This window comes from Sprattus sprattus (assembly GCF_963457725.1).
Source record: "Sprattus sprattus genome assembly, chromosome: 4".
Classification (NCBI taxonomy): Eukaryota; Metazoa; Chordata; class Actinopteri; order Clupeiformes; family Clupeidae; genus Sprattus; species Sprattus sprattus.
Genome location: NC_137923.1, coordinates 36,952,177 through 37,024,265, shown reverse-complemented (window position 1 = coordinate 37,024,265; position 72,089 = coordinate 36,952,177). Strand labels below are relative to the sequence as shown.

At 41.2% G+C, this 72,089-nt stretch overlaps 4 protein-coding genes across 7 annotated transcripts; 1 reads left to right on the top strand and 3 right to left on the bottom strand.

Moving 5' to 3' along the window:
• Positions 1-6,052: 6,052 nt before the first annotated feature.
• Positions 6,053-15,438, bottom strand: tmem54b (transmembrane protein 54b; the record flags this gene model as incomplete). Its single annotated transcript, XM_080836294.1, has 6 exons — positions 6,053-6,217; positions 6,382-6,528; positions 9,300-9,494; positions 11,561-11,620; positions 12,740-12,936; positions 15,432-15,438. 6 exons carry the CDS (start codon positions 15,436-15,438, stop codon positions 6,053-6,055), a joined length of 771 nt encoding a protein of 256 aa, XP_080692420.1.
• A 4,152-nt stretch (positions 15,439-19,590) lies between these two features.
• LOC308363486 (gap junction beta-3 protein-like) lies at positions 19,591-20,349 on the bottom strand (the record flags this gene model as incomplete). Its single annotated transcript, XM_080836293.1, has 1 exon — positions 19,591-20,349. The coding sequence occupies one exon, from the start codon at positions 20,347-20,349 to the stop codon at positions 19,591-19,593; it is 759 nt and encodes a 252-aa protein (XP_080692419.1).
• A 2,940-nt stretch (positions 20,350-23,289) lies between these two features.
• On the bottom strand, positions 23,290-24,072 carry LOC308364781 (gap junction beta-4 protein-like; the record flags this gene model as incomplete). The annotated part of the gene is made up of 1 exon (XM_080838018.1): positions 23,290-24,072. The coding sequence occupies one exon, from the start codon at positions 24,070-24,072 to the stop codon at positions 23,290-23,292; it is 783 nt and encodes a 260-aa protein (XP_080694144.1).
• Positions 24,073-35,993: 11,921 nt separating this feature from the next.
• On the top strand, positions 35,994-65,866 carry LOC308364803 (homeobox-containing protein 1). Of its 4 annotated transcripts, none has more exons than XM_080838048.1 (11): positions 35,994-36,141; positions 36,762-36,858; positions 37,573-37,987; positions 45,965-46,050; positions 46,394-46,504; positions 53,288-53,422; positions 53,620-53,773; positions 59,213-59,295; positions 62,068-62,163; positions 62,282-62,400; positions 64,454-65,866. In XM_080838048.1, exons 2-11 carry the CDS (start codon positions 36,780-36,782, stop codon positions 64,601-64,603), a joined length of 1,428 nt encoding a protein of 475 aa, XP_080694174.1. In that variant the 5' UTR covers positions 35,994-36,141; positions 36,762-36,779; the 3' UTR covers positions 64,604-65,866. The 4 variants fall into 4 exon arrangements, with proteins under 4 accessions (XP_080694174.1, XP_080694172.1, XP_080694175.1 ...); XM_080838046.1 differs by having other exon boundaries at positions 53,605-53,773; XM_080838047.1 differs by lacking the exon at positions 35,994-36,141 and adding an exon at positions 36,180-36,279 and having other exon boundaries at positions 53,605-53,773.
• The last annotated feature ends 6,223 nt before the right edge of the window (positions 65,867-72,089 follow it).

Below are 72,089 nucleotides of genomic sequence, written 5' to 3'. Positions count from 1 at the left end.
TTTTATAGTTTGTTGTTGATGATGTAATGGCCTTGTAACATCATAATAAACCGTTGGTAATCTCCACAGCCCCTCGTAGAACCATGCAGGTAGAGGTGAGTCGTACAATCATCAGATTAGAAAGGGCGTGTCTCTAGTGAAGTCGTACGAGGTGAATTGGATAACCATGCAAATGCCTTAAGTTTGACTTTGTAGCCTACCCTTATACTCATTACGTGTTTGTTATAGTTTAGCTTGCTCATAATTGTTACGAGCACTGTCACTTAATTAGCAGGATGGTACTGTTCGTGAAGTCGCTAAGCATAAACTGCTAATGTACAAATCTGATAAAGTTTCCAACAGTAAAAATAGCACCTTTCTGTGCAAACTATGTCCTCCTGGAACTATGAACGAGTTCAGAATTGAAATGGTGAACTATGAACGTGAACGATTCATATTTACTTGTATGAACTAAACTTTGAACTAGTTCATGTGAGGTGTGAACGTGCACAACACTGTTCTTATGCCACTATGGTGATGTGAAGGAGAAGGAAGTCTTCCTCCGGAATTGCTGATGCTGAATTGCTGAACACAAATATAACTGTTATTGAGTCACGTTGTGGCTGATTGATTTTTTTTATTATTATTATTAGGTAGAATTAGGTCATTGATTTAAAACTTTCACTTCCTAAGATATTGACCATAGGCAATACCTTCAATATTTGGCTGATACCTTTGACATATCCCTTCTACACTAGTCGTTTTGTCTGAAGGGCTCATTCACGTCAAGTGTCAATCAGCATTTGTAAAAATGGTGGTTAAATTTGACAGGTATGAATTAATGTCATTATGTCTTTATATTTGGGGGAAAAAAAGAAATTCCCAAGTTATGAGCCAAAATACAACTTAAACGACGTAAAATGTTGTCACCTAGTGGCGGAAAGATGTCATGTGTCAAGTGAAACAAATCAGAACATTTAAAGCAGCACAACGGAACAATAGCTATTCGCTAAAGGTATGCTAGCAGCTAAAACTAACGAAATCTCTTGAAATGTGCAGACTTTGACATTATGACAAACTAGTTACTCAACGACTGTCCTTACACTGTCAAACATCAAGCAAGTGCAACTTAAGACAAAGCATGAGGGCAAATAAGCTACTACTAGATCAGCAGAAAGTAAACAAGTCAGGTAGGCGGGCTGCAGCAGGCAAAACTACAGAACGCAGTTAAATGCCTATGGACCCTGCTATCGCAATGGCACGGACGCGATTCTCCATATTAAAAGTCATTGTAGCGCCCCAATTTTTTTTAAGCTGTTATTTTAAGGTTAAACTGCTTATCCTAACCCTAATCCTGAAGTATAATTGTTGCATATTGGGGCTTCAATTTAGATAACTGAGTTTAGGAGTGCATCGTTGGTTCAAACACATGAACTTACCCAGAGTTTGTTAGATAAAAAAGAAGGCGTTGGAGGTAGTAGTTGATTCTCCTAATGTGCCTGAGGATCATTCTGGAAGGCAGAGTTGCCTGACTGAAATTCCCGTCAGAGATTTCAGTATTATAGCACGTATACACTGATACACACACACACACACACTGATACACACACACACACACACACACACACACACACACACACACACACACTGCTCACTAATAACACATGCACAAATGCACAAGGATAACACATATATACTAGAAGGACGTATTTCCACGCCAATAAGCATCCATACTAATTTGAAATATAACAGAACACTCTACGGACATATGCACACCTTAAAAAAAAAAAACATAATGTATGCTATAACGATACCTATAGCACAAATGTGATACCTGTTACAAGGACACACATTCACACACTGATCAAGCATCAAGCCACAGACCTGGACAGTATGTACAGGGATAAATGATACTGTTTGTTGTTGCATAGTGTGCACCAGGGTCATTATGTCACCATTGTGTATATCTTGTCCTTTTCCTTATTTCTTGTGTCTTATATCTGCTCCTCTCCCTCAGGTAAACTCTCTGGAGGAGTTCATCAAGGGTGCCAAGATTGACCCCTCCATCGTCAGGCTACTGCAGTGTTACCCGAGCAGCGCCTCGCAGTTCTGAGCCACTGTAAGCAAACACACACAACATGCATGAAGGTTTTCATCTCATCCTTCTCTTTTGTGTCCCTGTTGAGTTTGAAGACAAGAGCATCAGCGGAAGCGCAGTGATTTTTATGAAAGGACATGCTTGTATAAAGTCTGTCCTCCGCATGTCACTGATATGTTTCTCTTTACTGAGGTTCAAGCTTAAAGATCAGCCCTGTGCTCAGCACCTCCCCCGCGGCCTGCCGTCAATGCCATGACACCCCGATATCTATCTAGATTTGGATTCTTGGAGGAGCAAAAAGACAACTCTCCCTTGGGAATCGTGCATGTACTCCCCTGCCTAGTGTTTCAGGTAAGACCTGATTTTGTTCCCTCCAAATGCATGTATCCCTCTTGAAAGTTATTTCCAGTGTTGCTGAATATGCACAACCAGTAATGAGAAGCAAGAAGGCAATGAGAAGAAATTGCAGATGTCCAGAATCCTGTACAGACCTTCAGAAGCAGCTCTCCACTGCAGTATTATGTAGCTCCAGTCTGGACACCTTTACCAAACCTGCCGGTCAAATGGCATGGATTAGAGTGGACTTCGTTGGACACAATGCCAGAATTCCTTCATTTTCAGATGCTGATGATCTATCCTTAGAAAATGAAAATGCTTAAGATTCCTTTTGTTTGTTTTTTGTACATATCATTTGTATCCTCTTTACACCGCGTTCCACATTATTATGCAAATTGGATTGAAGGGTCATAAACATTAATTTTTTAGTTTTTCAATTAAAGTCATGGGTAATATTGTGTCTCAGGGCTAATTGAATGATTGAAATCAATCTCAGACACCTGAGATAATTAGTTTGATAGGTGAGCCAAATCAAAAGAAAACTACTTAAGAAGGATGTTCCACATTATTAAGCAAGCTACATGTTTCAGGCAAAATGTGGAAGAAAAAGGATCTCTCTGCTGCTGAAAAGCGGCAAATAGTGCAATACCTTGGTCAAGGTATCACAACATTGGATATTTCCAAAAGAATTGCGCATGATCATTGGACGGGGAAAATATTTGTCACTGATTCACAGCACAGGTGGGTTCGTTCAGACAAAGGCAAGATAAGGAATATTTCTGCCAAACAAATGCGTAGGGTCAAGAGAGCAGCCACTAAAATGCCATTGAATAGCAGCAAACAGGTGTTTGAAGCCGCTGGTGCCTCTGGAGTCCCACGAACTTCAGGACGTAGGATGCTCAAGAGGTTTGCAAGTGTCCTTAAACCTTATTCGGCCAACCCTCAACTCAGCTCACAAGCAAAAAAGGTTGCAGTGGGCTCAGGTCTACATAAAGACTAACTTTCAAACTGTTTTGTTTGCGGATGAGTGCCGTGCAACCCTTGATGGTCCTGATGGATGGAGTAGTGGATGGTTGGTGAATGGCCACCATGTCCCAACAAGGCTAAGACGTCAACAAGGAGGTGGCGGAGTCATGTTTTGGGCCGGAATCATGGGGAGAGAGCTGGTAGGCCCCTTCAGGGTCCCCAACGGTGTGAAAATAACCTCGGCAAAGTATGTAGAGTTTCTGACTGACCACTTTCTTCCGTGGTACAAAAAGAAGAGCCGCGCCTTCCATAGCAAAGTCATATTTATGCATGACAATGCACCCCCTCATGCTGCAAAGAATACCTCTGGGGCATTGGCTATAGCAGCCAATGCCCCAGAGGTATTCTTTGCATAAAAGAAGAGAAACTCATGGTGTGGCCCCCATCTTACCCTGACCTTAACCCTATTGAGAACCTTTGGAGCATCATCAAGCAAAAGATCTATGTGGTTGGAAGGCAGTTCACACCCAATCTGGTGCTCTGGGAGGCTATTTGGCATCCTGATAAGACATTGAAGCAGAAAACAATCAAAGAACTCATGAGTTCAATGGATGCCAGAATTGTGAAGTTGATATCAAAGATGGGGTCCTATGTTAACATGTAACTTGACCTGTTAAGATGTTTTTGATTAAAACTTTTTTTGATTTCAGTAAATATGGCCTCCTAATGCTGCAAATTTAACAAATGACAATTTTGAGTTTTTTACAACCTATAAAATATCTTGAAACTCTGCATAATAATTTGGAACACTGCATTTTGAGTTTTTTTTTTTTTTTTTAAAAACTGTTATCATTGGGAGGTTTGTTCAATAAAATTTGAATTATACTCTAAAAGTTGATGACTTGAAAATTATACTGACTGTATGTGCATTACTATTAAGGAAAATCTGAGCAAAGTGTAATTTGCGTAATAATGTGGAACGCGGTGTATTTATTTATTTTGGCATATTCTGTATTTGTATTGTCATGGATGGTGAGATTCAGACAGCAGTTTAGCTGAGATCAGTGTGTATCAGTCGATCTGGGTTCTGTTCCGGTTTAATCATTCAGTTAATCTTGGAATGTTAACATCACAAATGTTTGCAAGGAATTGGTAATGGATATTAGCACCAGGGAATGCATTGCATTGCTTATTTCTGTTGCTTTTGCATATCAATCTCTGCTATGAGTAACCATATTCCAATGAGTATGTGAGTACATGAGTATGTGAGTACGCGTGTGCATTGGTGTGGATGTGTCTGAATGGAGGTTGATTGTTTTTGGGTGGGGTGGGTAATTTGAAGTATTATCAATTGTGTGGTTTAAGGTACTGCATATATGCATACTTAACTCTAGGCATACTTTAACACCATTTCTGTTGGTTTACACAATTCAATGGTAAGGAAATGATTATAGCTAGACCCTGGCATTTAACAACACATATGGGAATGTACTTCACATCTCACGTAAAATAGTAGTTTCACATTTTCCCACCTCAGTTATTTTCTTCAAAAACACCTCACTCTGACAGTTGCCACCAAGGGCTTACTCCACTCCACGAAAGGGATAGAAAATAGCACTGCTTTCATCTTTAGTTCTCTTTAAACAGCTACTTGCAGCCGCAGAGAGTCCTCTTCCCTGGCAGAATTGTGTTTAGGCCCTGCAGTCCTGTAGTTGGTCCTGCCTCTTGTTTTCTGCAATGGTTCTTTTGATTGCAACCACAGTTCAAATTTTCTGTCATCTCTTTTGTGTAGTTTCAAGTCATCATCACATTGCTTCCATATTTGAACCAAGATTTCTGATACCCATGTTGAATATCTTGTTTCTGATACCTATGTTGAATATCTTGTTTCTGATACCTATGTTAAGTATCTTATTTTTCTGTTGCATGAAAGTCCCCTTTTCCCTCAATTAATGACAAATATACTTGTGTTTGACACTCCAGGTGTGCCTATGCTTTATTAAAAGGTGGTCTCCAGAATCTGCTTTTGTGTTGGTGTTTAGTTTTTAATAAAATGATACCTAAAACATTCATGCAGATGAATCAGGCGACAATTTTGTTTTATTGAACAAAAAAAGATCATAGTATCAAACAAAGTGCGAATGCCCTTCAATGAATTATAAGACATCTTATTTTATCAAACCTATATCTAAACCACTCTTACACACTCTCTCTCATTCCTTCTCCCTCACATACACACCTAAATCTCCAGAACCCACCTACTTTCATAAATTCACACCCATTCATTTCTACTGTTTAGTATTCTTTCACTAGTTCAAACAAAGAGCATACAGATGGAACACCTCTTAATGAAACTCATTAAGATAACCAGGCCTGTCTTGGTACAGATCACCAGACAAATACCAGTTTGATAGATGCAGTTGGAGTGACAAGAGGATGAAGGCAGCAACACATGAGATTGAAAACACTTTTGATATTGACCCTGTGTTGCCACTTCATACATCAACAGTAAGAGTACGAGTAGTTACTGATGGGTGTTGGACCAGAGTCCTTAGATCCAGAAGCTGTCTCGGCTGAGCTGGGATGCACTGATGGGTGTTGAAGAACAATCTTTAGATCCAGAAGCTGTCTCGGCTGAGCTGGGATGCACTGATGGGTGTTGAAGAACAATCTTTAGATCCAGAAGCTGTCTCGGCTGAGCTGAGAGGCACGGTTGGGTTGTGAGTGTGTTGGTGCAGAGGAATAGCGGGGTGGTGTCTGGTGGTGTTGAGCAAGGAGCTCATGCTGTTCAGGAGGAAATGCCTGATTCCCATTGGGAGACTGGTGACCTCTGGGGGGCTGCAACAAGGTGGAGAAAACAGCAGATGACACCTCCGCTAGTCTTGGCACCCTCTCTCTCTCACACACACACACACACACACACACACACACACACACTACAGTAAGTCTGATTTATAATGCTTAGAGTAAGAAACATGGTCTGACAAACAGAGGGGACATACTGGCCTGTTGACCTCTCGGGGTGGCTTGTGTCTGCAGCAGCAGGGTAGGCCCAGGAAAGAAGAGCAGGCAGAGAAGGACCAGCTAGAGAATATGACCTGGACCACACTCATCACGATCAGAGGAACCCACAGGATCAGCGTGGTACTCTGGAACCACACACACACACACACACACACACACACACACACACACACACACACACACACACACACACACACACAGTAAACAACTGTGTAGCCACATGTAGAGGTCCACATAAGGACAGGGAGGCCAAAGTTAAAGCCCTGGACTGCACCCAGTGGTAAAACAATATTTTATCTTGTGAAGAGGGCTCAGCTGCTCAGAACTTTAGAAGGGTTAGTATTCCAGACATCTCTTACAATCCCCAGTAACTCATGCAAGGGGAAATTAAATGAGTCATTCATAAATGCACATCACAGGCTAGAAATTAAACTACATGAAAAGATGATGCAACCAATTGCATTCCTGGTCAACATTAGCAGGTACTGGTATCTCAGAGGGCCTTGTGCAGGAAGATCATTTCCAAATCTCTAGCCAGCATTTATAGGGTTAAGAGTATAGCTGTGCTACCAGTCACAGCAGATCCACACACATCTAAATGAGGCTAAATCGCTACGCAGTGCAGTAGGGCTCAACTCTGAGAAGCCCACTCCAGACTGATCAGAACTACTGAAATCTTTTGTGTAGACATCATCTCCACATGCTAATAGATCTGCTCAGGCATCACAGGTCCGGCTGAGAGGATGTTTTACCATGAGACTGCAAATACACAATTATGCCCTGCTGTCAGCATTCAGTCTCAAATAGAGCAGGGTCATTGGAGCCATCTGCTGACGGTGTGCACAGGACTATGAAACAGACTTCAAAGAATGTGTGAAGGGTTGAACTCAGACGTTAAGGTTGGAGGTTAAATCACTCTACATCAAGCTCCACTCACACTACAAGGTTACATGCACAATTAGGATTTATTGCACAGATTTGATTTTTTTTTTTACGATAAGAGAGATCAATGACTAGACGAATTAAACCAATTGCATTATACATTGATAGAGATTATTTCCAACCACTGTTAATGACTTAAGAATACAATAATCAAGTGCTTTGAATTAATATATTCCTTATATGAATCATGTGCTTATGAAAACAGGGACATGGCTTTTCTCTGTGTGTGTGTGTAACTAGAATATTAGGTGCCACTAAGTCTGCATATGAACAAGAGCATGTTTAGACCAGAGGAGATAAGAAAGGAACTGTGCTTCTTCCAACTTTGTGCAAAACTGCCATCCTTGCAAGACAGAGAGCCTCGGACGTGAGAAATCCACCACGTTGTTATCCCTGCTGAAAGCTAAACTTCTGACTATATAAACCTTGTGCGATGGGTTTATCATTGCCTTCACTATTAGCCTTGTGCTGGGAGGGGAGCCCGATTGCAATTGTTTGTGTTTGTTTGTCTCATAAATATACTTACATGCAGCTCCGGAGTCCTGAACTAACTAGGGTGAATGTTCACCTGTCACACATCTAAAAACCTTATTGCTCCTTCACCATTAACTGCAGTCACAACTTTTCAATGTGTGTGTTTGATTCAAGAGCAACATGTAAAACCATGTGTGCCAAGTCTGAGAGATGTATAAGTCACTAGATTCTAGCATCACACATAAAACTTCAACTGAAAACATTATGTTCAATGTGAGATTGGCAATTAAGATCATCATCAAATCTGTGCCACATTTGAGGACAAAGTTAGATATGCAGTCTGATCATAGCATAAAAAGCATTGAGGGATCACACAGACAGACTCACATACAGCCGCGGAAAAAATTAAGAGACCACTTCAAAATTATCAGTTTCTCTGGTTTTACTATTTATTGGTATGTGTTAAAGTAAAATGTACATTTTTGTTTTATTCTATAACCTACTGGCAACATTCCTACCAAATTTCAAATAAAAATATTGTCATTTAGATCATTTATTTGCAGAAAAATGACAATTGGTCAAATTAGCAAAAAAGATGCAGTGTCTTCAGATCTCGAATAATGCAAAGAAAACAAGCTCATATTCATTTTTAAACTACACAATACTAATGCTTTAACTTAGGAAGAGTTCAGAAATCAATATTTGGTGGAATAACCTTGAATTAAAATCACAACTTTCATGTGTCTTGGCATGCTCTCCACCAGTCTTTCACATTGCCGTTGGGTGACTTTATGCTACTCCTGGCGCAAGAATTCAAGCAGCTCGGCTTCTTTTCATGGCTTGTGACCATCCATCTTCCTCTTGATCACATTTCAGAGGTCTCTTCCTAAGTTAAAGCATTAGTATTGTGTAGTTTAAAAATGAATATGAGCTTGTTTTCTTTGCATTATTCGAGATCTGAAGACACTGCATCTTTTTTGCTATTTTGACCAATTGTCATTTTTCTGCAAATAAATGATCTAAATGACAATATTTTTATTTGAAATTTGGTAGGAATGTTGCCAGTAGGTTATAGAATAAAACAAAAATGCACATTTTACTTTAACACATACCAATAAATAGTAAAACCAGAGAAACTGATAATTTTGAAGTGGTCTCTTAATTTTTTCCGCGGCTGTATATTAGATCTGCAGTCTGAACATAGCATTAAAATCACTGAGGGTCACACAGACAGACTCACATATATTAGAAACACTGAGGGATCACATAGACAGACTCACATATATTAGAAACACTGAGGGATCACATAGACAGACTCACATATATTAGAAACACTGAGGGGTCACATAGACAGACTCACATATATTAGAAACACTGAGGGATCACATAGACAGGCTCACATATATTAGAAACACTGAGGGATCACATAGACAGACTCACATATATTAGAAACACTGAGGGATCACATAGACAGACTCACATATATTCGGGTGGGGTCGAAAGGGCACTCATTGGTGACATAGGAGTAGGAGCCAATCGCATCTGGGAAACGGCAATGAGTCAGCAAGCTCCGGCCACGGTTGATAATCGCCCTCACCGTGGAAACGAGCAGCCCAACTGCCGAGGCGGCAGCCAGCAGAGCTGAGACCAAGCTCAAGGCCCACAACCCCCACGTCTGGAGGCACACAGAACGAGTGAGAGAGAGAAAAAGAGAGAGAAATCTGGGGTGAATTTATTTTCCTTGTCATTCCTCATTCCCTTCTTTTCCTTGTGTCTTAGCTCCTCCCTCTGACCAAACAAGGAAGAGATGGAAAATGAAACCACAAATAAATACAAATAATCTCAAACATTATTTTGAAGAACCAGAGCATTTGTTCTCTCAGAGTTACAGTGAAGAGAGGCTATAAAGAATTACTGAAAGAACGATCATTCTGTGTGAAGCCCCTTTTAGACATGAACTGAACTTGGGGCATTCCACAGGCTGTGCGTGAGCTGGAGGTATGTGTGGAGCCCTGAGGAAGTCCATTTGGACAGAACCCCACCATAACACAATGAACAGGCATTACAGGCATAAACAGGACCAGCAAACTGTCCAGACCATTTTGTAGTTTTAACACATTTATTTATTATTGAAATAATAAATAAATATTAATTGAAATATCCACTGTGGACTACAAGGTGGCAACAAACCCAAAGCTTTGAGTCATTTATGCAGGTACAACCCAGATTCCACAAACAAAATAAGTATTGATAACATAGAGATAGCAAGAGTAAGAGGTGTGTGAGTGACACCAAAGGGAACTGTCAAATCTGTTCACTAGAAGTTGTGGGCATGTTTAGGTAGGTCACCTCACACCCGTTTTTCCTTTGTTACCAGATGACACACATGACAAGGTGCCTAGCTGACCAATCAAAGCAACCTGGGCTCATTGGGTGGAGGGTGAGGGTGAATAGGAATGTTCAGTACGGACATTAGACATTGATGCATGTAACTCTATTCTAGTAGACACCAAAAGGAAAACAATGATCACTGTAAATGAGCATAATAGGTCCTCTTTAGTGGGGGCGTCCCAGATCCACCAACCACCACAGTCACGATGGGTTAGGATGTAAGCATTACACAAGCTCCTTTGACAGACCTTCCTCAAAAACCATAATCCAACATTTAGCTACAAACACCTATCTCCACTGGTTTCCATAATCACATCTTCAAAGCAAATTGTTACCTCGATGTCTCATGGCAGTCACAACACAACACTATGGGACTTGGGACACCTGCCATATAGACTATGGCGGCCATGTGATCTACTGCATTTGAAGTCTTCAACCAAGCTGGTCATTGGTAACTCAGCATTATAGTAACAAGGCAAACTTGTTTATCATCTATTTGAAATGGTTCTAGCAGGCAAGAGTTCTAGAGTTGCAAGGACAATCCTACTTTGGGCTGAGGTCACAGTCAAAGGTTGCAGCTGTCAACAGACCTAAATGATTTAGTCACAAATCTATGAGTTACAAGTCTATGCTCAATGTCACTGCATTAGATTATATGTTCTGAGAAACACCACAGCAATTCCTATTAATGCTTAACTACCAAAGTAATCAACAAGTCTGTCATGAACCTACTAATTTAAACTCAGTTAATTTACACTATGATCTATTGAGTAGTATCCGTGTCACCTAATGAGGTGATGTTAACTAATCCTGTTAAAGAGGACTACCTTGTGTAACTGGCTCTTCAAGGTTAAGCCTGTACAAGAAAAAGACAGATTTAAACTAGATGACTTCAAGAGCTGGCAAGTGTTTTGCAATCATTAAACTGGACTAACAAGAAAGCGGAGTCAGAATGGTAAGTGACTCAATACTAAACTACTGAGCAAGAGCAACAGAAAGGCAGACCTACAGATTACATAGTGCCAATAACTATTTAAATTGTCTCTAGGTACTACTCTAGGGAAGGGAAAAAGTTCATTTTAACAAGAAACCTTGACCAGAACCTCAGTTCAAAGGGTGGATCCCTGAATAAAAGAAGAATCAGGAGCACTCAGAACGATTCATACACCAATCAGTAGATCAAATATATTAGCACACATGTGGCTTGTTTACATGATACATACATGATTCCATGAAACATAAATATCATGGCAAGAACAAATTGTGTTCTCTAGAGCAATGTTAGAACTTAAAATGAAGATGATTGAAAAACATGTCAGTGTGCCAGTGTGTTTGTTTATGCTGACTTACAAGTGCTCGTCGAGAGTTGTTTTTGGACAATACGATCGCCATGATACCAATTATGACACCCTGGAAGGATAAAAACAGGAGAAATAAGTAAATCCTGATAAAATAGTTCATTTCAACAGTAGGAATCCGCCTAAGCTTAAAGAGAAATTTAGCAGTCTGGGAAATGCCTCTTTGTCCTATCCATGAGTAGACGGGTTGAAATTAAAAACGTTGCTTCTCCCATGGAACTCTCTCTAGCATGGACTGAACTGAATTAAGAGATGGGCAGGATTCTAGCAGCATGGCAAACACACATGAGTTCAATTGTCTATGTTGTTTATACACTGCAAAAAATGCTTTTCTAACCTAGTGTTATTACTCTTATATTGAGATGAAAAATCTAGTTGGTCTTGTTTCTAGCTAAATTGTACTTACCTAGTGCTTTCTTGGTAAGGTTATTTTTACCTATTTCAAGCAAATATTACTTATTTTAAGAAATCTTAACAAGCCAAATTTGCTTAACGCACTGGCAGCCAAATTTGCTTGTTTTAAGCAGAATCCTGCTTAAATATGTAATTATTTGTCTTAAATCTAGAGGGGCATTTTTTGCAGTGTAGGGAATATAGGGAATAGGGCTATGCATGTTGTTTAAAGGGAAACTTGAGGGTTTTTCAACCTGGGCCTTTTTGGGTCCAAACTCTATATCCCTGGCCTCTGTTGACAGCTAGAACATCTTTGTATGTACTACGGTTCACAATTATAAGTAAACACCCTGCTGATCTTCAACTTTGGGATTCTGGCTGTGAGACAGAGAGCCCCATTTTGTTTTAAGATCTCTCCCACTGTAATTAATTTCCCTCCTTGTCATTGTACTCCTCTGATAACAACACTGAATCGCTAGATTTGTCGTCAGTGAGGCATAGAGACATAATTAGTGTCCCATGCCACTGATTCCCATGCCAGAAAGGTAAAAGTCAAGCTAAGGGCAAGCTTTAGAAGATAAGGTCCTAGCTTCATTGCTTCAATAATGACCCCTAACTTCATTGCTAGTGTACCCTCTTGATGCCCGAGATTTACTAAGCCACTGCCTTATTGGGTTACCTCTACTCGGTTACTCTTAAGCCAACACTGAATGACCATAAAGCTAATTAAGAGTGGCATTAACTTGTTAGCATGTTGTGGTTTACTTGAAGGCCTCACCGTGAGTCCTGCGACCATGGAGATGACATTAGAGATGGCGTACTCCATGCCTCGCGCCTGAGGGTGGAGGTTGATGTGACGCAGCACTGCACCATGGACCAGCGCCCCCAACAGGAAGTTCACATGCCCTATGAGCACCACACTCAGGCCAAACTTCATCAGGGCTTTGGGCTCCTCCAGTCCTCCACAACATACACCTGGAAGTTACAGATGGCAGGAGGTAGGCAGAAATCCAGAAATAAACAAATAGAGGGAGTAATAAAGAAGGAATCGGTAATGGAACTGAAACTATAGTCAGTGCAGTAGACCTACGGAATAAGAATCTGTACCAATGTTATCAGTCTCGCATGGTTTTTACATACCAATAGTATTTCTACTGCTGCCACAGAGACATTGTTAGTCATTGGAGAGGGTCAGTTCAGTTGCCTCCCCTGCTGTGATGAACGACCTAGTGCAGCGTCTGTGGCCTAATGGCCCCCTATCGCCATCCCTCCATGACGCAGCCTAGTCAGCATGGGCCACATGTTTAGTCAGCAATGTTGTGACATCATAAGTTGACTAAATCAAGGATTGTAAAGAAGGAACACTTCTGGCACTTGGACACTGAGGCAAGCATTTGTCACTGACTTGGACTACAACCACTAACTGACCATAAGCAATCAATCAATTAATTAAATACAAATTTGCCAATAATTTATCTCTGGTCAACCCACGCAGGAATAAGTTGTAAACAATGTAAAGATAGACAAGATATTAATTCATCAGGTAATTGAAACAGATCTAGTTAGCTAATAACCTTTGTAATTTGCTAATATACAGTATAACTTTAAGTGAGTGTATGCAATTGTTTTCTAAGCCTACATAAAATGAGAAGATATTATGCTTAATGTACCAGTAGTATTTACTCCTGCATATTTAGCTAAACCACTTAGTATTTAACTCTTCCTTAATATGTTCACTTTTAATCACATATTGCACCAATCAATGTAGAAGATAATCTGAGTTATGACAAACTGTGGAATTGGTTAATAAAAGACATGGGTAGTTGTGATCAAAAAGGAGACAATATGTTTTAGCAATGAAAAGCTAACTCAGTCTGAAATGACAACATGTTTAAGTGTACCGATGGTACTGAAGAAATCAAACTATTACAGTTAAATTACAACTTCACTGTAATTGATACACTCTCGTTTTATTCTGTACATTTCTGCACTGCAGTGACGGTGAAGCTGCCCTCCCCAGACAAGATAAAACAGGACATCTGAGACCAGGATGAAAGCTGGTACTTGGGTCTCTGTGAGAGCCTGGGAGAGCAAAGCCAGCAGCCAGCAGCCAGCTTCCACACTCTCAAATCAACACAGGTCTCTGCTAAATATGCACAGCAGCTGACCTTAGAGCTTAGAACTAATGAACCACCAGAAGAGGCCAGGTGAGAACACCCTGCCCAGGTGAGACGCTCTGCCCAGGTGAGACGCTCTGCCCAGGTGAGACACTCTGCCCAGGTGAGACACTCTGCCCAGGTAAGACACTCTGCCCAGGTAAGATCAACCTGTCCAGGTAAGATCACCCTGTCCAGATGAGACGCTCTGCCCAGGTAAGATCACCCTGTCCAGATGAGACGCTCTGCCCAGGTAAGATCACCCTGTCCAGGTAAGATCACCCTGCCCAGGTAAGATCACTCTGCCCAGGTAAGAACACCCAGGCCAGGTAAGAACACCCAGGCCAGGTAAGAACACCCAGGCCAGGTAAGATCACTCTGCCCAGGTAAGATCACTCTGCCCAGGTCAGAACACCCAGGCCAGGTCAGAACACCCAGGCCAGGTCAGAACACCCAGGCCAGGTAAGAACACCCAGCCCAGGTCAGAACACCCTGCCCAGGTAAGCTTGACTGTAGTAGCCTTCTAACAAACGTCCTCACTTATCCAAAGAAAAGGTGCAGCTGTGTAGTCACTGCTTTCTTCTCCAGTATGTTTTTTGTGAGGCTTCTCTGACTCAAACATCATGATCCAATCCTCACAGCTAAAAGTCTTCTTGTATAAAGATAATTTAATTTATATCAAACAACCTGCAATGCATGGTTGCTACATATCCCCGATTGGGTTAAACTGTTTAAATACACAAGTAAATTCTCCCAAACTACCGAAAAAACAATCAGACTAATGTATGTAACCATAAAAACATACAGACAGGCTGTGTAAGAAGAAGCACAATGAAGCAAGCATAAAAACATCTGACGTGATGCTAACAGTAATTACTTCCACTGGCGTAGGCTTATTTATTCCTTATCTCTGACTTTTTACCTTTTTAAAAGGTGCCTGCTTGAAAACCCCAGCCTATGGTTAGGCAGTAGTGTTGCTGTGTGTAGCACTTACAGTATGGGCTACAGACAGCGCATGTTGTACTGTGAAGGAGGGCCCTTACGAATCCTGGGGACAACATGTGGTAAGTGTTGTGGCCGTCTCCAGACAGTTGTGCGTTGTTGTTTTATCTATGGTTGGGCAGTTGTTATATTGGCTGCTGGTTATGAGCACTGTGACAATGAGAAGATTGGCCGTTGTGGGAGGCCTTAACCTGCCACTTTGTCAGCTGACAGACCATCCATGTATATTCATATAGTTCTCTTGTCATTATGCTAATTATATTTTTTAATTTTATTTCGTATCTTTTTGATTAGGTGCCTTTCATTGTTTACCTGTCATCTCCGTTTACTGCTAGTCCATCTTGCCAGGTTAGGTTAAATTTGTATTATGTGCCATATTAGGTACATTATTTGTATTTTATTTTGAAGAAACTTAAAGGCAACCGGGCAATATTTTTGTCAGAGCAATTAACTATGAATGAACATTGAATCGAATTCTTCTGAACGTTTTTCCTGGTCTGGTGGCAGAACGGGAGTCTATCTTGGTATTTTGACAAAATAAATGCACGATAAAAGGTAAAAAAGGTAAAAATCTGCATCAGTAGCCACAAAACGAAAACAGAAAAGGGGGTTAGATTGTAGCCAGCCAGAGATGAAGTTGAACGAGACGATATTCACTCCAGTGACACACTCCTCGACACAAACAATTGGACCTATGGCCTACATCACTATGATAGACTATTGACTGGTTTCAGGTTCACCCTGTCTGCCAGGTATTGATTGCCTTTGCAAAGGCCATGACTGTGCCAACATGAAAGATGTCACCACATTTAATGATTACACAGTAATATACACAAATTCAGAATTGCTACCAGATTATTATGCGATAATTCTACTAGCAGAGAGGTGTTAGAGCTGATGCTAAAACAATTCAAACACTTTTAATGTTTAGGAAAAGCCTACCTTTGTCTACTCTACGCGTTGTTTAAATTAGCCTGCCGCCACACCCGAGTTCGCAATTTGTGCTTGCATTAAAATCAACAAATTAGCTTCTGTTAAGTCGATTGGGAGTAGCCTGGTTACGAGTCGTGAAATGCAAGTGTACAAACTGACTTCACAGCCTGTATGGCGCTGTGAACGCTTCACAATAGTCTTGAGGTATAAACGTCCCACAGCTAATCCAAAGCCATTTCAGAGTTCGTGGTCTAACACGTAAAATGCTACATTTAATGCTGAAGTAAACTAAAGTAGGCCTATACTTGTAAATAAAAGCAAAATATTCGTGTAAAATAAAATTACTTCTTTGTAAAACACCCCAAGACACCATCACTGAAAAGGGGACTATAAAGCCTATTCGTTTTAGCCTGGGTGCCATCCATTTGTACGCGTTCCACTGATTGCTGCCTTCTCGCTGAACAAACGAGACCAACAACGCTTGATCAGTGGAACGCGGACAAAGGGATGGCACCCAGGCTATATTCGTTTCATTAATATAACCATTTATTAGGCTCCAATAATTAGGGAATCCTGTGACCATCTTCTGTTCTCCAGTTCCATTAATTTAGCGCTCACAATTAAAAAGAAACTACATCAAATGACAGTTTTAGGCTACGTGAATACTATTTTTCAAAAGAAAAGCAACAGGCGGCGGGGTGGTAACACCATGGACGTTTTACCTTACCCGGTGAACAACTCATGCAGTAGCCTAGCTTATTTAAACGTCTCTGTTGTGTTCAGCCTGAAGACGTATTGGTTGTTGATTTCTCGGGATGGTCATAAACCCACACCACAGAGAAGGCTACTCACCTGATTTTGCCATAATCTTTCCTTAAATAACGCGGGGATTCACGCTGCTGAGATTCATGGATCCAGAGCTGTCACCCTCTTCCCTCCCCCTCCCCCTTCCATCAACAAGACAGGTGGCTCTCCATTCCGGAGAACAAGGATACGCCCACGCCTTTCATTTAAAACCACACGTTCAGTTGTGAGCAACTTCGAGGTAAACAGGACCAGAGCAACATCAAAAAAAGTTGCAGCTCACCAAGTAGTTATACCAACGAGTTTCATCATTGACATGGTTCCCTGCTTTATATCTCTACTTATTCTTGTAATAGCCCAGTAACCTTTTGAGCACACTGTGAAGGCTACCGACTATTTTGATGTACAACAAATGCTGGCTATACTCACTCAGTTTTTACATATATATTTTTTTTACATGTATGTATCTTTGAGTGTATATATGCTTTATGTATGCTTGTATGTTTTTTTTCTCGACTGACGTCTTGCTTGCTTCTGATTTTCTCTAACTCTCCTCCTGAGGGGCACATTTTTGGAAGTTGTTTGGAAGATGTTTGTACAGATGCCTGCGTTTTGAGAACATGTGTGTAGTTCTGACAAAATGGTGAGTTGTTTGAGTAGATGTAGAGTCAATTCAATCAGGAAAAAAATGTAACATTATCATGGCACTTTTCTCTATCTCTCACTGCAGGTAAGCGGAACCTTTTGTCTGGTCATAAATGTAACCATAAAGTGAGCTTGACATCAATTTGACATTGCAACATAAATCCTCACTAGAATCCTTGAAGAGGCTAGACAATGAAGCAGAGTCCCCTCGATCACAATCAAACCCTTTTTATGTAGCAACCAGCAGCCACCTTCTGACTATTTCGCCCTGCATGCTCAGTATTTACCCGGTCAGATTCAGACCCCACTGCTGCCAGGTCACCCTAGTGTCAGTTCAGCTCTTAAAACTTTGACCATAATTACAATAGTGGGAAGTGAGAACTGTGTTTCTTGAAAAAGCTTATTGGAGACTACGGAGAAAAGGAATAATATTTAAATTAAGGCAATGTGTGGTTTGTATGAGTGTGAGTTTGCATAATGCTGCTGTGCAAGGAAATGTAGTCACATTCTTTATAATGTAATGATTAATTATACCTTCAAATATCTGGGCCCTGGATTTAGCAAGCCTTTGTATGTTGGAAGAGAATCTAGACTGTTTGCTGTCAGGTTCAACAAATCTCATAACACCCACTAGAGGTCACTTGGTGTGCATATTGAAGGTACAGTCTGTGACTGTAATGAAATTCACATTGCTCCTAACGGCTCTCTGCACGGTCAATTCAGTGTGCCTTCAAAACTATGGTAGTTATAAGGTTGCTGGAGAGAGGTTCTGCAGAGAGAGAGAATGAGTAAAAGAAAGAGAGAAAGGACATGGGGACAAAGGAGATGGTTTGTGTGATAAAAAGATAGAGTCAAGTCAAATGTATTTATAAAGCACATTTAAAAACAACTCACGCTGACCAAAGTGCTGTACAATTAAATCACAATAAAATATCAAAACAAATGGAAAAACAGAAACAAAAAAAATAAAATAGAAAAACAGAAGCAACACACTCAACTAAGCATCTATATACACATCAAAGAACAGAGACACCTCTAACAGAAAGCAAATATAAATTACCAACTAATATTAGGGGGATCCAAATGCTAGAGAATAAAAGTGGGTTTTGAGCCTGGACTTGAAGGAGTCAATAGAGGGGGCTGATCTGAAAGAGAGGGGGATGCTGTTCCACCGTCTAAGGGCTGGGGCTGCAAAAGCGCGTCACCCCTGGATTTAAGCTTTGGTTGGGGGACTGACGACCTGAGGGGCCTGGTGGTGGAATAAGGGGTTAAGAGGTCTACCCTATCAACACTATGTCTCTCTTTCAATTTATTTCTCCTGTAAATATCTTACTTAACATCTCTTTAATGTCTTTGTAGCTCACCTGTATATCCTCGTTCTTCTGTCTCTGCCTGTCTCTCTCTCTATCTTACTGTCTGTCTGTTTTTTCTTTCGTTCTTTAACTATATCTATCTTTACGTCTTGTGTCTATTTCTTGTGCTGATTTCTTTGTAATTGTGTTGTCCTTTGAAGGTCCTTTATGAAGGTGACCATCTGAGTTAGAATATCATTTAAATAAATTATAATTTGACATTTAGATCTGTCCAGATCGAAAGTAGGGGATAGCATTTACCATGATGGAATGTTCACAATTTGAACATCAGTAAGCTTTCTTTGATGCTGCTGTACCGCTATACTACTGCAAGGCTAACTACAGCTCAGAAAGTAGGCTGCAGTATTCAACTTTGTACAAAGACCATCTTAGAACACACAACTGAATGCAGCCTACTTTAATAATTTAATCCGGTGAATTGACAGCAGCCACTTGCACAGTAATTCAACTTTGTCATTTCAAGAATCTGATCAAACAGCATTTGTAATATAATATCAGGTAATATAATAACATGAGGGCTTGAATCAATCTTAATTAATATAGGATTTATTATCAACTTTATTATCAACAATTATTTATTATACTGTGACTATGAAAAAACTGATAGTTGAATAAGAAATATTAATGATACAATCACATAATAGACTTGCCAGGTTAATTAAGCTCTCTTTTCATTGCAGTGTTGAAAATGGAAGTCTGTTGTTGGTGAGATACTGTCATTCTGGTTTAATTTCCTTGGCTGATGTGTAGGTGGACAAAGGTAGGCTACAGTCAGTGCAGTAGGGCTCTCCACAGGTCTTCTTTCTGGTGGCCATATTGCCCCTGTGACTGTGGCGCAGCGCACGCATGGCGATGAGGTAGAGGATCTCACAGATGTTGAGCACAATACAAACAGCTGAGGCACCGACCATAAAGTAAGTGAAGATGCGCTTTTCAGTAGGACGGGAAATGTAGCAGTCCACGTTGTGTTGGCATGGCCACATGTCACAGGTCACCTTGCGGGGCATGTCGAAGTTTGCGTAAATGTAATGCAGCAGATAAAGAAAAAGCACCTCAATGCCCGTCTTGAAGAACAAGCTGAGAAAGTAAGTCCACCACAGACCGCCGTGCTTCTGACCTGGATTATTATAAAGACGCACACCATCCCCATGCTTGGCACGGTATTTACGCTCACGGTCCTCACGGTACCACACATGCATCACCACCATGAAAGAAGGACAGGTGACAAAAATGAGTTGTAGAGCCCATAGGCGGATGTGCGAGATGGGAAAGGTGTAGTTGTAGCATGCGTTGGCGCACCCAGGCATGAGTGTGTTGCAGTCAAAATCCTTTTGGTCATCGCTCCACACACGCTCGGCTGCCACCACGAACACCATGACACGGAAAACAAACACTAGCGCCAGCCAGATTCGGCCAAAGCCGGTAGAGTACTTATTCACTCCACTAAGGAGGCCTTCCAGACCCTTCCAATCCATAGTGACAGTGTATGTGAGTGAATGTTAGTCAATTCAAGTATCAATACAAGTATCAATTCAAATGAGGATCTGAAATGCAGCTGTTCCGATTTAGTTATATCTGGAAAAATGGTGAGAAAGAGTAACATTAATATTCAAGTTCAGTATCATGATAAAACTGTATTCGACATGTAATCTTTATTCCCACCCTTCACATCCACAGGGTGTTTAAGTAATGTTCGATTCCTGTGAGATTTGTCAGTAATGTCTGCTAAAAAATGTGAATCCTTCAGTGTTATTCTCAGATATTTGTGCAGTTAGTACAGACAGTAAGAGCATCATCAGTAATACTTACATAATATCTAGAACTCTGTAATGATATTCAGTTCATTGCAGGAGTCTGCGTGTCAGTAGGGATCATTCAGTGTTGTCTTCCTGCAGGATGCCCTTTCTGATCAGAGTTATTCCACAGCTCCTTGATTAACCGAGGGCATACACTCACTGGTCAGGGTGTGGTTTGAATACACTTTATACTTTGATAACAGCTCTTACGCATTCTTGTGAGGTGTAAAGAGACGCTCATAGGCTAGTGAGAGGTTGAGAGACCTCATTTAACCTCACAATGAGGCAAATATATCTTTATATATTCAAATATATCATTGCAATAACTCTTTTAACGTATGTTGCCATTCTGTCTTCAAAATAACCAAGTTGTTCTTGCATTCTCATGCCATGCTTCTACATTTCTACATGACTGACTACACTCAAGTATTGAGAGGTTTCGTATTATTGCCTTTTTAGGGACTCTAGAAGGAACCATCCTTTATGAGTGTTCATCACAGACCCTCATCAGATAATGGACAAACACTGTTTCCTAAAATCACTGCTGTATTCTGTAGTATTTGCACTAATGCCATATATGATATTGTCATCGTGACTTTGTCAGATCATATCTCACTTGTACAATCACCCAACCCTTCCTACGGTGCCTGAAAGCCTACTTAGCTCCCAATCCCTCTGTACACCAGGTACGTACGGTCCCCTGTTGATTCATGGTGACTAACTGGCCAACACTTGATAACAAGTGCTGTGTGATACCTCAGTCTACTGGACCTGTCTACATTGTCTAAAACAAGTCATTAGGGTCAAGTGCTCTCAACAATTGTCACGACTTGACACCCTGTGTCACCAGTTGGGACCTCCGGGCCTTTAGAGGCCGCCAACTCGAGTTCTACTTGTGTGCCCATGTGCTTTTGTGTTTGTTTGCCTGTACATGTGCTTTTGGTTTACTTCCTGTGTCTTGTCATTGTGTTTCCTGACATGCTCCCTTGTTGTCTCTCCTTCCCTCACCTGTTCCCAATATCACCCTGTTTGTTAGTTTGATTTGTTTCACCTGTCCCCTGTGCTATTTAAGTTCAGTGTTTCCTGTGTCCTTTGTCGGGTCGTTACCCAATGTCAGTCCAAGTCTTGTGTTCCCAGTTTCGAGTAGCATGGTGAGAGATTTTGTTAAATGTATTCCTTCTCTGCCTAGCTTCCTTGTTGTGTCTCTTTGCCGTTTTTTCGAGTCTTGCCATTTTTGATCCTCTGAGTTTTTGCTTTGGATCTTCTGTGCGTTAACCTTTTTGGAAATAAAAGCCTGAGTTCAACTGTATCTGGTCTGCCATTGGATCCTTTCCTGCCTAAACCCTGACAACAATACTGCATTTTAATCTGGTGAAGAGCTAAGGAGGTAATCAAGACCTTTCAGTCTTCGCAACAAATACTTATACAGCTTTGTTCTTGCGAGACTGCTGCAGTGGCAGGGCTGATTTGACCCTATCACCTCTACTCTATGGTTGTGTAGGCACACTTATAGCCAGAAAAAGCCAAACCCTTGTTTGTCAAGCAGTGACAGCATTCAGCCATATCAGGCTTTCCACAGGTGTCAGATACTTCATGGGACCAGGGGAGATTTCCTGGACATTATTAATAATTAGTTTATAATGGAACCAGGATATGGTGAATGGTTTCAACTGATATCTTAAGACAAAAGATGCTTGAAAAGCCTTTATACGCCAGGGGAGTTTCAGGAACTCCTTCTGCACACTCAGGGCACTACACTTGAGGTTTGTGGCCACAATCTTCAATATTGTGTACACACTGTGCAGACAGACTTCTCCTATTACCACTTTATCAGATTTTTCCACGCCAAAGTCAAGAGTTTATAGTGTTGTGTTTATTGTAGTTCAGCATGACAAGTGTTAGATGATAGTTCACATTGGCTCTGCAGTGTGTCTTGCTTTGCAGATCTTTTTTATAACATAAATAATTAAGTGTGTTCAGCTAAATTCAATACAATAAAAATTATAAATAGATGACAACCATGTGAAATAAATATTTGAAAATAAATACTCAAATGTTTTAATCAGTTCAGAAGAAAATATACAAAACACTGAGATACAATTAAAACAATGCTCTGGCATAACTGCTTGGGTAAATACAATTTAATAAACAGTGTAAACAGTTAACATCACATTTCCACACAATGATACATTTAATTACAGAATTATTAATCTGAATGTACTACATTCTGAACATTAACAAATATATTGGTTTATACTGTAATGAAACAAAAGTTTAAAGGTTTTCATGCAATATTTAATTCTACCTATTTAAACCCATCTATTTATATCTGCCTTCACCTTAAGTCCTGGTTTCTGCTTTTATTTTTTTCTGTATTGTTTTTAGAATGCACTGTTTTAATTGCTATTTCTGCACTCCTATTACCTTGCATTATTGTTGTTGTGACCTTGAGACCTCTTTGTATGTTAAAGTGGGCTATACAAATAAAATCCATTATTATTATTACCTTAATTCAAACATCTATTTACTCAAGTGAACATGCTGTAGTTTATCCTAATATTCTTGACTGCAGTGTCTTTACAAACAGAGACTCTCAGAGTATGGCTAACACAAATCAGATCAGGCCTTATAGACAGGGGCACTATCATCAACCCGATGGTCATTCAGCATGGACTCATTATGAGCGTTCTGTTCCTGGGGATTCACTACAGATGGTATGCCTGGTGGATATATGGGCCGAGGGCGAGTGGTCGCCAACTCCTTACAGCGCTTTCCCACCAGGTAGGCCATCTCAAGCAATGTGAGTAGGATACAAACACCACTTGTGATCACCATGAACACGGTGAAGATGCGCTTCTCTGTGGGCCGGCTGATGAAGCAGTTCACAGCCTGGGGGCACGGTGCTTCCCTGCACTTCACCGCCAGTGGAAAGAAGTTGGCTTCATAGATGTAGAAGACCAGGAAGATGAAAACAGCATCCACTGCCAACTTGAAGAGCAGGCTGAATAAATAGGTCCACCAGAGTCCACCACGCTTTTTTCCCGTGTCTGCATAGAGCTTTGTGCAGCCATCACCATGCTTACGCTCGTGCTTTCGCTCCCGGTCGTTACGGTAGGCCACATGCAGCAAGACCAGCAGTGAAGGGCAGGTGACAAAGATCAGCTGCAGAGACCAGAGCCGTGCATAGGAAATGGGGTAGAAGTGATCATAACAGACGTTCTTACAACCCGGCTGCCTCGTGTCACAGTCAAAGTTCCCCTGCTCATCCCCCCACACCTTCTCAGCGGCCACCAGGAACACCATCAATCTGAAGATGAACACGACCGAGAGCCAGATGCGGCCGAACGCTGTGGAGTATTTGTTGACCCCACTAAGGAGGCCCTGCAAAAAGGCCCAGTTCATGCTGAAGTGATCCAAAGACTGCTGCTGACGAATGCCTTGGTGTGTTCCATGTGAAAGACTGTGCTTCACTCCAGTTACTTATACACATGAAGAAAGAAGTCACGTAATCAAAGGGCTCCGCAGTAGGCAAATATAGGGCTGCCTCACCATTCGCTTAACTGTTTGTGTTTGTGAGTGTGTGTGGGGGGGTGGGTGTGGGTTTAAACTTTAATTTAAACTTCAAGCAAATTCTAAAATTGAAAATTCAAATATGAAAACATTTTTGCGAGAATATTTCTGGTGTTCTGTCCTGGGCTTGGGCCAGTCTGTGATTCTGGTGACAGTTGATACTTGAGCCCAACAGCCAATGAAATTCCTCTCCCCCCTTCCGTGCTCCTGAAGCAACGTGTTCATGGACTGGAATAGGTGTGGCTCAGTTTGAGACATATCAGTGTAGATCCACATGGTTAGAGTGGCACCCACCTGGGCTCACAGACTGCATCCTCCAAGCTCATCTGCTGTTACGGCTACCAATGGCATCATTTCAAATCTAACATCAATCCAATAGCACATTAAGATTCACAAATATGGTTGGCTTGGGTGAATATGATGATTTAACAAGGGGTATTAGAGGGATGACTACCAATGTGGTCTTAACTCAAAACAAAAGGCACAACAACACAGTTTCTCAAATCTCAGATGTTTTTTTTTTTTTTTTTTACAATAAATAATCTGGTTATCACACAGCAATACACAACAACCAGGTTAAGGGTCGTATATGATGTAACAGCTCTCTTTTGTTTGTATGTGTCAATCTGGTAACACTCGAGTGGCGTGTACACACAATATTACATACATAGGATGCACCCCCTCAAACACAGACACTTAAGGATACAAACCATGCACACACTGTTGGAGTATGGCAGTAGTAGGGGAGCTGTTTGATACGAGTAAGCTAAGTTAGCTTGTTATGGTGACAGCTGCTTGGTTTTTGGTGTGTGTGCATATGTTGTGGTGTGTATGGCAGAAACTAGTAAAAGCAGTAAAGCCTAAACCATGTACTAAACTATTTCTTACCTGTTTAAACACATTAATGAGACTTACAAGATTTAAAAACCTTAAGCTTGATAAATGTACAGATTTGGTACCTGAACACATTTTGAATACTGCCTACTCTATGTTAGGGCTGTTTAATATGTAATTTGTTGGGCAAGAATTAGCCCTCCTCTACTACTGCTGTGCAATCACTCTTCACACTTCCTTATGCAGCTAAAAAATAGTCTAAACTAGGATTCTAGCTATCTAGGATAAAAAGAAACTGACTAGACTGATTTCACTTTTTCTCTCATAGTTATTAACAATCTGTGTAGATGAATTGTCAAGGAATAGGCTAACAACGTGTTTTCTTTGGAGATTTAGATTTATTTGATGTTTTCCATACATTTAACCTTAATCTTGTCTGTGTTTCAGGTTTGAAAATAGTCTACTAACTAGAAAATGCATTTCCTGAAGGAAATACCAGTGCATGAAATGCAAAGGTTAAGAAAGGAAGAAGAAAAGAAAGAAGAGTGAAAGAAGGAAAGAAGAAAGGAAAGAAGAGTGTAAGAAGGAAAGAAGAGTGAAGAAAGGAAAGAAAAGTGGAAGAAGGAAAGAAGAGTGGATGAAGGAAAAAAGAAAGGCAAGAAGAGTGGAAGAAGGAAAGACAAAAGGAAAGAAGAGTGAAGAAAGGAGAGAAGAGTGGAAGAGGGAAAGAAGAAAGGAAAGAAGAGTGAAAGAAGGAAAGAAGAAAAGAAAGAAGAGTGAAGAAAGGAAAGAAGAGTGGAAGAAGGAAAGAAGAAAAGAAAGAAGAGTGAAATAATGAAAGAAGAAAGGAAAGAAGAGTGAAGGAAGGAAAGAAGAGTGGAAGAAGGAAATAAGGAAAGAAAGAAGAGTGAAAGAAGGAAAGAAGAAAGGAAAGAAGAGTGGAAGAAGGAAAGAAGAGTGAAGAAAGGAAAGAAAAGTGGAAGAAGGAAAGAAGAGTGGATGAAGGAAAAAAGAAAGGCAAGAAGAGTGGAAGAAGAAAATAAGAAAGGAAAGAAGAGTGGAAGAAGGAAAGAAGAGTGAACAAGAGTGGCTCTGGATGAAGAGATAAAGAGAGAGTGAAAATATTGAAAAAAGGAGATAAAAATGGAGTGAAGAAGAGAGATTGAGTGTGAGAGAAAGTTGACAGAGAGAAAGATGGAGAGATGGAGAGAAAAAAAAATAGAGAATGGATGGTGTCTTAATGTTCCTAGTTACAGTTAAATTGAGAGGGACAGAGAGAGAAGAGGTTCTTTGGATTTGGCACAGGTGTCAGTGAAGCATACTAAGGCAGAAGGCAGTAACTTCTATGTTAAAGCTCAGTGGTATGATAACAATGGAATAATTACCCTATTAATGAATCAGTAGTAATACTATTTCATTTATCACAATTACCAATACAATGATTATCACACACACACACACACACACACACACACACACACACACACCATTGAATTATCACATTAAGCACATAAAACAATGAACTTGAATTGTCACATGAAACACATAAAACATCTATGTCAGTACATTGGGGTGTGTGTGTGTGTGTGTGTGTGTGTGTGTGTGTGTGTGTGTGAGAGAGAGAGAGAGAGAGAGAGAGAGAGAGAACGATAGAGAATGAGGCCCATTTTCCCCCTCCACATGCCCCCGCTCGCCAAGCGAAGTTACCCGATTTAGATGCACCTTTTTCGGACTAGCCACAGGCACTGGGTGGGGGAATAGCCCGATAGCTTAGCATATCTGCCATGCAATTCTAATGGTAATGCTACCTAGCTTGGTATGCTAACTGTCGGTAGCCTATACATCGTGAAATCAACCAAAATACTGATGTCACTGGCTTTAATTTGATAATGGCATGTTAGTAGTACATTTAATATCAGTACATTTGTTTAATTACAGTGCATGAAATGCCCTGTATTGTTATTCCTAGGCTTCTTCTTCTTCTTATTCTTGTTACCTTTTTCTGCGATTAATTCAGCCCGAACCGCTTAATGTAGAAACTTCATTCAAACTTTGTCGCGTAGGTCTTGTAAACGACACTTATGCTATGTATTTTTCACTCTTCTAAACTTTATACTTTTTAAGATATTAAAGAAAAACGAATATCAATTTCTCCCATTGACTTACATTGGGCCATTATGACATCATAATAGGGTCTTTAAACTGGCTTGCACCTGTGCTTTACTCTGCCGTGCTAAGGCAAAAGACCATAACTTCAAGTTTGGTCAAAAATGAGTTTTTGACGTATTTGTAAAATATCAGCAGTAATTAAACAAATGTACTGATATTAAATGTACTACTAACATGCCATTATCAAATTAAAGCCAGTGACATCAGTATTTTGGTTGATTTCACGATGTATAGGCTACCGACAGTTAGCATACCAAGCTAGGTAGCATTACCATTAGAATTGCATGGCAGATATGCTAAGCTATCGGGCTATTCCCCCACCCAGTGCCTGTGGCTAGTCCGAAAAAGGTGCATCTAAATCGGGTAACTTCGCTTGGCGAGCGGGGGCATGTGGAGGGGGAAAATGGGCCTCATTCTCTATCGTTCTCTCTCTCTCTCTCTCTCTCTCTCTCACACACACACACACACACACACACACACACACACACACACACACACACACACACACACACACACACACACACACACACACACCCCAATGGACTGACATAGATGTTTTATGTGTTTCATGTGACAATTCAAGTTCATTGTTTTATGTGCTTAATGTGATAATTCAATGGTGTGTGTGTGTGTGTGTGTGTGATAATCATTGTATTGGTAATTGTGATAAATGAAATAGTATTACTACTGATTAATTAATAGGGTCATTATTCCATTGTTATCATACCACTGAGCTTTAACATAGAAGTTACCGCCTTCTGCCTTAGTATGCTTCACTGACACCTGTGCCAAATCCAAAGAACCTCTTCTCTCTCTGTCCCTCTCAATTTAACTGTAACTAGGAACATTAAGACACCATCCATTCTCTATTTTTTTTTCTCTCCATCTCTCCATCTTTCTCTCTGTCAACTTTCTCTCACACTCAATCTCTCTTCTTCACTCCATTTTCATCTCCTTTTTTCAATATTTTCACTCTCTCTTTATCTCTTCATCCAGAGCCACTCTTGTTCACTCTTCTTTCCTTCTTCCACTCTTCTTTCCTTTCTTATTTTCTTCTTCCATTTTTCTTTCATTCTTCCACTCTTCTTGCCTTTCTTTTTTCCTTCATCCACTCTTCTTTCCTTCTTCCACTTTTCTTTCCTTTCTTCACTCTTCTTTCCTTCTTACACTCTTCTTTCCTTTCTTCTTTCCTTCTTTCACTCTTCTTTCTTTCCTTATTTCCTTCTTCCACTCTTCTTTCCTTCCTTCACTCTTCTTTCCTTTCTTCTTTCATTATTTCACTCTTCTTTCTTTTCTTCTTTCCTTCTTCCACTCTTTCCTTTCTTCACTCTTCTTTCTTTTCTTCTTTCCTTCTTTCACTCTTCTTTCCTTTCTTCTTTCCCTCTTCCACTCTTCTCTCCTTTCTTCACTCTTCTTTCCTTTTGTCTTTCCTTCTTCCACTCTTCTTGCCTTTCTTTTTTCCTTCATCCACTCTTCTTTCCTTCTTCCACTTTTCTTTCCTTTCTTCACTCTTCTTTCCTTCTTACACTCTTCTTTCCTTTCTTCTTTCCTTCTTTCACTCTTCTTTCTTTTCTTCTTCCTTTCTTAACCTTTGCATTTCATGCACTGGTATTTCCTTCAGGAAATGCATTTTCTAGTTACTGCTGATATTTTACAAATACGTCAAAAACTCATTTTTGACCAAACTCGAAGTTACGGTCTTTTGCCTTAGCACGGCAGAGTAAAGCACAGGTGCAAGCCAGTTTAAAGACCCTATTATGATGTCATAATGGCCCAATGTAAGTCAATGGGAGAAATTTATATTCGTTTTTCTTTAATATCTTAAAAAGTATAAAGTTTAGAAAAGTGAAAAATACATAGCATAAGTGTCGTTTACAAGACCTACGCGACAAAGTTTGAATGAAGTTTCTACGTTAAGTGGTTCGGGCTGAATTAATCGCAGAAAAAGGTAACAAGAATAAGAAGAAGAAGAAGAAGAAGCCTAGGAATAACAATACAGGGCATTTCATGCACTGTAATTACAGTGCATGAAATGCCCTGTATTGTTATTCCTAGGCTTCTTCTTCTTCTTATTCTTGTTACCTTTTTCTGCGATTAATTCAGCCCGAACCACTTAACGTAGAAACTTCATTCAAACTTTGTCGCGTAGGTCTTGTAAACGACACTTATGCTATGTATTTTTCACTTTTCTAAACTTTATACTTTTTAAGATATTAAAGAAAAACGAATATAAATTTCTCCCATTGACTTACATTGGGCCATTATGACATCATAATAGGGTCTTTAAACTGGCTTGCACCTGTGCTTTACTCTGCCGTGCTAAGGCAAAAGACCGTAACGTAAGCTGGATTTAACCACACAAAGAAGCGTGAGAGAATGCAACGCGATCATCCTAACCGAGACGTGGCTTCACAACAACGTTCCGGACAGCGCAATTAAACTGGATGGGTTTACAACATTCCGCGCTGACAGAAACCACGCCAGCACGGGTAAATCTCGAGGAGGTGGTGTGTGCATTTATATAAATAACAACTGGTGTACAAACGCTGCAGTCATTACAAGTCACTGCTCAGAGAACATTGAGTTTTTAACCCTCAACTGCCGTCCATTCTACCTGCCGCGTGAATTCAATACCGTCAACATCACAGCTGTTTACCTTCCCCCCAGCGCCAACACAAAGGAGGCACTCTCCACTCTGTACAATTCTGTGAGTACACTACAAAACACACACCCGGACTCGGTCTGCATAATCGCTGGCGATTTTAATCAGGCCAAATTGAAAACAGTAATGCCACACTATCACAAGTGTGTGAACTTTGCAACAAGGGGTGAGAACACACTTGACCAGGTCTACACCAACATCAGACAGGCCTTCAGAGCTGTTCCCCACCCCCACCTGGGTTCATCAGACCATCTCTCTGTTATGCTAATCCCAGCCTACAGACCTCTGTTGACGAGAAGCAAGCCAACTGTGAAACAGATCAGGACCTGGCCAGAGGGCTCCACATCAGCTCTACAGGACTGCTTTGAATGCACAGACTGGTCGGTTTTCAGGGAGGCGGCCACCACCAACCAGGACGTCAACCTCACCGAATACACAGACTCTGTAACTGGATACATAACAAAATGCATGGAAGATGTAACCGTCATCAAGGACATTACAGTGAGAGAGAACGAAAAACCCTGGTTCACCAGGGAGGTACGTGAGCTCCTGAGGGCACGCAACGTTGCTTTCAAGTCTGGGGACAAGGAGGCCCTCAAGTTTGCCAGGGCCAACTTGCACCGGGGCGTGAGAGCAGCCAAGCGTGCATATGGACAAAAAATAAACTCACACTTCACTGACACAAAGGACCCAAGACGCCTGTGGCAAGGCATCCAGTCAGTCACAGACTACAAACCATCCCCCCCACCGTGTGAGGACAACACAGACTTCCTCAACTCACTCAACACCTTCTTCAGCCGGTTTGAAGAAAATAACACCACAACACCCACAAAAAAACCCGTAAACCCTGACAGCACAACATTTCAACTGGACCCAGCGGACGTGAGGACGACCCTACTCAAGGTGAACCCCAGGAAAGCTGCAGGTCCAGACAACATACCCGGGCGTGTGCTCAGAGACTGTGCAGACTCACTCACCGACGTCCTCACAGACATCTACAACACCTCTCTGAACCAAGCCATCATACCAGCAAGTTTCAAAGCTACCACCATCGTACCACTACCCAAGAAGTCACCGGCATCATCACTGAACGACTACAGACCCATAGCACTCACTCCCATCATGATGAAGTGCTTTGAGAGACTGGTAAAGGCCCACCTAACATCCACCCTCCCCACTACTCTGGATCCATACCAATTTGCCTACCGCCCCAAGCGCTCCACTGATGACGCCATAGCAACAGCACTCCACCTCTGCCTGGCTCATCTGGAGAACAAAAACAGTCACGCGCGGATGCTGTTCATTGACTTCAGCTCTGCGTTCAACACCGTCATCCCCCAACATCTGGTGGACAAGCTGAGTAAAATAGGCATCAGCACTTCACTGTGCAACTGGCTGCTGGACTTTCTTACTAACAGACCGCAGACAGTCAGAGTCGGAAACAACTCCTCAGCGACCACCATCATAAACACGGGGGTGCCGCAAGGATGTGTGCTATCCCCTCTGCTGTTCACGCTGATGACCCACGACTGCTGTGCCAAATTTGAAACGAATCACTTCATCAAATTTGCAGATGACACAACAGTGGTGGGCCTCATCAAAGACAACGATGACTCAGCATACAGAGAGGAGGTACAGCTACTCATCAACTGGTGTGAGAGGAACAATCTGCTTCTCAACGTCAACAAAACTAAAGAAATTACTGTGGACTTCAGAAAGAAACAACCAACACACATCCCACTCATCATCAACGGCAGTGCAGTAGAGTCTGTGAAAAGCACAAAGTTCCTGGGAGTGCACATCACAAATGACCTTTCATGGACCACCAACACCACCGCACTGGTCAAGAAGGCGCAGACACGACTCCACTTCCTGAGAAGGATGAGAAGAGCTGATCTCCCCACTTCTGCCCTCACCATCTTCTTCAGAGGTGCTATTGAGAGCATCCTGACCAGCAACGTCTCTGTCTGGCATGGCAGCTGTCTAGCTGCAGACAAGAAGGCACTGCAGAGGGTGGTGAGGACAGCAGAAAAGATCATCAGGTCATCCCTACCAGCCATTCAGGAACTGTACACTTCACACTGTTCAAAGCGGGCAATGAACATCATCAAAGACACAACTCATCCAGCACACAGTCTGTTCTCCCTTCTACCATCAGGGAAGCGGTACCGCACCCTGCGGGCCCGCACAAGCAGACTGAGCAACAGCTTCTTTCCACAAGCCATCAGACTCATCAACACACTGAAGAAAACCACATGAACATTCCATAGTCACTTCACCATGCCACTGGCACTTTACTTTACTGTTGCACCTTATGACCACTGATTGTACTTCTGCTGCTATGTGTGTGTGTGTGTGTGTGTGTGTGTGTGTGTATGTGTGTGTGTGAGTGAGAGTGTGTGTGAGAGAGAGATTATTGTCAATGTCTTATTTAAATGTTTGTGTGTGTGTGTGTGTGTGAGAGAGATTTTGTCAATGTCTTATTTAAATGTTTGTGTGTGTGTGTGTGGGTGTGTGTGTGTGTGAGAGAGATTTTGTCAATGTCTTATTTAATGTTTTAAACTGCACATTGGAGACTGGTCAAACGCAATTTCAAACTTCTGTGCTAACCCTGTTACATAGATTTTTGACAATAAAGTACACTTGACTTGACTTGACTTGACTTAATGTAGAAACTTCATTCAAACTTTGTCGCGTAGGTCTTGTAAACGACACTTATGCTATGTATTTTTCACTTTTCTAAACTTTATACTTTTTAAGATATTAAAGAAAAACGAATATAAATTTCTCCCATTGACTTACATTGGGCCATTATGACATCATAATAGGGTCTTTAAACTGGCTTGCACCTGTGCTTTACTCTGCCGTGCTAAGGCAAAAGACCGTAACTTCAAGTTTGGTCAAAAATGAGTTTTTGACGTATTTGTAAAATATCAGCAGTAATTAAACAAATGTACTGATATTAAATGTACTACTAACATGCCATTATCAAATTAAAGCCAGTGACATCAGAATTTTGGTTGATTTCACGATGTATAGGCTACCGACAGTTAGCATACCAAGCTAGGTAGCATTACCATTAGAATTGCATGGCAGATATGCTAAGCTATCGGGCTATTCCCCCACCCAGTGCCTGTGGCTAGTCCGAAAAAGGTGCATCTAAATCGGGTAACTTCGCTTGGCGAGCGGGGGCATGTGGAGGGGGAAAATGGGCCTCATTATCTATCGTTCTCTCTCTCTCTCTCTCTCTCTCTCTCTCTCTCTCTCTCTCTCTCACACACACACACACACACACACACACACACACACACCCCAATGGACTGACATAGATGTTTTATGTGTTTCATGTGACAATTCAAGTTCATTGTTTTATGTGCTTAATGTGATAATTCAATGGTGTGTGTGTGTGTGTGTGTGTGTGTGTGATAATCATTGTATTGGTAATTGTGATAAATGAAATAGTATTACTACTGATTAATTAATAGGGTCATTATTCCATTGTTATCATACCACTGAGCTTTAACATAGAAGTTACTGCCTTCTGCCTTAGTATGCTTCACTGACACCTGTGCCAAATCCAAAGAACCTCTTCTCTCTCTGTCCCTCTCAATTTAACTGTAACTAGGAACATTAAGACACCATCCATTCTCTATTTTTTTTTCTCTCCATCTTTCTCTCTGTCAACTTTCTCTCACACTCAATCTCTCTTCTTCACTCCATTTTTATCTCCTTTTTTCAATATTTTCACTCTCTCTTTATCTCTTCATCCAGAGCCACTCTTGTTCACTCTTCTTTCCTTCTTCCACTCTTCTTTCCTTCTTCCACTCTTCTTGCCTTTCTTTTTTCCTTCATCCACTCTTCTTTCCTTCTTCCACTTTTCTTTCCTTTCTTCCCTCTTCTTTCCTTCTTTCCCTCTTCTTTCTTTCCTTATTTCCTTCTTCCACTCTTCTTTCCTTCCTTCACTCTTCTTTCCTTTCTTCTTTCATTATTTCACTCTTCTTTCCTTCTTCCACTCTTCTTTCCTTTCTTCACTCTTCTTTCTTTTCTTCTTTCACTCTTCTCTCCTTTCTTCACTCTTCTTTCCTTTTGTCTTTCCTTCTTCCACTCTTCTTGCCTTTCTTTTTTCCTTCATCCACTCTTCTTTCCTTCTTCCACTTTTCTTTCCTTTCTTCACTCTTCTTTCCTTCTTACACTCTTCTTTCCTTTCTTCTTTCACTCTTCTTTCTTTTCTTCTTCCTTTCTTAACCTTTGCATTTCATGCACTGGTATTTCCTTCAGGAAATGCATTTTCTAGTTAATCATACCTTCACAGCTTTATTAATATTACTGTGTACTCAACTCTTATTAATAGGGTTATTACAGTGCATGAAAAGCCCTGTATATTCCTAGGCTTCTTCTTCTTCTTCTTCTTATTCTTGTTACCTTTTTCTGCGATTAATTCAGCCCGAACCGCTTAACGTAGAAACTTCATTCAAACTTTGTCGCGTAGGTCTTGTAAACGACACTTATGCTATGTATTTTTCACTTTTCTAAACTTTATACTTTTTAAGATAATAAAGAAAAACGAATATAAATTTCTCCCATTGACTTACATTGGGCCATTATGACATCATAATAGGGTCTTTAAACTGGCTTGCACCTGTGCTTTACTGACACCTGTGCCAAATCCAAAGAACCTCTTCTCTCTCTGTCCCTCTCAATTTAACTGTAACTAGGAACATTAAGACACCATCCATTCTCTATTTTTTTCTCTCTCCATCTCTCCATCTTTCTCTCTCAGTCAACTTTCTCTCACACTCAATCTCTCTTCTTCACTCCATTTTGATCTCCTTTTTTCAATATTTTCACTCTCTCTTTATCTCTTCATCCAGAGCCACTCTGGTTCACTCTTCTTTCCTTCTTCCACTCTTCTTTCCTTTCTTATTTTCTTCTTCCATTTTTCTTTCCTTCTTCCACTCTTCTTGCCTTTCTTTTTTCCTTCATCCACTCTTCTTTCCTTCTTCCACTTTTCTTTCCTTTCTTCACTCTTCTTTCCTTCTTACACTCTTCTTTCCTTTCTTCTTTCCTTCTTTCACTCTTCTTTCTTTTCTTATTTCCTTCTTACACTCTTCTTTCCTTCCTTCACTCTTCTTTCCTTTCTTCTTTCATTATTTCACTCTTCTTTCTTTTCTTCTTTCCTTCTTCCACTCTTCTTTCCTTTCTTCACTCTTCTTTCTTTTCTTCTTTCCTTCTTTCACTCTTCTTTCCTTCTTCCACTCTTATCTCCTTTCTTCACTCTTCTTTCCTTTTGTCTTTCCTTCTTCCACTCTTCTTTCCTTTCTTCTTTCCTTCTTTCACTCTTCTTTCTTTTCTTCTTCCTTTCTTAACCTTAGCATTTCATGCACTGGTATTTCCTTCAGGAAATGCATTTTCTAGTTGAGTGTTACATTTTCAACATTGTAATAAGCATCACCTCACCTAGTGGTTCACAATGGGTGTGGCTAAATTGTCATTGCAATGTTGAAATACCAAAGTGTGTATTTGTTATGTTGTGTTAAAGGTGGGATAGTCAACATTTTATTGTGGTTTCAAATGGGTATTCCTAGATGGCCTGAAGAAGGCTATTGTGATGATTTGGAGATGGTGCTTTGAATAGGAGAAGCCCCAGGACCCTTAGTAAATCCAGCACTACTATGTCTGCTTTACAGGGACCTAAAACGTTTGAAAGTAAAAAGTTGATATATTAGTTACACAAGCGTCAATTGTGTCACTTTACCGATATTTTGTCCTTGTAGATTACAAGCACACACCACAGTAATATTGCTGTTTAACATTTATTTTTAGACATATAAAACGTTGCGAGTTCATACGATTGCAGCATTATTCTTCCAGAGGTGTACTTTTGGTACTACGCTACTGTGAGCTTTATCAGTGCAGTTAAAGGCAAAAACAACATAGGTGCATGCGGATGCCCCTACAGACGGTGTGTTTTTTTTTTTTTTTTTTAATATTCTACACTGGTAGCATAAACACTTCCTGAATCAAGTTGGGACAGCTGCGGGTGAGAGGTCAGACCGAATTCCCTTTCCACACCGACCGCCTACCTCACCGCAGCATCCCGGGACAATGTGACCCATCTGGTTCACCTTCAATAGCTAGTTGGGACTGTTCAAAGTGGAAAGCAGTGCCAGCAGAGTGCACCAGCCACGTCGTCTGGCTGCGGCAAACATCTCAGCACTTAGCAGCTGCACTGGGAGGTAAGTAACGTTTGGTAACAGTAGCTTTTAGGACGTGTGCTAACCTTAACTTTCCAGCTAACTTAGCTGGCTAATATTTTGGCTAGCAATCTTGCTACTGCTCTCCCTCACAACTGTTGTCTACAGTTGCGATGAAATGTAGGTTGTGGTCTGTTCGTGTTAGTTGTCCATATCAGCCCACGTAATATTATTGACGTTTACTTACTTAATGTTAGCACCTTTAGCCAGATAGATGGCTAGCTGGATATCCTAGATAGCCAATATAACATTTGCATGTGCACGCAGTACACACATTAAGCTAGCTTTAAATACAAAGACCGGTTACGTAACATGAGAAGTAACGCAGTCGTAGAGAGCTTGCCATAACAGAAAGTAAAACAAAGCAGCGACTGTGACCTGTATCAGTTAGCAAAGTCTGTCCAGCAAGCTAATACCTCAAACCACAGTAGACCGCTTAAGTTATGTAAGGTGAGGATTGCTAACGTCAGAGCTCATCTTCAAATGTTTTGGCGGACCCATAGCTAGTTGATTAGCGTATGACTGAGTTTCCAGTTGTTGGTGGCCGATTGGCATTACAGTGTTCTGCTCGATAACCTGTTTCTCGCATCTGTGTCCTTCAGCCCGTGATTTTCTGAGCCATGCGACAGTGGTGCCTACCTGCCGTGGCTCCACGCACTGAACCGCTCCCGACGGGCCGACTGTCGCCTCCGCTCTCAGGTATCACAGGCGCATGTTTATGTATATCAAACAGTGGTTGTACAACTACGCCTCAATAAAAGACTGACCAGCATGGACTTATTGTGGTTTTTGTTTTTCTACGAAATACCCCAAAGCGTTATTTTCCCCATGAAAGTGTAACGTTAATGATCGAAAATTACAAAATGATGCACATCACTCGTTACATTCGTCTATGTCAGTAACACATTTTTATGCGCCTTAGTGTGTATAATAACAGTAGACTTCATCTAGTAAATGGCACTATGACACAAAGAGTGGAACGTTTGACGGTTGTGTTACTAAATTTAACAGGGAATGCCCCTCTTCCATTTTTGACTTCTGTGATGAACTGCAGCTCAAAGCCGGCCTTCATGCGTTTTGCCTCTTAACATAGTTTGTGTAATGTGGGCTTCAATCGCTTTATCCCCTCTAACCCTGACTGGTGAAGTGTTTGTCCCTAGGTTATAAGTGAATCATCAAGTGCCTTTTCCATATGTATCCAAACAGCTAGGGCCATTTCCTCTGTCTATGCTTTACTGCCTCTTGAGGATTCATATTTTCTTGTTGGAATGTGGAACATTTGTTGTTAAAAGCTTTTTATTGTATTAAAATGTATGTGAGAATTTCCATGTATGAATTTAGCAGAAGCTTTCATCCTGTGCCTTCAATTCCAGTACAGATGTACAATTTGATCAACTTGAACTTGTCTTTCAGATGCCAGGATGGAGTGTTGTGATGTGGAGCCTCGCTACACCATAGAGCAGATTGACCTCCTTCAGCGGCTTCGACTTTCAGGCATGACCAAACCGCAGATCATTCAGGCTCTAGAGTCTTTGGAGCGGCTTGATTCTGACCACCGCTCCCCTTCCTGCTGTGACAACCACCCTGACCCTCCCACTGTTGTTGCCAATGTAGCAACAGTTGCGTCTTCATCGTCGTCGTCATCATCTTCCTCTCTCACCTCCGCCACCACACAGACCCCTGTGATGGAGGCCTCGCTGTCACCAAGCAACAGCTATGAGGCCTCACCTCCGCCCCTTTACCCCCCTAGTGGAGTCCAGCGCTCATTTAGCTATGACCTGCCGGAGGAGGACTGGGACCTGGAGGAGAAGGTGGAGGAGTACATGAGGTGAGATCATACTTATGATGCGCTACTGAACCAATCCAAGACTTGCGGATGGTGTTCTCCATAGTCAATCACACCTCCATCCACTCCTGAACCACACATCTGGACACATAATGAATATAACATCTTAATTTGTCATTTCACAATATACCTGAAGGGACTCCAGACTCCATAAAAAAAAAAATGCTCTTTTATGAGTTTTTGGCATATTATCCTAATACTTACTCATCCTTAAAAACTGAACAAAAAAAACGGTGTATCCTGCACTTGGGGGTGTTTCCAAATGTAATCTCCAATCAAATTACTCTCTTATTCTATTCCGTAATATTCTCCTTAAAACGTTGTCTCATTTGCAACTTCAGCTTAAACAACGTTGTTCTAATTGACCATTAAACATTTTCTGGTTGGCGAGCAATTCTCCACTGAAACTAACATTGGTTTTGTGTCTAGCGTGAAAGCATCTACTGTCATTGTCAAGTATCGTAGACAGACAGATAGCTAGCTAGTTCACTGAACTAGTCAGCACTATGGGGTGAATACCAGACGCTATTGGCTAATCTTAATTCCAAGTGAGTGTCCTCCACCTAAACTTGCTTTTTTATGGTTGAAATATGTCACAATCGAGAGATAGTCCATGCCATTTCAGAAAGGGATTTGTGGCCCAGATGTGTCCAGATGTGTACTCCAGGGACTGGTTACTTCCTGGTTAGTGCCTTTGGCACCTTGCACTGACAGAGACTTACTGACCAATCAGTGCTGTCATTTGCCAATAGCTGATCATTTCAGCAGGAAAACCTCCTAAAACTAGTCCTCGACTATACAGGACCGTTAGCACTTGCCCTAGAAAATCAGAGTAACTCTGTCCCTGTTAAATTTAAATGTTTTTCTATTTTAAATGTTAGTCTATTTTGTAGACTTCTCAGGTGATGCCTTTCAGCCTTTTCTGTGCAGGAACTACGGACCTACAAGTGATAATCTTTTGGTCTTCAATCCAGGGATTAAAATTAACGTCGTCCCGGGGCCGTATTAAAATGTCTTTGGGACGATCAACAATTTAATTTGGGACGACAAGAATTTCAGCCCGTTTTTTATTGCACTTGCAACTCATTTAAACGGAAAAGAAACGCAATTTCAATGTCCTTGAATGAAGACATTAGACACTGACAATAAATCTGACTTGACTTGAAATGGACTCGCGCCTCACGTTTGTGTTCTATTAGTGGCGGTCCGTGCATTTCACGACTAGGCTGGCCTTCAGCGATGTCCTACACCAGGGCTCTTCAATTAGTTTGGAGCTGGGGCCGGTTCTTGAAACTGAGGCAAAGTCAGGGGCCGGAGAATATGAGTTATCACGGTAATTTATAAAGAAATTACAACAACATACTGAAGGAGTCATTATATTCTATTTTGTAAGTGCTAGAGGCGCATAGGCCCAAGGATTCAAAAATCAAACAAGGTGAGCAATAACCAAGACATTTTAAGAAATGCAATTAACTAACAAAAACATGCACTTCATTGTAAATAGATGAACCAACACAACTTGACTGGTCATTATCCTCAATATTTAAGATTAAACTGATTTGAGTGACAGGCTGAATCAAATGCATCTCCAGCAACAAAGTGCATTGCATGGAACTGAATAGAATTGCAACAACTTAAAAGTGCATGGTATTATATCAAGGGAAAGTGTTACAAATTTCACTCAGTTCAGGTGAATTGTATCAGTTCTTGAGAATTTAATTCATTTAACTGGCAAACAACTTCCAAGTGCACCAATTCTTTGTTTTACTATTCTGCCCGTGCTTCTCTGTTTGTGGCATGATCCCTCTAGCCTGCTAAATTGGCTTGGCAGATAGATAACAGTTTTCCCAAGAGAAAGTCTGAAGCTTGAAGTTCTTTACAAACCTTTACTTAAGAAGCACTGTAAAACTGAGCAGACATACAGAGTAATCTTGGTAATCTCATCTCGTAACATTCGTTTCTAAAAACAATCACTTAGCATTGCATTTTTAACTGTGATAGACGTTAGCTTAATGCTAATTTATAGGGGAAATTCCATAGAGACCGCGCTAGCGTTTAGCATATTCATCAAAGTAAACAATTCGAACAAACTACGGTTCAGTACAAGTGGTTTCCACAAGAAGTAATGTTTCTAAGTAATAACTGATCAACTGTTTAAGAAAATACTTACAGGCTAAGGTTTTCTGGCCATATACAGCCGCGGAAAAAATTAAGAGACCACTTCAAAATTATCAGTTTCTCTGGTTTTACTATTTATTAGTATGTGTTAAAGTAAAATGTACATTTTTGTTTTATTCTATAACCTACTGGCAACATTCCTACCAAATTTCAAATAAAAATATTGTCATTTAGATCATTTATTTGCAGAAAAATGACAATTGGTCAAAATAGCAAAAAAGATGCAGTGTCTTCAGATCTCGAATAATGCAAAGAAAACAAGCTCATATTCATTTTTAAACTACACAATACTAATGCTTTAACTTAGGAAGAGTTCAGAAATCAATATTTGGTGGAATAACCTTGATTTAAAATCACAACTTTCATGTGTCTTGGCATGCTCTCCACCAGTCTTTCACATTGCAGTTGGGTGACTTTATGCTACTCCTGGCGCAAGAATTCAAGCAGCTCGGCTTCTTTTCATGGCTTGTGACCATCCATCTTCCTCTTGATCACATTTCAGAGTTTTTTTTATGGGATTCAGGTCTCGAAATTGGGCTGGCCATGACAGGGTCCTGATCTGGTGATACTCCATCCACACCTTTACTGGCCTGGCTGTGTGGCATGGAGCATTGCCCTGCTGGAAAAAAACACTTCTCAGAGTTGGGGAACACTGTCAGAGCAAAAGGAAGCAAGTTTTCCTTCCGGGACAACGTTGTACTTTGCCTGGCTGAGGTTTGTAAAAGACCATAAGGATTGAACCAAAGCGGACTGGAGGGTCTCCTAGTTCGTCTTCTCTGATGAGTCCAATTTCACAGTAGGTGCAAGACTCTGTGGCTTGTAGGCTTCTCCAGGTCTCTGTCTAACCATCAGACGACCATGTGTTGGGCAAAGCTGAAAATTGGACTCATCAGAGAAGACGAACTAGGAGACTCTCCAGTCCGCTTTGGTTCAATCCTTATGGTCTTTTACAAACCTCAGCCAGGCAAAGTACAATGTTGTCCCGGAAGAAAAACTTGCTTCCTTTTGCTCTGACAATGTTCCCCAACTCTGAGAAGTGTTTTTTCCAGCAGGGCAATGCTCCATGCCACACAGCCAGGCCAGTAAAGGTGTGGATGGAGTATCACCAGATCAGGACCCTGTCATGGCCAGCCCAATTTCGAGACCTGAATCCCATAAAAAAAACTCTGAAATGTGATCAAGAGGAAGATGGATGGTCACAAGCCATGAAAAGAAGCCGAGCTGCTTGAATTCTTGCGCCAGGAGTAGCATAAAGTCACCCAACGGCAATGTGAAAGACTGGTGGAGAGCATGCCAAGACACATGAAAGTTGTGATTTTAAATCAAGGTTATTCCACCAAATATTGATTTCTGAACTCTTCCTAAGTTAAAGCATTAGTATTGTGTAGTTTAAAAATGAATATGAGCTTGTTTTCTTTGCATTATTCGAGAGCTGAAGACACTGCATCTTTTTTGCTATTTTGACCAATTGACATTTTTCTGCAAATAAATGATCTAAATGACAATATTTTTATTTGAAATTTGGTAGGAATGTTGCCAGTAGGTTATAGAATAAAACAAAAATGTACATTTTACTTTAACACACACCAATACATAGTAAAACCAGAGAAACTGATAATTTTGAAGTGGTCTCTTAATTTTTTCCGCGGCTGTATATCAGAGTAGGAAAAAAATATACCACTACCTATATGGGTGCATACCGCCACCCACTACACGTGAGAGTGTACAATTAGCAATAGTCACAAACTGAATAAAGCTACCGGAGCTCACTCTGGGGGCCAGTCCAAAGCATCACAAGGGCCGGATCCGGCCCGTGGGCCGCCTATTGAAGAGCCCTGTCCTATACAATGTTAAACTGAGTGAATCCACCTTAATTAATACCATCATTATGACGCCATGGCTCTCGAACCATATACAGAAAGGCAGTATAAGTGAGCATTGCATCACCTTAACATAGTCGAGTACAACAGACTTAATTAATATTTCCGGAGCATTTAAAATCAATACACCCGTATTAACAAAACCTTAAGAGTAGTAAACTCTCAGTTATATGATCGCTTGGATATTACTGTCACAACTTAAAAATAAAAGGCGATTTTCAGGGATTAGTCTACAAAGTTTTATTCAGTCCACCGAAAGTAGCCTATGTGAGCTTTAACAAGTTTGTCCACTAAACATCGCATTGTCCCACCTGCAAAGCAGTTTCATTAAACTTCCTATCCTCACGATATCCAGTTTTTCTTGAAAGTTCCGTCTTGAAAATGGCGTTGTAATTGTATCAAAAACTGGAATTATCAAGTTGGTGTAAACTAGTTTATTTGAGTTGGTTAATGTAATTATATTTAGTCTTACCAATTGAAACAACTAGCATAATAAGCATTGCAACCGATGTACGTCGTTTTCACATTAGCCAACTAAACTGAGCACTGAAGCACTGCACCGGTCTGCCTCAGTATCCAATCAAAGGACGTTTACGTGTCACGTTCAACGCGAGGAACGAAATCTTACGGGGCCTTCTATCTAGAAGGCCCACAGTCGCCAACTCGGAATCTGATTGGTTATCACAACTGTCTGTTTCAGTTCATTCCACTTAAATGAACTGAAACAGCCAGTTGTGATAACCAATCAGATGTACACGGGCCTTCACTGTGAATTCTGAAGGCCTCAGGGAAGATTTCTATTCTCGGGGAAGATTTCTTGGAGCCTGCCAACACATGATAGCTGAAATATGATTGGATGGAAGCTCTAACATAAATAAACAACGCTGAAAGCTATGAAATCAAGAGAATGGACTATGGGGAATCATTTAATACATATTTATGAAAAGAAAATATTAAAATTAAATTAAATGAGTGGAAAAAGACATATTCTTGTATTAAATGGGATGCAGGAATAGGAATGTTATCTCAGTTTTAAGAAATTACCCAAACCAATTGAGAGAGTTTTAATAAACAGTTTTGGATTTTAAATCTATTGCCAGCAGCAGTTTTTATTCTTGTATAATCTTAATGGAATTCATTGTTTGAATTCATTTGCACCGAATTTAGTTTTTTTTTTTTTTTCATGAAATTCGGGACGGTTCCGGGACGTTTCGGGGCGGTTGAAAATGATTTTCGGGACGGTGGTGAAAAAAGTTAATTTTAATCCCTGCTTCAATCGCAACATCAATTCTGTGCACAACAAATAATGATGTGTTTCTCCAGTGGCAGCACCAACATTAGACTGTTCAGCTAGAGATTTTATAGATAATGCAGATTTAGATAACGTATCTCAAGGTCGAGTCGACAGTTGAACTTTGCTATAAAGTTGCAAACATTTGATAAAATGGCTTCTTGGCAGCTGTAATTACTTGATACATGGATATACCAGCACCACTAATATGAATTAAAGCCCATATTTCAGCTGACGTTTTGCTTGTGTTCATTCAGTTACCGTGACCTCAACAAGCTAACTATGTAAATTATAATTTATTTAGCTGTATTCACCACTTAACCTCAGGTAAATCTTGCTGGTTTGAAAAATGGCGCTTGTTGTTACTTATTTCACGGAAGAGGTCCTATAGGGCTGGTTCCTGCAGTGGAAAACGTCTAAAGGTGCCAGCCGCCCTAGAAACGGCCTGTGAGTTCCTGCAGTGGAAAAGTGCCTCATTATATAGGTTAAAACCTATTGCATCATCAGTCTACATCATGCTACCTCAATTACTTTCTCTGCCTCACTCTATCCTTCTCTATCCTTCACAAGTTTTACTGCTCAATCCCTTTCTCTTCCTTTCTGTGGCTCCTTTCCTCTCCCTCCCTATTTCACCCTCTCTTTACATCATACTGTCTGTCTCTGTCCACCTACATCTCTAATGAGGAGGACAGTTTAATATAACAGCAGCTAATGACTGCTTCTCTTCCCAGAGGAGGTAGCTCATTTTGTGAGTGTGCTGATGATGTAGGGCAGGTCTGTGGAGAGCTGAGAGGAGCACACGTAGGAGCGGAGTATTTAAGCAGTAGTACACAGGAGGCAGTGGTATATTGGACGTATATTAAGCAGTGGTACACAGGAGGCAGTGCTATATTGGATATACAGCCGCGGAAAAAATTAAGAGACCACTTCAAAATTATCAGTTTCTCTGGTTTTACTATTTATTGGTATGTGTTAAAGTAAAATGTACATTTTTGTTTTATTCTATAACCTACTGGCAACATTCCTACCAAATTTCAAATAAAAATATTGTCATTTAGATCATTTATTTGCAGAAAAATGACAATTGATCAAAATAGCAAAACATATGCAGTGTCTTCAGATCTCGAATAATGCAAAGAAAACAAGCTCATATTCATTTTTAAACTACACAATACTAATGCTTTAACTTAGGAAGAGTTCAGAAATCAATATTTGGTGGAATAACCTTGATTTAAAATCACAACTTTCATGTGTCTTGGCATGCTCTCCACCAGTCTTTCACATTGCCGTTGGGTGACTTTATGCTACTCCTGGCGCAAGAATTCAAGCAGCTCGGCTTCTTTTCATGGCTTGTGACCATCCATCTTCCTCTTGATCACATTTCAGAGGTTTTTTTATGGGATTCAGGTCTTGAAATTGGGCTGGCCATGACAGGGTCCTGATCTGGTGGTACTCCATCCACACCTTTACTGGCCTGGCTGTGTGGCATGGAGCATTGCCCTGCTGGAAAAAACACTTCTCAGAGTTGGGGAACATTGTCAGAGCAAAAGGAAGCAAGTTTTTCTTCCGGGACAACGTTGTACTTTGCCTGGCTGAGGTTTGTAAAAGACCATAAAGATTGAACCAAAGCGGACTGGAGGGTCTTCTAGTTCGTCTTCTCTGATGAGTCCAATTTCACAGTAGGTGCAAGACTCTGTGGCTTGTAGGCCTCTCCAGGTCTCCGTCTTACCATCAGACGACCATGGGTTGGGCAAAGCTGAAAATTGGACTCATCAGAGAAGACGAACTAGAAGACCCTCCAGTCCGCTTTGGTTCAATCTTTATGGTCTTTTACAAACCTCAGCCAGGCAAAGTACAACGTTGTCCCGGAAGAAAAACTTGCTTCCTTTTGCTCTGACAATGTTCCCCAACTCTGAGAAGTGTTTTTTCCAGCAGGGCAATGCTCCATGCCACACAGCCAGGCCAGTAAAGGTGTGGAAGACACTGCATCTTTTTTGCTATTTTGACCAATTGTCATTTTTCTGCAAATAAATGATCTAAATGACAATATTTTTATTTGAAATTTGGTAGGAATGTTGCCAGTAGGTTATAGAATAAAACAAAAATGTACATTTTACTTTAACACATACCAATAAATAGTGAAACCAGAGAAACTGATAATTTTGAAGTGGTCTCTTAATTTTTTCCGCGGCTGTATATGTTTGTTACAGGTGTCACAATGCAAAGTGGAGTTACTTGCATCAAGCCAACAGTTGTTTGTAGAATACAACTGGCAACCGATAATATGGGTTATTTGCAATTTAATTCTTTCATTCCTCTGTTTGTTATGCATGTGTGCGCAAAAAAGTCCAGTGTATGTACTCATTCTTGTAAATGCAAAGTTGCTTGGATCGAGCGATTCCACTATTCTGACCAATCAACACGTTGCTGCTGGAGAATGTAAGGGAGGGTGTGATTTGTTTGGCTGTTGAGCTGAAATATCTACAACCTTTTGTTAGAATCATGGTCTTTACCTTTGTTTCATAAAATGTCCACCTTATCAGAGTATGACTGAAATCATCAATCTGCCCTCAGGCTCTAAAGTTAAGAAATGTGTGTTTGTGGTTGCAGGAGAGATAGCAACTTGGTGAAGGAGGAGATCAAGGCCTTCTTGAATAACAGGAGGATCTCTCAGGCCATCGTTGGACAGGTCACAGGTACTTTAGATTTTTTGATGTTCTCTAATGGATGTTACAGTCAAATCAATACATGCATACAAATACTCTACACACGCTGAACTTGACTTACTGTAGTCATTCCAATGCTCTGCAGGTACTTGAGTGCATTCATCAGAGTTTAAATATCAAATAGATAGAAACACATTGCTGCTCTTCATTACACATTTTGGTGGTTTCAATATCAACCTCCTCCTTGTGTCTTATTTAACTTCCCTGCTCATGTTCTGATCTCCCTCCTGATCTCCTGTTCTCTCTCCTGATCTCCTGTTCTGTCTCCGGATCTCCTGTTCTGTCTCCTGATCTCCTGTTCTGTCTCCTCCAGGCATCAGCCAAAGCTACATCTCCCAATGGCTGCTGCAGCAGGGTTTGGAGATGAGTGACTCAAAGCGCCGGGCCTTCTACCGGTGGTACCTGCTCGAACGCAACAGCCCAGGTGTGAGCCACTTATACCTCTTTCACACCAACAACCAGGGTTGATAATTTGACCAAGGTTCAACCCCTTTGTCAATTCAAACCAAGCCAGTCAACATGGATTTATCCCAGGTTGTGCCAATTCAGGGTTGTGCCGAACCCCAAGATAGATGCATACCTAATCAACTCAGGGGATTTAAACTACCTGCACAGCACCAGCTCAACAGATGATGCAGGCCTGACTAGGGGACAGGCTACACAAGAACTTGCTTTGTTAAGAATTGAACAAGAACGTATAGATGTGCTGAGTTAAAACTGTGATGCAGGTAGAAACAGTTGGAGCAGAGTGCATCATGATTGTTACAGCACTTAAATCTGTGATCTTGCAGCCTTTTTCTTTTAACAAAACACAGGTGGCTCAAATGATCACAATTGGTATACATTTTCAATTAATATCTTAATCAGAAAAATCCTAAAGGAACCTAATGGGTCCTATTTTGACGAAGAAAATGGTTGACAGAACCACTAAACTGGGATGATAAATTAAACTTCGACAAGGAGTGGATTTTGAATGAAGGCATAGCAATATATTCTTCTCTGAAAGGGACATTTAAATGCGCAAATCCCAAACCACCACTGCCCAAGTCTGATTTCGAAGTTAACAGATATCATGGCAGGCTTTTACCAAAGAATAAAATCTTTGTTTTTAAAAGGTTAAACCCCTTGAAAGACTCAATTATCTGGGAAGTATAATTTAATTTAATTTTAAGTCTAAATTAAATGAAGAAGAAATGCCACGTAACACCAGCCCATTTTCCACAAAACATCCTTCTAGACCTACCTACTCGATGACTTCATCAATTTCATCAAATTCATCAACCTAAACATAGTTCATAACCTCCCATATCTAATGCATTCGCCAGTCTGGCTAGCAGACTAGTGTTTACTGCTTTTGCCATTATTATTTCCTTTTCTCTGGGATATCCCATCTCGTCAGAATATCTACACATACAGTCACCAGTATTCTTGTGTTGCGTAAATGAATACCTTGATATGTCCACTCTCCCCATTGATCCAGTGTTCAACAGGCTCTCACTCACCTGTTGGGTTCTGCTGGGGTTCTGGATGCATCGACTGCAGCAAATAGCCTACAGTTTGTTCCCAGAAGAATTATAAGTTAAAAAACACTGTGTAAACGAAGAAATCAAATGAACATTGTATACCAGTTACCTGAGACTAATGCCATTGCAGCTTAAGATCATTATTTCGTGTCACCACACCGTAAACACTACAGGCTATACTATTGGGGGAAGGAGTGAATGTCTACTAAGCCTAACCTTAACCTGGGTTTTCTATTCAGAAACTTTTATTTCCAGAAAATACCTGTTGTTTTATTTTGCTGCCACAAATCGCACGGCAGCAATTGCAAGAATGTCTGCTCAGTTATTTAACATTTCATCAGTAGGCCTACCTAGCTTTGAAGTTGCAAATGTGTTCTATTAGACGAGTTGAGGTTATTAGATTTGTGCATTTTACACTCTATGCCTGAGGTCGTTATCCTTGCTGTCACAGCAACAAATACAGTGTTGCCTGTTTCTAGGCTATACAGTTGCTTCTTACGATACCAGAACTAGGAGAGAGCTGCTGTTGGCCCTGCTGCTTTACTGTGGGTCTATTTCACATAATACTTTTTATTTCTTATTATACAGCTCCTCAAAATATTGCAAAAAAATTGCATTCATTTGATTGGGCCTGGGGTTCAGAGGTCTGATATTTCTTTATATTGACCACTGCAAAATTGGCAACAGGTTTTGTAACTCTAATTCACATCTTTCAAAGCATTCCACAAGTAGTCCGTTCAATTAAAGTAACGGAAATTTGGTATTTTGGAGAAATGTCTTTTGGCAAGTAATCGTATAAAAAAAATCAGTGGGGTAATATAATATATAATCCATCAATCAGTATCGGAAAATAAATCCCTTCTAGACCAAAGAAGACCCCTCCGCTGCGCGTCCCGTCGGAATTTATTTTCTGATACTGACCGGAGGACTATACATTATCTCTTACTTCTTATATTAATGTTAGTTGTATCTATTCCACCATTGGTAAGTTCAATACACTCGATACTTCAGCAAATTTGTATCTAGGAACATTAGTGTCTATCATGACGAGGGATGGGAATTGAGAACTAGTACTAAATTGGCTCCGGTCCCTGAACTGTCAGTACCAAAGTATTGATAAGCCCCTGTATAAACTGTGTTGTTATCCGTATTTATGGAACATTAATTAATTTTAACATCCCAGGCGTTTTATTGGTTGGTGCTAGATTGAAACTGAAATGAAATGAAATCCAACTGAACTGCAGGGATAAACTGTCTCATGACACCAGAGTCATCCTATGAGTAGTCTACAAGGATCCAAAAAGGACTTTAGTAAGGGGTAGCCTAAAGAATAATAACTTTAAAGGAGTAATATGTAGCCCGGAACCAAGCGTTTAAAATCGGACCTGCATTCCAAATGCAACATATTGGAGAGCCTTGTGTCCCCCTCTCCCTCCTCCCCAGACTAGAGGCTTATATGGGCTGCCAGGTTGAAACTACGCGATCGAACACAAGACCAGCATTAAACTCTGACAATGGCAAGCCACATTGAGTCCTACACTATAAGTAGATCAGCTAATGTATATGTTTGGAGTGTTTTTATTGTTTGCAAATTATAAACCAGTTTTATGATTATTTAGATTTTTTTCTACTCAATATAAACTCCTCAAAAAAAGTTCGGAAACATTTCTTCAGTCGATTATCCCTCCCCTTTAATAATACCAATTGGTATTGTATTGTATATCGTTGGAAAGCCTGATTAGTCACCTTTACAACGAGGTACAACTTGTAAGGATCGTGCGTTCATGGAATGAGCAACACAGCTAACCGTGTGGGTAGCGGCCCAATTTTTTTTGCCAAAATCCCCTGCAATATTCTTCTGTTGGTATCCACTCTTGTTTTGAGTTGTTTGGTGGATTGGATGATTCTCCCACAGTATTAAGGAAAAAACAACACATATTGACCATTTTTACACCATTCATTTTACACTGTCAGGGACCTCAGTAGCATGTGGAAGATCCATACGCAGCCACAACAGCTTGGCACCTCCTGTGGGATGGCATCCCATTCCTGAACCAGAATTTGTAACAAGTCAGCTAACATGGTTGCATTGGTCACTCTGGCACGTACAGCACGCCCAAGCACCACAAGTATTCAATTGGGTTGAGGTCTGGACTCAGGCCTTTCCATACTCTCCACTCCCAAGTTCTGGAGGTACTCTGTGATGATCCTGCCTCTGTGGGGGCGAGCGTTTTCATCCTGGAGGATGGAGTTAGGTCCCAGATTCTGGAGATATGGGGTTGCCATTGGCTCCAGAATGTCATTCCGATATCTCACTAAATTTCAACAGAAGAATATTGCAGGGGATTTTGGCAAACATTTTTGGGCTGCTACCCACACGGTTAGCTGTGTTGCTCATTCCACGAATGCACGATCCACATGCTACTGAGGTCCCTGACAGTGTAAAATTAATAAATTGTAAACATGGTCAATATGTGTTGTTGTTTTGTTAATACTGTGGGAGAATCATCAAATCCACCAAGCAACTCAAAACAAGAGTGAATACCAACAGAAGAATATTGCAGGGGGTTTTGGCACATTTTTTTGGGCCACTACCCACACGGTTAGCTGTGTTGCTCATTCCACGATTGCACAATCCTTACAAGTCGTACCTCGTTGTAAAGGTGACTAATCAGGCTTTCCAACGATATGCAATACAATACCAATTGGTATTATTAAAGGGGAGGGATAATCGACTGAAGAAACATTTCCAAACTTTTTTTTAGGATTTTGGCAAAAAAATGTGGGCCGCTATGTTTCCGAACTTTTTTTGAGGAGTTTATATGTGTGAGTGTAAACTAGATGCATGGGTGGCTATGTACGTTAGCCAAAGCTAAGCCCGTTTACACGAAAACAAGCCCACTGCTCCCAATGTTGGCTACACACTGGAGTTTTCCAGGCCCTGATAATGATAACATTGCTCAATTTAACAAATCATGTAAAAATCATTTCACACCTATTTCAGAGTAGTAACCTACTGTTCTTCCTTGTTGTAGCCTGATGCGGATCTCAGTTATGATGTGCCCTCACCAGTGTGAAGTAAAGCCAGTGAGGGCTGGTCAGGTGCTACTGATACAAGAGACAGAGGGTGGAGAGGATGAGCTAGATAAAGGAGGAGGAGGAGGAGAAGAGTGCAAGCCCTAGTGGTACAAGAGGCAAAGGATCTAGAGGCAAAGCAAGAGGGACAAGAGAGAGTGCAGGTCCTGCATGCCGCTCAAGTTAACATGACTGAAATCCGTGGACATCCATGAGCCATCTCCACCTCCCACACATTCACACACAAGACATCCCGTGCAAGCATATTGTGACATTTGTGAGGCATTTTGTAAACTGTTCAGGGATGCTGAATATTGAAACTTTGTTTAATAGCAGACTAAAACTGCTACACAGATGCATTGAGCCGCCCAGTCTCTCACTGCACAGCAGTCTAATGGACTTGGATGTACTTCATTGTTCTATGCTATTGGGAGGGGAACTCCATGGGATTCAGTGTCACGTACATGAAACGGGTATATGGTCCCTGAGATTTAACCACATCCATTGATTGTCATAAAATTGAATAAACTCTTCTAAAATAGGTTTATGGTTTCTATTCGATAAGATATATAAATAGCTAGGGATGGGCATGACAGATTTTACTCTATTTGGACGTCAGTATTCGTTCAATGTATGGAGTAATCGTAATTCGTAAATTTAGTGAATTTAGAGTCAAACATTCGTGTGTTGCATGAATGCCTTAGCCATCTCTACTTAGGTCACTTCACTGGCCGTGTGTCTCAAATACTACCTTGATAACCCAGCTGCACACGTGCCTCAGGGTGAGAATGCAAGTACTGGAATGTGTTCGTGTGTTATCTGGCAACCTGGGGTTTTGAAAAGGTACTGGAGATATTGGCAGCGGGTGGAATCACACAGGCCAAAACAGACATTCTACTCCAGAACAGACATTTTAAAAGGTGAATATACTGGCTGTAGCATTGTTGTTGGACAAGCCAGTATTTTAGTTTAGCATGTTTCCCTAATCTCTGATGACCCGGTCATTTTATGATTTAGTACAGTAAATGTACAGCCATATACGGCCTTCATACTGTCCTGATATACTCACTTGCTTGGACAATTTATTACAGTAGCTGCTTGCTGCCTAACCTAAAGGAAACTTATACTAATGGCTCCTACCTGAAACTGACCTCTACACTGAACAAAACACCTTTTGACCTAACCTGCAATGCTTTTTAAATAAGAAAAAGATGATTCAGCCTAAAAATAAATAAAATAAATGTCATTAATGATAAAAGAAAGGCACTCTGTTACACCACTAATTTTATCTTTTTAAAACAAAGGATGAGTAAACTGTTTCTTGAAACTGTTCCAAATCACTGTTTCTCCATGTTTCGCAAGAATGATCTTTATAATTCCAAGCAAGAGCTCTTTGGATTAGAAGGTTCTATCTGTAAGTGCTTTTTTGGAACAAGTCAAACATCAGAAGGAAAGTGCTTTACCATTTGAAGCTTCTTTAGCAACAATTTGGTGGGAGTAAGAATTAACTCTTAAACCTGTTTTAATCCAGAAATATTAGAGCGTCCGTGTGTGAAACTGAATAAATCACATGATGTGATGTAGGTGACTTCATGGCATGTCTAAGTGATCATGGAGAAGTAGGAGTCAGGGAGAAGCTCTCCTACGAAGCGGGAGGGTGGCATGGGGGTATACATCTGAGGTGTTTGGCTTTAATGCTTTTCTGGCTGCAGTCTCCTCACCACTCACACTTCCCTTCTGCTGCTTACATTTCACATATCTCATCTGCCAGCCATTTTGAGTTTCCCCTGCTCCAAGGGGGTAACTGTTTAAATGGAGAACCAAAATGCATCCAGTCGACAGCCCCCCCTGCCCTTTGCAGCTGGAAATGTAGTATATGCATGAAAATGCTGTCAGTCAGGACCATTTCCCTTCTATTAATGCCTCCGTTGGCAGAGCTAGAAGTGGGATTGAACTGGGCACCAACCCACTCAGGCTGTAATCTAGCAAAAAATAATCATATACTTGCATTCACACTACAAAACAAATTATTAAACAGGGACAGGCAAGTACTGCAGGATTTGGGAGGAGCCCTTCAGGATTTCCCGTCTCTGGGCATAGTTATGTTGTCTCAGTCCTAATCCTGGCCATAGATATGTTGTCTCAGTCCTGATCCTGGCCATAGATATGTTGTCTCAGTCCTGATCCTGGCCATAGATATGTTGTCTCAGTCCTGATCCTGGTGCTGTCGTGCTGGTTTTCATCTCCTCTCAGCTAAGAGATTGGACTGGAGCACTGGGTGTCCGTGCCAGTGCTCCAGAAGCTCTCCATCTCGCATTAATCCAAATGCTATTGTGGCTTTACTTTCCTTTTCCTAATGCTCCACTGTGCATGAGCAACACAAACCTCTCTGCTTGGGCTGACTGTGTGTGCAATCCACCCAAATCACCAACACAACAGACAATGAACCCAAGTAGTGTGTTGAGCTCCATTTGGGGCTCTTCTCTGATGCTTGACTCAAGCACTCTATTACCATGAGCACTACATCCCCTGCTGAGGGAGTGTCCTGCCTAGACAGAGTAGCCCCAGTGTTAACACACAGTGTTTCTTGATTGGCCGACTGCCTTAAGGAATCAGATGGAGCGAAAGCCAGCACACGCAGAGCCCTAGGAGCAGGAATGATGCCCCCTGGAGTAGGCAGAGGGAACTGCTGCTGCACCTGCTGCCATGGTACTCTGCCCACCAGCAGGCTCAGGCTCAGACAGGTAACCCTCACCATCACATATCAGCATGTCACCCCCATGCCAGAACCACATGTGGGTCTCATGTGTCATTAGTTTACATTCAAAAGTCTCGGCCCTCCTGCGAATAAACCCGCAGTATCTGCATGTTTTTGGCCATAAGGAGAATATTATTTCTGGTTGAAGTTTTAACTCTAGCCTCATAGTGTCTCCTCATGCAGGAGCCACGTTGTCCATGCGCTCCCTGGTGAAGGAGGAGCCTGACTGGAGGATGGGAGGGAGCCCTGGGGATCGGGGAATCATGGGCGGGCCTTTCCGGCTGCGCAGGGGGAGCCGCTTCACATGGAGGAAGGAGTGCCAGTCAATCATGGAGAGGTGAGCGCTAAAGACACCACAGGTGCACCTGACCACCCCCATCCAGTTCATCAGTTTGCTCATAGAGGTGTTCAGTTGTTCCATACACTGAGAACTGGTCACTGTAACTGTTGGGAAATTAGCTGAAGGTTGGTGTTAGTGTAGGTATTGTGTTGCAGGAGTTGTCTCGAACCAATTGGTAAGAAAGATTTTAGAGTGGGCCTAATAGAGAGACATAGCTCAACTTGGCGAACACCCGTTAATGCTCATATTTTGATACAGGTGTTTTACATACAAACAATAGGTGGATTGCTAAGAAAACGAACACTGGGACATTGGATGCACACAACCACACCTTAAACACAATATCATATACAGGTGCATCTCAATAAATTAAAATATCATCAAAAAGTTGATTCATTTCAGTAATTCTATTCAAAAAGTGAATCTCATATATTATATCTAGATTGATCTATTTCAAGTGTTTCTTTCTTCCAATTTTGATTATTATAATTGACAGCTAATTAAAACCCAAAATTCAGTATCTCAGAAAATTAGAATATTGTGAAAAAGTTAAATATTGAAGACTCATGTTGTCACACTCAAATCTACTAATTAACTCAAAACACCGGCAAAGGTTTCCTGAGCCTTTAAATGGTCTCTCAGTCTAGTTCAGTAGGCTACACAATCATGGGGAAGACTGCTGACTTGACAGTTGTCCAGAAGACGATCATTGACACCCTGCACAAGGAGGTTAAGACACAAAAGGTCATTGCTATAGAAGCTGGCTGTTCACAGAGTGCTGTATCCAAGCACATTAATGGAAGGTTGAATGGAAGGAAAAAATGTGGTAGAAAAAGGTGCACAAGCAACAGGGATAACCACATCTTCAGAGGATTGTAAAACAAAGCCCATTCAAGGGAGATTCACAAGGAGTGGACTGCAGCTGGAGTCAGTGCTTCAAGAACCTACACACACAGACGTATCCAGGACATGGTCTTCAACTGTCCCATTCCTGTGTCAAGCCACTCTTGAACCGGAGACATCGTCAGTGGCATCTCACCTGGGCTATAGACAAAAAGGACTGCACTGTTGCTCAGTGGTCCAAGGTTCTCTTTTCAGATGAAAGTACATTTTGCATTTAATTTGGAAATCAAGGTCCCAGAGTCTGGAGGAAGAGAGGAGAGGCACAGGATCCAAGTTGCTTGAGGTCCAGTGTGAAGTTTCCACAGTGAGTGATGGTTTTGGGTGCCATGTCATTTGCTGGTGTTAGTCCATTGTGTTTTCTCAGGTCCAAGGTCAGCACAGCCATCTACCAGGATGTTTCAGAGCACTTCATGCTTCCCTCTGCTGACCATCCTATGGAGATGCGGATTTCATTTTCCATCAGGACTTGGCACCTGCACACACTTCCAGAGGTACCAGTACCTGGTTTAAGGACCATGGTATCCCTGTTCTTGATTGGCCAGCAAACTCGCCTGACCTAAAATCCATAGATTCTATAGGGTATTGTGAATAGGAAGATGCCAGACAACAGACCCAACAACGCAGAAGAGCTGAAGGCCACTATCAGAGCAACCTGGTCTTCCATAACACCTCAGCAGTGCCACAGACTGATTGCCTTCATGCCACGCCGCATTGCTACAGCAATTCATGCAAAAGGAGCCCCGACCAAGTAATGAGTGCTGTACATGTTCATACTTTTCACTAGTCCAACATTTCTGTGTTAAAAATCCTTTTTTCGATTGGTCTTCAGTAATATTCTAATTTTCTGAGATACTGAATTTTGGGTTTTCATTAGCTGTCAGTTATAATCATCAAATTTAAAAGAAATAATCACTTGAAATATATCAGTCTGTGTGTAATGAACCTATATAAAATATGAGTTTCACTTTTTGAATAGAATTACTGAAATAAATCAACTTTTTCTAATTTATTGAGATGCACCTGTATGTACATTGTTTAAGCAACAGATGGCACACTACCTCTGCATCCTAACACGTAAAAATCTTGCCGTCAATCACAGATCATCACACATCACTTGGTGGTATGTGTCTTTTGATATAGGGCAAATTAGCAGGACCTTCAGGCTTGCCGCTCATGTCAGTTTTGACTTTTCATCTTCTGTGTAGTCACAAAGTCACACAAAGTGTAGTGTCTAACAATGGTTAAAATAAAATAAGGCAAAAATCACTCATAGATCAATGTAATATATCAGTCTCATCATCAAATATATTAATCAATTTGTAACTCTAAATAATAAAATTAATAACTACAACCAAAGTTACCTTAATTTTCGCAAGTAAAGGTTGAAGTTCTTAGGAGTTCTGAATGTGGAGGTTTGCGTGGTTGTGAGTGTGCCTGTTTGTGGGAGCTTGAGCGGGCACTGTGGTGTGTGCCCCAGAAATCATGTGTGTGCGTGTTCCTTTGTTTGGTCAGCGTGCATGTGTGTTGCACGTCCATGAACATACATGTGAGATGAACAAAGGACGAGCCTATGTGAAGCGCGAATTTGAAGTGTTCTCTTCACGTGTGTTGAGGCCATTGTATGTGTAATAAACGTGTGATAAACGTTGCCAAGTTAGAGGGAAATTGTTAGTAATGCATGCAGGACCCTATGTTTTTGAGAAGCAATACTAACACAAGCCCTTGTATGGTGTGCAAGCCCAACTACCAAATAATGATGTCCCAAGAGTCACCTTCAGTGAACACAACAAATCAAATTCATGTTCAAATGGCAAAGGTAAAACAGTCTTATGCTTAGCCATGTAGTGAGCATTCTAGCATAGCTAAATGCCCAATTGACCTGTCGCTAAGCCCCGCCTTTCGAACGCAGACGGGCCAATGGCAGTTAAGTAACATCTGCACTCGGACATCGTGAGTTTACAGCTCCATAGGATAGCATTAGAGGCCGTGATTTTTCGGTTGTTTTATGAGGTTTGTGGTAATGTAGGTTCAACAAAAATGGCCAAACGATGTGCATGGGGTAGATACAACACTGATATGAGGTATCATGAGAGGATAGGCAATGGGGTATATTGTATCTCATTTCCTAAACGAAAACAAGACCGGTCCAAATATCTCCGGTGGATTAAGCTGTGGCAGACCACACAGTGAACGCTACGTTCATTAGCTTTCTGTCATACTCTTGTTAGGTTGGAATTGTCCTTTGCTAAAGCAATCAACTAAGCCTACATGATAAAAGGCATACTCATTATTCACAGTACCTGCTTACTTTCACCACTGATGTTATGCTAGGCTTAGGCAAGTTATCTCTGGTTCAAACTAGCTAACGTTAACGATTCACTAGCTGCGCTAGCGTAGCTTTGTCAGTTATGGGACAGTTTGTTAAAAATGGGCCATTCTATTAAACAAACGATATGCACAAGTATACATAGGTTTAATAATGGATTAACATGACAACGTGAACGAAACACACGCATACCGGTAATTTACAAGGTTACAATAACAAGCTAGACAGTTAGGACCATATGGACACTGTCCTGTCAGGGGCAGGTAGGTTAATGCTAGTTACTAAACGTAGGTCTACATTCATATGCCTTCCAGATTAGTTCAATTGACTGAATGTGATTTCATTGTATCTTTCCCATGGCGTGCATGAACAATGCTGGTATTGGATGTATTTATCTGCAATCGCGATGACCGTGAGTTGAGGCTTCTTCCTCTTGCATTGAGCTCTGTAAATTCTCCCCTCAAATTTAAGCTTGTTATCCACCATATCGAGTTTTAAATTGTATACATATCCCTCCATTGCATAATTAAGTCCCTTTTGAAGGCTTCTAGGCGAAATCAGGTCCTTTTGTCTCCAAAAGTTGTCTAGAGCCTCTTGGGATATAGGTTTGTCACTGATATAGGTTTGTCACTGATAGCTGCCATTGTAAACCTAGTCAGCTCTGATAACGTGTCCGAGTTAGCAACAGTCACAATGGGGGGCGGGGCTTAGCGATAGGTCAATTATATTGGAGTTACCAGTTCTTAGGGGAAAATGGTGCGCTGCCTGATCTGATGTTGATGAGGCAAAGAGAATAGTGTCTGTAGATAAAAGATTGTAGCTGCTGTGCTGTGTAAATCAGAGGAACATGATTGCTCCGTTTGCGGCCGTCTTCACATTTACTTGCTTTGTTTGCTCCCATCACAGAGTTGGCAAACACAATGGATGAATTCCAGGTGTACCAACAGTACTGTTTAACAGCAATTTAGGCAGGGTTTTTGTGATAACTGTTGAATCTGAGTAGGTTAAACACACCTCCACAGTACAGCCCTCAGGTCTGCACACCAGGTAGTCATGTGACCCTACACTGCATACGCTTAACTGCTTCAACAGACACTAATTGGTCTTCTCTTTATTAAAGGTGTACATCATGAGAAGATTATAAAGTTCCTGCACGCACATGTTTTATGAAATTAAATTTCTAAGCCTCTTATGGTTATGTAATCTCACAGGCTGCCATTGCGACTGTAATTAGATCAAAAGTGCAGCACCAATTGGTAGACTTTTTTGTCTGGGAGCTCCTGAATGTAACTATGTTATTACGTAGATGTATAAAGAAGTGGAGATTATTTACAAAACATTAGCAGTATACATAGCGATATCAAACATGAAGTTGATTATCTACAAAACATGAGCAGTGTTTATAGCGATATCAAACATAAAGTTGATTATTTATAAAACATGAGCAGTATATATAGCGATATCAAACATGAAGTTGATTATTTATAAAACATAAGCAGTAATTATTTGCGATATCAAACATGAAGTTGATTATCTACAAAACATGAGCAGTGTTTATAGCGATATCAAACATAAAGTTGATTATCTACAAAACATGAGCAGTGTATATAGCGATATCAAACATAAAGTTGATTATTTATAAAACATGAGCAGTATATATAGCGATATCAAACATGAAGTCACCGCTGAGATGGTTTTGGCATATTGCCGATCTTTTCAAGTATATAGGACATGCAGGAGGCAAGGATCTATTTTTCCTCCGTTCCAAAAGTAGATCTTCTCTAATGTATGGAGGAAATATTAGGTTTTAGGATGAGACGAAAATTGCCAGTTGTTAAGATATAGTCTTCTTCATGTGTATCATTCACTCATTTCAGTCACACTCCCCGTTTCCCTTGTATATTCCTGTCAACATGCTGTACATCTATGGCTGCAAACCTCTTTCTGAAACTCCAAAATACTCTGAGTCATGCATTATGTGAAGGAGGGAGTAAACTGGATGTGTATGAATGTCAGACTGCATTTCAAATCTGTAGGCCATACATTTGAGCATTCAGAGCTATAGATGATGAAAACCAACTGTGAATCTGTCACAGGCTGCTAAGCTTTTTCATTTGATAAACTGTGGCCTTTCACATTTCGTACCAAGTATTAACATTCATAAAGGGGAGAGGGCTATACGCTTGACTGTTTGGCTGTTTTGGCAGTTTCTTCATGGAAAATCAGTATCCTGATGAGGCTAAGAGAGAGGAGATCGCCAATGCCTGCAACTCAGTCATCCAGAAACCAGGTCTGTATCCAGGAGCAGGTTAGGCATGCTTTTTCATCAAATAACAACACAGATGAATGTAATTATAAATGTCTGACGTATGGTATATTTGATTTGATACATGATATATGAAGATTTGGCTGTAGTAGACCCTGGGTGGGATTGGGCAGTTTTTCCACTGACATATTTTGACTTGCAACATATCTAAATGGCGAGTGAATTTAAAACTTAACAGTGCTCATAACAAAAAGTTGTAATGTATCTGCAACGGACATTTTAGAACAGTGTAGTATTAGAAGGAAAATGTCCTTGCACAGCAGACAAACTGCACTTGTTCCCCAATAGGATGCCATCCTGCAGCCACGAGACAAGCATCACACACAGAATGTGCCTGCAAATTAAAGACACAATCAACAAAGACTGGCATATCCTCTGCAGTGTCCCTTTCGTAGGAGGTTCCTTTCATGTCAGCTTGAGGTTCTATTGTAAAAGAACACATAACCGGCACATGCCCATGGAGGACAAAAGTTTGATTCCGGCCTGATGTCATTCTCCTGTCCACTCCCCACCTCTTCTCCCTCTCATATCCTGTCCCACTCTTCACTTCAACTATCGATAAAAGGCCAAAAAAGCCCAAAAATAAATCGTAAAAAAAAAAAAAAAAAACATTGATTTACCAACAAAAGTGTTCAAACAGAAATTTCCAATTTCCACAATTGCACTTATAGCTATTCCATGATGAAGGCAAGTACATGTATATACCTGCGTACAGGGTAAAAGTTAACAGTTAGAGGTAGAGCAACACAAGTTCATTAATAGACCTGCGTACAGGGCAAAAGTTTGCAGTAAGGGGTAGGACAACACATAATATGGGATTATGTGTTAAGTAATTAGCCGAAGCTTTGGCTGCAAGTGATGTTAATGGCAGAACATGAGTCTCCACCAAACGCATTTGATTAGCACCCACTGAGGGGTGTTATCCTGAACACCATACGTGCTGAGGATGGGCCTAAAGGTCCACGTGACGACTATAATAAAACAGAAAAACCTCAGTCGTGGTGTGCAGTCTGTGCATTAGATATCAAATAAATAGTTCTTTCTGATATTATAACTTATGCATGCCCCAAGCCCCCATTAAATGACACCGGGCCCCCTTGGGCCACCCCATTCAAAAGGTCTAGACACTTTGCTGCAGTTGTGACTTGTGAGTTTACTGAGATGTACCCTTACTGCGTTACACTCGCTGAAGTTGCCTACATTATATCCATGTTAAGCTTGCTGATTGCAATTAAGACGGCATTGCAGTGATTTTCATGTTGGCATCCGCAGACGTCTGGAATGAAAAAAGGGAGATCAAATGTTGCCCACTGGTATCTTATACTGGAAGCCAATCAAGATTTTATGCTATGAATCGTAATTCTATGTTTTGGCTTACAATCCCATAAATGTTCATTAAACTGTCCAACTGATTTGCCATTCTTTCATCACCACAAGGTGTAGGTTATAATTGCATTTGTAACATTGTACAAGAATTGTAACTTGACTGGTAAGCTTCAAATTTGGTCAGATAAATTATTTCTGAACGGTTGATTGGCAAGACAAATCCTAGCGGAAACCTTTTAGAATATTAAAAGAAATAATCTGCTTCAAAGGAATAGCTCATTTAGAATATGATTGACTATGATGTCAAGAAGTTATCATAGGTAAATGAATTAAAGGAATTCAAATGAAAGAGGATTGAGAAAGTTTGGCAGTAAGATTGGTGCTGCTACAACTGGTTATTTCCTCCAAGACTAATGACTTAACACTGCAATAGTACCTGTGATTTTATATTCAGAGTATGTGGTGTTTTGTCTACATTTAAAATAACCCTTTCAAGTTGAAGAATCTCGTTGAATCCAGTGAAAACACCAATGTTATGATATAACATATGTCTAGTTAGCTCTGACGTTAGTTGCGTATGTTTAACAAAGGACTCGATGAAATGCTGATCTGATGTATAGGATATCGGTTTATTATCCGCGTCAGACTTCGAGCACACGCAACACACTACGATGGAGAGAGAGAGAAGAGTTTAGGAGTTATTTGTCCATAATGTAGATTTCTTCCTTGTTGGCCTAATCTTCATAGGCCACGATGCTCCTTGCTCCGTCTCTCCTCGCACGTAGTGGTTGATGTCTCTTCAAGATAACTCCTTCAGCATAACATGACATACTAGTTTCATCGTATTTATACAGAAAATGGGTGTGTCGGTGGTCGGGTCATGGCGTCAGGATGTGAATGGGCCATTAATCAAGACGTTGCTTTGTCTGACCATCTTGATGATTCTGTCTTTAAGACAAAGCTAGGTCTGATTGAGTTATGGTAATCATTTCAAAACATTGAAATCTAACAAAGTACAAGTTTATTAAAACTGATGAAACAATTTTTTTTATAAAATAGTGAAGCAATGAACCATAGCATTCAAAGAGGCCCTTGTATCCACTGAAATAAAACTGAATGACAAACATGTGAGAAGCAATTTGGCGCCTCAGCACCTAGACTGCCGGTAGAACAGAAAAAGAATTAAAAAATACCTGCACTGGAAAATGTGTTAAGGCATCCATGTTTGTGCGCCAGCGATTTTTATTGAATGCAGTATAGAAACAGCCACTGCATTGTTCTGTTTGCAACTCTTAATTGAATTTGCATGTACTGTCTATAAAATTGCATACTGAAAACACATCTTTATCAATATGCATCATCATAAGCTGTCCTTGACCTATATTGTGACTGCTGTCTTGGTTTCTTAAGGCTGCAAGCTGTCTGAGTTTGAGCGTGTCACAGCGCTGAAGGTGTACAACTGGTTTGCCAACCGCAGGAAGGAGATGAAGAGACGTGCCAACATTGGTGAGATTATTTTGCTAAATAGATAGATTGGCCACTGTCAATGCAACTGACCAATTGGCAGTGTAGTGAAGTGAGTGTAGTAATAGTAAACTAGTTTCTATGTCTTGTCGTTTATTAGAGGCAGCCATCTTGGAAAGCCATGGCATAGAGGTGCCCAGCCCCAGCTGTCACTCAAATGGGGAGGAGACCGAGCCACAGGAGTTTCCTGAGCAGGTGCCTCAGCGCTTCACTGAACAGGTGAGGCACGCACGCGCACACACACACACACACACACACACACACATACATTTCAACCATTTAGTTGTTGCTAGGTTACTAAAATCAGCTGTCATTCCTCCCGGTTTTGTAATTTTTGTTTTAGTTGTCATAGTCTTTTTAAATTAAAGGTAGTTTGTAAGACAAAGGGGGATAGTAAGCATAATAGGGTGACCAGATTTGAGTTGGTGAAAAAGAGGACACTTCAGCGGTGACGGTCGGGGGGGGGGGGGGGGGGGGAGGGTAGTAGTTACGACAGGCCCTCGTGCATGCTATTATCAAGGGCCCTAGTGCACGCTATTTACTAGTTAAGAGGCGCGCGCACACACACACACACACACATTAGGCGTATATATATAATAGTTAAACTTTCCTATGTTGTAATTATGTATAATCCATTGTGTTATCTCTCCTTTGCAAAAGATAAAGCAACAACAAACTCTGATAGCTGGCCTCCCTCTCATTAATATTAATGTCTTAATATTAATGTATCTAATCTAAAATAATGTATTTTACCAGAAATGTGTTGGATTCTACAGTCGAATTAGTTACTCCGGCTATTGTATTGGGAAAGTACACAAGTAAAAAAGAAAGCTATCAACAATAGCACTCTGACACACTAACGTAAACAAACGGTCAAAGTGCTGAAAGGTTCTTTAAAAACACTTATGAAAGGCATGATTTGTTGCGGCGGGACAGCAGCTTTACCAACATCTGAAAAACACATATACAATGAAACAGGCGCTCGGCGGCGACCTATCATTCAGGGCCTGTTTTGGAGCAGATTGCCTAGCAGTCCGTAGTCTCCCAATTTGCCAAAATGCTAATTGTGGATTATCATTCCCTAAAATCCACCTTCGGTGTTTCTGACATCTGTGACGGTGGCAACAGCCGAGTGATCTTTTTCCAAATTGAAACTCAAAAAGACCTACCTGAGGGGCCGCATGGAGCAGGAGAGGCTGAATTGGCTGGCTATCCTTTCCATTGAAAAAGAATTTCATGCATCACCACCTTTATGTTTGAAAAGTGCTTGCCTGTGTACTTTGCCTCTAGGTCTTGACGTTTAGATTTTGCGTCTAAATTAGATCGTCTCGTCACATGATAAAATAGAGACTTGACATTGGACAACAAAATATTACCCACAAATCATTGCATATCTGTATATGACAACAATACCAATGAAAATAAGAAATGATTCATTTAATTGAATAGTTTTTTTAATAGTTTCCATAGTTTATGTAGGATAAGCATATAGTTGTGTTATAGATTGCTACTGACTATTTTCTTTCTACAAAATTATACACACCATGACCGAGATAGGTTGGCCATTCCGAGGGTATATATAGCATATGGTACTCTTTACTTGCATATGATAAGTCATTGATCGCTGGTGTGTTCCCAACACTTGGTCAATTCGTGGAAATTAATATAATCAGAAACGAGGCAAAATCCCGGACGATTTGGGAATCCCTGCCGGACTCATTTTTTAGGTCTCAAAAAGAGGACATGTCCGGGAAAAAGAGGACATCTGGTCACCCTACATAACACCAACAGAAACAGCCTTCCAGTGCAATTTTAATTTAAAATGGATAGGTAGATATTACTATGCATGTCATCGTTATTAGCTCACTAACGGCCATAACTTGCTTACGTTCGTTAGTAAGTGGCAATGGTTGCCAAGGAAAGAAGTAATGCTTTTAACCCATAGTGCCATGAAAGTTGGTTCAAATTGTCAAAGACAGTAAAAATCTGTGGACTTTATTGAAAGCCAAGCCATTCACAGATAGCAAGCATAAAATGGTCCACCTGTGGAGTTTGGTTGGCACCCCACTGGTGGGGAAATGGTCATCTTATTTTTCAATGGATATCTTATGCAAAAGTGAAGAGCCTTATTTTTCTGATCTTTGTTCCGTCTTTACAAATCAGTCCTTTTTGTTTCCATTAGCCTATTCCAGTTGTTCAACTTTTCTGGTAATTGTGTACTTAATACATTTAGAATAACAGTAATGTGAACATGTGACTCAATAACTGACAGGAGGAGCTGGCACAGAAGAAGGACGCTGATCAAGATGGAAGCTCGTTGACTGCTATGGAGGTCGCGCCCCTCCCCCTCCCCAGCCCCTCCACCCAGCTGGGTGATCAGAAGTTCGAGGAATCCAAACGAGAAGCCGTGGACGAGGAGTGACGAGGGGAGACCACTCCTTCCACTCCTTGGGATAGGATAGACCAGACCTCCTAGGTGGGGCATGGTATGGTGTGAGGCTCGGTCAGGAGACCACACCAAAATACTCTTGTGCCTCCAGTGGTAGGGAGGCCACTGTATGTAACTACGGGAAAAATGCTTATAGTACTGGCAATATTTATCTCTATATATTGTGCATTCCAAGGTCCTCAGACAGGGAGAGAAGCAGACATGGTGCAAACTGGTAGTCTCCACTTCTCCCTTTATTCTAAAGCCTCACTCTCTCACTGTTCTTATGGTTTAGTGCTTAGTTGAAGTCTGCAAGAGATGGAGCAGAGAACCTGCAGGACAGGTGCGCTAGTTGGGTTGGAGGGCCAGATAAAGCACCACTGAGCTGGGTGGTCCTGGAGGGTCTCCTCAGGTCAGGGTGGAGGTCAAAAGATGGAGGTTGGCCCTGAAAGACGAGCAACAACTCAGGAAAACTCAAGCAGAAAATGAGCGCGAAAACAAACGAGAAAGAAGAATTTATGTCTCAATATGCATTTAATATAGTTTTAATCAGTGGAATCTCTCCCATCATGGTTGCTTCCTTCAGAGACTGGTATGGACACTTCCTCGCGTCTGAGTCGGTGTGCCATATATGTTACTTTCTGTTATCATGTTTTGTATCTGTAAGTTGAGTGCTATTTAGTTTTGTGCATAAGCTTGTGCTAGCAGAAGCATATGCATTTCATGCCATTTTTATTTGATCAAGTAGAAACCTTCAGCCCTCTCAGTACAGTCACTAATTATGTCCTACAGACTGCTACGGGCTTTAAAATGAGTGGGTCATTATTTGAATTTGTTTTTGTTTTTATATATGTATGATTGTATTCTTGAGCACTTTCCATCATAAGCTAGTGCAGTATGTAAGACTATACTAAGCTATACTCTGACATTATATATTTAGCATCTAATGCTATATGCTGCTTTTCCAAGCCGGTCAGCCTTTTTGGCCAGCTGCTCTTTCCTCACCTCAGCCCTTCTTAAGCCAAAGCTATACTGAGGTGAATATGCACAGTTAGGACCTTGACAAAGTCTGACCTCACTGGAGCTATGACGTTCCTTTAAGGTGGAAGGGGGGAATCGGGGCCCATCAAATGTTCAGAAGGCTTAAATGATCTTTGTTAACATTACAGTGAGAGAAAAATTAAAGATTAATCTGAATTCTGTGCTCATAGTTAAAACGTATCATAATGCAGCACTTTGCCACCCTCTTTGCCTGCTTTACCAGTAATATCAAATAAAACTCTGTCAAGAAATGAATACGTGTGCAGTTGGTGTCTGACTATGTTTGTGTGGCACATGTATTTTGTAAGGTTTTGTGCTTGTGAATGATTAACATGTAATATCAAGAACCTCAGTTGATTTTGGATGAGTGCTTGGGTGTTTACACATCATAGTCCATTCTCTCAAAAACCCACTGAAAAAGCTATGTTTGCACTCAAGCACCGTAAATTGATCTTTTTGTCAATTCAGCAAATTGCTCTTCAGTTCTTTAGCCCTCCATTGAAATCACTGTTACCATAGCACTCAAAAAGGACTAGTTAGAATCATGCACTTCGCCATAACCTCATTTGTGTTAAGTTACCATTTTGAAACTTCCACCTATAATAAAAATCTTTTCACATCAGATTCGCTCATTTAGGCTATTGCTGACACTTAAAAAAACGGTTTTAAACAATGGTCTGATGCAAATAGATTCAACAGTGATAATTGTTAAAGTGTGGCTTGTTAATGTCATCCCTTTCTTAACCAGCTTCTTAGCAACATTGATTTAGTTTATGCCGTTGCCGTTATAAAGTGAAGCAGCCAGTTATTAAGGGTTCAGGCTGAGTGGCGGGGAGTGGGGCAATGACTTCATTGTGTCAGGAAATGTGCGGATTGGGCGTCCACACGAAAAGGATCTGCTGGCATGTTGAAATGTATCCACTCTGGAGACCGGATTCAAAAAGTTCTGGATTTAGGGACCCAACCCGCCGGGTTTGTGTGGACGGAAGGCAGATCCGACAAAAATAAATTCCGGATTCAGGCAATCCAGGCAATCCAAGCAAGCGGGTGTCTCAGTAATGTACCCATGTTAAACAAACAAACATAACAACAAGGCGAGGAGAGGGAGCCTCCTGCACTGTGCACCAAGGCCTTCTTATGGTGCAGTTCATCAAGGCCTGATTCCTCACACCTGCGCAGACTGCTACCTCAGCTGTGGACAAGAGAGCACTGATAGCAGGGGGCGGGGCAGACCAGGCTGGGTCGTGACACCCCCCCCCTCTTAAGACAGACGACCCACCTTGGTGAGTCGTCTGCCACAAGAGTGAACCAACAAGGCAAACCACCAAATCATTTGACGTCAATACAAAGGGCAAAATATATATTAGGCACCAAAACCACCACCAAGAAAAATTCCCATTTAACCCAATCAAACCATAACCATTGTAATAACACCTCAACCCACCACCAGTCTTTGAACCCCACTACCCTCCAATCCCCCCCCTCCATAGCCCAGTACAGCCAGCAATCTCCCGGCACCTGGAAAAAGCATATTTAAGGACAGACTGGACAAGAGACATAGGGGAGGGAGACGAGACATGAGGAGACAAAGACATTAGGCAGGAGACAGTCAGCCAATAACCAGGGCACGGGTAACGGCACCCCCATACCATTTTCCAAACCTTTTATATGGCAAATCTCTTAAGTTAAAGGCCTGCTAAAACCCAAAAACTTTTTTCTTTACGGCACAGGCCGATAAAACCGTTTACAGATGGGCTGAGCGTCGCCCACAACAACAGCATGCTGTATTCCTGTACAGGAAAGAGTATCGGAAACCAAGACATCATTAAACAGAATGAATGCATTTAACTCGGCCTGAGAAGGAAGGTTATTCAAAAACCTGTCTCGGTCCTCATATTTTTTCAGACGGGGCTGCCACACCGCATCATCTGGATCAATCATATCCCCATCTACTGCCACTAGATGGGGACTGACGGACCCACAATCAACTGTAGCCAGCGCAGCATGCTCACCATCAGACACGTTGGTATTAGGCACTTCAGCACCCTTCTCGTCATCTCTCCGTGCCTCAAACAAATCAGCACGGGGGAGAGCAGACGGCAACCCAGGCAAAACTGGACAGATCGGTTTCTCCGTTTCCTCTGCCTCTTGCTTGCGACTCATTGCTCGAGTCATCGCACAAACTGAAAAAACGTCTGGGAATTCACAATCAGATTCATTAGACACAATAGGCTCAATATCCACAACCGGAGGAGGTGGCACACCGGCGCAAACAACCGGACCACCAAGTCCACTAACAATAACCACCTCCACTGTCGGAACGTGCAACGAATGAGGCACGGCCACGACAACAATATCCTTCACAGACACGAACATAGGGAACAGGCCAGCCACAGGACCAATTTGTGGAGGCGACGGCCAACACCGTAAAGCCGAAAGTTTTCCCTCGGCCACAAGCCGAAGTCTCTTTCTTTCTAGCTCAATTCTAGACAGTTCAAGTGCAATTCTTCCGTCAGCCTCACGTTCCTGATATTCTATCTTTGCCAACTCTAATTTCCTATCTCGTTCCCTCTCCTGCCGCTCTCGTGCCCTCTCCTGCGCTTTAAATTTACCTCGCTCAATTTTGTCAAATGACTTATTTCATCCACGTAGGCTACACCATTTCTACCGCGACCTGGTATTCAACCACAGTGGAAAAAAAAAAATTAAGCCTACCAATACCACCCAAGGAGCTGCCCGGCATCTACCACAAAACACACGCTAACTATGTCCACAGCCTCCAGTCTTCAGCACGGCCGCCTGCGATGTGACTGCTATCCAGTCCCCCCACGTTCGCCACGCAAATTTAAACTACCAGTTTAACAAAAAACTAAACACTTTTAGGCGTCTCACCTTTGACCAGGTTGCACTTAGCTCATAGCTTGCCCTATTTAGGTTCTCCACCAGGCCAAACCAGAAACATTTCCCAGAAAAAGTAGTCCTGCAACTCAGTGCAGGACTCCAGTGAAACTTCCTCTCCACGTCGTATTACTCCCGTTCTAGACTGAAAACTACACAACCATTGCGTTGAACTCCCAATTAACGCTTCCTCAAAAACCAAACGCGACTGAACTCACTGGACTGGAGAGCCAATCAAGCCATATCCCAATCAGTTTTACAGTTACCAACCAAATTTGACCCAAAAATCGTGCGCCAACGGAAAAGTATTCAAAAAATCTTACCGATTATAGCCACGATTACGAATTCAATCCCGGCTGAGCCCCCACATGTCACATGATGGCTCTTGCATGTGAGATGAACGGGAGTTCCACACGCAAAGTTGTATATAAAAATAACATTTATTAAAGTATAGTAGAAACAGTCAGTGTAATTGTCTAAAATCTTATTGTCTAAAAAGTGTGGTGCAAGCGGGTGTCTCAGTAATGTACACATGTTAAACAAACAAACATAACAACACGTTGAGGATAGGGAGCCTCCTGCACTCTGCACCAAGGCCTTCTTATGGTGCAGTTCATCAAGGCCTGATTCCTCACACCTGCGCAGACTGCTACCTCAGCTGTGGACAATAGAGAGCACTGATAGCAGGGGACGGGGCAGACCAGGCTGGGTCGTGACACTGACCAGATGAGACATACAGTAGGTGAAGCTTTTGAGTGAAACCTATGTCTATCTCCCTTGATGCGCATCACTGTACAAGATTAAACCTGTTTCTTGGCTGATCATATCTCAGACCAGTCTCCAGCAATCTTTTGGTACAAAAAAATACCATCAGTATCTAGTCTCTCACTTCTGCTCCTGGAAGACAGAATGGGTCAGAACAGGACTTCTGATAAACTCCGTCCTGCCCTACCTGATCTGCTAGTTTTCTTCTCACAGGCTTTTCTGTCCCTGAAGGGACCTAAGTCCGGAGATGAAGACTAAAGAACATATTGTGGCGTGTAGCAGGAGTGATGTGAATGACTGTGTGCTTGTGTGGTCAAATGAAGACTGAAGAACATAGTGTGGCGTGTAGCAGGAGTGATGTGTGAATGTGCTTGTGTGGTCATAGTGTGGTGTCTCCCAGTGTTCCATGTGTGAATGTTGATGTCAGCAGAATTCATAAAGTGCTGACATAAGGACAGAGTGGAAGCCGACTTCAACGCAGGAAGGGCCTGCGAATAATGACAGACTTTAAGAACAAGCCCGGCTCGGTGTGTAGCTCTGACCCCTCCCTTGCTGATTAACTCAACACTTCCTTTGCATGGTTTGAGATGGAGAGCGAAGGCCATAACTCAATGGCAGTCATGGCCAACATGATTGGCAATATCACCGAACCCCCCTTCATAGTAAGTGAGAGTGATGTGAGGAGGGTGTTCAAAGGGTTCAAATGGGAAAAAGGCTGCCGGGCCTGACCAGATCCCTGAGAGGGTCCTTAAATCCTGTGCTGACCAACTAGCTCCAGTGTACACCATGATCTTAAATACATCCCTGGCCCAAGCTGTCGTCCCATCTTGCTTTAAAAAGTCAATCATTGGACTTCCGGTAATGGCTGCCTCGAGCATGGCTGTGTAACCAGTGAGCTCCTTCTAGCCAACATTTGAAACTCCGCCTAAACTCGAAAAATAGTTATAGAACAGAACTAAATTAAAATAGGAGCGGATAATGAATACAAGTACGAAGCCCAAAACCAAGAAGACCATGGAAAAGTCAAGGAAAGACGATATTAAAGTCAAGTCTAACTCTAGCACACTAGCCGAAGATAGCAACCAGGATCCAACCAACTCACTTCAGATTGGCTTGGATGGCATTAGCCAACAGATTGCTACAATGCAGAACGAGCTGAAGGCAGACTTAAAAACGTTTAAAGAAGAAATTACAAGTCATATGAGAAGCGAATTGTCACAGTTCAAGGAAGATATGGACCAGAAACTGGCGATAATAAGCAGGGATTAGAAACGGTTCAAAGAACGAAAACGAAAACCGGTAAAGAACGAAATTTTGTGATGAACGTAATCGAAAACCGGAACAAAAACAATTTCAGCTGTTCCGGAGTGAAAACAATATTTTCAATTTTAAATAACCGGTTAATAACGTTATTTTTCGTTCCAAATAACCTTTCTTGAAATATTGTGGGAATAAAATAATTGTTAAAATAAATCTTGAAATAAAGTTTTATTCCGGAAGTGATGGGCTTGGCTACCTGCCCGCTAAATGTTACCCAGACCGCCTGGCTGAAGTGAAACTACTGTTGACACTAGCGAGCTGCCAGTAGCCTAACAGATCTGCAATGATTGTGCTGCCTGTGCCCGTTACCTAGGTCAGTGTAGAGCGTGCCTTTTCGCCTCTCCAATATATCCTGTCTCCTTTGCGCAGCAATCTGAAGGAGAATGTTTTGGAGGACATACTTTTCCTTAAACTGAATAAGCAATTTGGTATGTAAGCTATCTGTGGTCCATTTCAAATAGGCTAACTCTCGAGTTAATAGAAGAGAGTAGGCATAGGCCTCTAGCTATGGACATGAGTTGTGTTTATTTTGCGCGTAATGGAGAACGTTTTGTTGGAGATGCTTTCCGAATTTGAATGTAGGCCTAAATGTGACCGGCTGAGTTTGTTGTCATTTTGTTTTGAATAGCCATGGGTCTAAGCTGCTGCATTTCTTGCTTTCTTTTTTTTGAACGGACTTCAGTTCGAAAGACATGTTTGCGTTTAAATGGTCCTGCAGCCTCATTTCATGTTGCCGACTGGAAACAAATAAAATTGAACTGCAAGGTGATATAATGTTGTTTCATTATTTATTATAAGTTGTAGGCAAACTCCGTTTCCACAACGTTGGAAAAGTGCCCATTATAGCCCTATAGGCTTCACGCACGCACCCGAATAATGACAAACATTAAGCACGCGCCCCCCCCCCCCCCCCCCGCATAATGACAAACATTAGGCACGCGCACCCCCCCCCCCCCCCCATGACATTTTTTAAAAGAACGTTATTAACCGTTCTTTTATAAGGTTCTAACCGGTTAATAACATGAAGAGAAGCATAGGAACACTGGAACGGAACAGAAAAATAACGTTTCTGGTCAGAACGAAACGAAATTAAAAATATTTCGTTTTTAATCCCTGATAATAAGTAAAGACTCTCAAGAACAAAATGAAAAGATAGATGCTGTTCAGACACGCACTGAAGAAGTGGAGGCATGGAGCACATAGGCGAACGAAGTGTATGGCGTCAGAATAGTGCCAAAACTCACACGCGTAAAAAACATCTACTCGAGCAACTTTCAGGTTTTCACACGCGTAATAAACATCTACTCGAGCAACTTTCAGGTTTTCGCGAGCGTGAATTTCGTCTGCGCACTAAATTTTAGCATCTGCGATATAAAATTCAACCACTACGAGCAGAGACTGACTTGGTCTCTCTCTCTCGAATGTCTAAAATACACGCGTGAACACTTTTTTTTTT

Excerpts from the sequence above, each read along its gene's own strand:
- LOC308364803 (XM_080838046.1), top strand. The coding sequence starts at position 36,780 with ATGCGACAGTGGTGCCTACCTGCCGTGGCTCCACGCACTGAACCGCTC. Across the intron at positions 46,051-46,393 it reads CATCGTTGGACAGGTCACAG|GCATCAGCCAAAGCTACATC; the intron begins GTACTTTAGATT and ends TGTCTCCTCCAG. Across the intron at positions 53,423-53,604 it reads GCAGGCTCAGGCTCAGACAG|TGTCTCCTCATGCAGGAGCC; the intron begins GTAACCCTCACC and ends CTAGCCTCATAG.